Raw genomic sequence first — 72,089 nt, forward strand, 5'->3', positions numbered from 1 at the left:
TAGTAGCTAACTTCATCATTGATAACTTTAAACAAACACGTATTGTGTATAATAGCATTTGCATATTTAATACATGTTCATTCACTCAGAGCAGAATATAATAAATATGAATCTAATACTTTTGTCATTCTTGTTGAGTTAAGTAGCTTATTTACATCCGATTATACAAATATTTCAAAAATAAAATAAATTTCTGTTCATTTTTAAAGCTTGGAGTGTACATGCTTTTTAAAATCGTCAATAGCCATATCGTGTGTTTTATCTAACATTGTTCCCAAAGCAAGATATATCTTGACCCCATTGGAACGTAAGCTGAAAATTGAACCAAAAATAAACGGAGGAAACAAAACAGTAACGTTTTGTAATAGTACTGTTCCTATCATTCCTGCTATTGCCAAACCACTCATAGGACCTTCTAGATTAGTGTTTTCCATCGTATTCAAAAGGTTCAAAAGTGTCTTGTCATTAGATAGAAATTGTGGTCCTGTTCTTATGTTAAAAGCTTTTAAATATTCTGTGTACTCATCTTCTAACAAATCTTTCAAACTATATACTTTAGAGGTCACTTGGAAAGCTAGACGCAATGATTTCCAAAAAAGACTGCTTCTCAATAACTGGTACTTTTGTTCAATAACATCAGAACTGAACGATTCCAGTGACCGGATAATCGATTCATATTTTATGAAAGGCATGCGCCTTTTCATGTGATCTAATAACTCTGGCAATTCACCGATATTCGTATCTCTACCCGAAACAACAAACATTGAATCGGCTTTCAGACTGCCATATTTAGCAAGTGACTCCTTGGCACTCTTGCGGATGTTAAAAAGTATAGTACTTTTTTGGCGACCATCATATTTTGCATTCTCCAAATCGGCATCAATCTTCGATCGAACAAAACAAAATGGTTTGTCCATCTTCTTTAACTCCCGAACAACCGCAACATCGTTCTCGGATATAACTTTATCGAAAAAGATGAGGAAATAATCGTAATCGCGTATCTTCATTTTTTGTATGTATTTTGCCATTGGAAACTTTAATGTCCCAAAACCTGGCAGATCAATAAATTCTATCTTGTCGTTATAAGGGTGTTTGTACTTTTTTGGTTCTATTGTTGTGTCTCCAGAGCCGGGCTGAGCGAATCCCTTATCTCCCGGTCCTACCTTTCGAATTCCATTAATAAAAGTCGATTTTCCAGTAGCTGTTCCGCCTGTCACAGCAATAGATACTTTGGCATTCTTCCATTTATCTACATTTTCGTCAACATATTTTTTAACAGCCACTGCTCCTCCTTTTTTGTATATTTCTTCCACACGACGTTTTTCGTCCATCTGTTTTTCCATTTTGCGCCGTTTTGGTAAATAGCTATACTTTTATTTAGTCTATTCATATGACTGAAATATAAAGTTGTTACAAATGGTATATTCATACTGTGTAAACGAAGACAGATAATAAGGGTCACGGTGAATGCTATAATCATAAAATAGCATTTTATAGAAATGTACATATACAAAAAGACACCAATATGTTTATGGATAGACTAAGATTAAGTACATATATAAGGCACAATTATTTTATGTTTAAAAATCGTTTTTGGATATCCAATTTCAACTAAAAGACATTGGAATTCAGATATTAATTGTATTTAAATACGTCTAAACAAAATATCCTTATTTCTTTAGTAGATAGTAATATGTATATGACATTAGCTTACCCTTAATTTTCCCGTTTTTAGTTTGTAACGTCTTAAAAATGATAAAGATTATTTTTAAGTATAGCATGGTTTTTATACAAAACTTAACAATCGTTATCTTAGTTCTAACTTATGTGCGCAGAATTAAAAGGACAAAATCTATAAAATCATATAATAGAACATATAGGACAAAAGCCAAATTATCATAGGATTCATTTAGATATAATATGATATTATAATACGAGAAGTAGTATTCACAGGTAACACGAATGTATTATAATTGTACCTTTATTAACTACATTACAACACCATGTGACAACGTACCAGAAATTACATACATTTATAAGATGTATATTTACATTCAACAATAGCATTCTTATATAACATGTATAAAGCAAATTCTTAAGAAATAAATTTTAATTTGAATGTTAATGATAATTGTCATATTACTGCTGTTATGATATTTCTTTAGAAAGGTAGTCTTTTTCATTTTAAATTTTCAAATTTTAAGGACAATTAAAACCTTACATATAAAGTTGGTCGTTATGTTTTTGAGCTAACTGAACTCGGAGTTTCTTGGTGCGTGTGCTATTTATGACGTTAGGTTTCCAAATAATTCATTCAAACCCCAACATGCCTAATTAGCTTTTCATTCAGAAGCAATTGACTGATTATGAAAGAAGTGACCCGACTGGTAGTAATAGAAACGTTTTACCCAGAGCATCGATCGGTAACCGGTTTTAATTAAATTCTTTTTTAATGATATGTGTGTTTGCGTGTGCAACCGCGTATTTTGTTGTTTTTACTTTTGTCTAGTTCGTATACATATGATAATGTGTTTCGTCTACATATGTGTTATCTTATCTCCTTTGTACCTTACTACATTTTTCTGGCACAGTCGTTCTCCAGTCTGACTTCTTTTCGAGTCATACGAATCGATAACGATACTTATTTTTTCTTATATTATTTTATGTTAAAAAAACAAATCTCTTATGATTGTAACCTGTCATCTTTTTCTTGTGTTGAGAGAAAGATTGCGTATTACACTGCACATAGTGTGATACCAACGAGTGATATGAAAATAAACGTTAATTCGATTGGCCTATTCAGCATCATGAGACATTTCCATTGGCTATTCGTTAGGTAATTGATAATTTTCTAATGTTAAGATCATGCTTTTTTTAACCCTTAGATAAAGATGAATATTGCATGGACTGTCCCTGTTCATTTACTTAAAGGAAATAAATGTCAACATTGAAAGTGAAACAAAGGTAAAGCATTTGATTGACTGGTTTGATCGACCAAAACATCATTCTTATACAGGAAAAAGCGATGATTAACATATATTTTTAATCTAAATGATGAAATTAAACAGCCCTAGCAAAATCTCATTTTACGAGTTTTTATATCTATCTACATCTATATTCAATCAGATGTGCTCATAAAAAAAGTACACACACGAAACGAAGCAACATTTTATCGAGTCTGAGTCTAGTATATTATTTGTTTTAGCCTTTTTACATTTTAGATAAATATATGTTGTATTGTTATAAATCAAAAATGAGAATTTTGAGTCAAATCGGCGAAAATTAATTTGACAGCTAGTGCCCTTTAAGAAATTTTCAAAAGGAATTGAAGGATTATGGTAACGGTTTTTTTTTAACAAATAACTAAATTAAAGGAACAATTCAAAGAAAATAAAATGTCAGCTTGTGCAAACCTATTTTCGATATATGCATTGCATTTTCAATTAAAAAAAAACCAACATCATCACCCTTTAGGAAGTAAGTTCGTATGTATATTAACTTACGTTATGTGTCCTGTTTTTATTTCTTACACTGGCCAACAGAAAATTATCAATACGCTTTATACCAAACATTTACTAACAATAAATTTTATAAAAAATAGGTTATCAATCACGATAATAAAAGATTGAATCGATACAGAATACGGTAGTAATATTGGGCGTGTTTCTTGAACAAAACGTTGATTTTGTCACGTAGGCACGATAATGTACCTTACGAACTTGACAACTGCTATTCTAGCACACAAATGATAAGATTAGGACAATTAAATAAGAAACGATTATTTTATCCAGTTTATTTATATTATCCTTTGTTAAAACATATACGTTTGTCATTTAAGCTTAATATATGAATAATTACATAAGTTGTATGTTTCATTATAATACTTTTATCGGATTAACTAACTGTACATAACGTGTTCTTCCTTAAGCAATTGCATTACTCAATAAAATGTATCATATACGATAACACATGGTCCCACAATTAAGTGCACAAGTGAATGAAATAACAAAAATATTTTTGTACAATACATATATTAGATGTTACACATTTTTCATATTTATTGACAACGAGTAATGCTGACATCTATCAAAATTCTATAGCCGTTGAAAGTGACAAATCGGTAGCCAGAACTATTTAGCTTTTACAAAAAATAATTCTTTACTACAAAAATGCCATTCATTAATAATTAGTAGTTGGATAATTGTATAAGTTGGCCCGAGTTACTTCCTCGATCTAAGATATTGAAGTATATCAGATTTTACTTTTCACACGTTGTTTATCGCATTAAAAATGTTGGGTCCTCTAGAATTGGTTCTGTCGTTTATCGTGAAGACCAAATTACTATTCAATTTTAAAAATTCAGTACAAATATACAAATATTGTCTGGCTGTATTGTTAGAAAGTTATCAGAGTAAATATAAGGTTTATTGATTGGTTTAATTTATTTTAAACATAAAGTAGTTCAAATAAAGTCGGAAATCGACAAATTCCTGAGTAACATGATAGTAGGGCAGATACATGACATAATCTGTTCTGAGATAACAGTTTTTTTTACCTTTACGGTAAACACATGTCTTATGTGTTTCTATTAACAACTATATGTACCTGTAAACTATGTAATATGATGTCGCATATTGCTTGATAACCAAAATTTAATATTTAAATGATTTGAGAACACAAAAACGGAAACAAAATAGATAAAGTAAGTCAAACTCACTTGTCATTGACTTAAATTAGGTACAGGAAAAAAAAATCCTTCGTGGTTTGTCAACATTTGCTGTATACATACTAGCGAGCTGTTTCCATCAGAGTTTTATTGTATCTCTGATAAATACTTAAACATAAAATGGCAAATGTATGGGTCGACAATTTAAAGAATGAAACATATGTTTTCTAGCAGTTATATTAGAAATAATGTATGCAAGCTATACATTTATGGGAATGGTACTGATCTTAATCTAACATTTGATACAAAACACACACACATAAAGTCTTGCCAAATGTTTGTTTTCTTTTACAGGTCATGTGTAAATTTACAACAAATACATGACTTCGATGAACTATTTAAAAAATAACGAGATTGTTTGCAATTTCATATCCGTATAATTATTTTGATTTGTTTATGATTAATAGTTAATTCGCTTTACTATGACTGATTTGAAATGAATATTGCATTCAAATTTTAATAACCGGCAATCTATTACGTTTGACACTAAAATATGTTTTGATATAAAAAAAAAATGTTTCATTTAAGGATGAACTTAGGTGAGGTTTTGGAATATGAGTCAAATGTTCGGACTCCTTGGTGTTTTTCCATACAATACAATGTAAAATACTTTGCCCCATAACACCCATTTATTTTTTTCATATAAGACTTAATAGCTCATGAAAGGTCAATTACCAAAATTTTAGAAGATTCTTAATTTTCATTCTTTTGTTTTGAGACCTTATAATACCAATGCAAATACAAGGTAAAAGTCCGAGTCAGCCTTTTCCCGCCATATTTTAAATCTCAAATATCTCGAAAAGGAGGTCCATGACCTATCAATATTTTTAGCTTATCTTTATCCCTAATTGATGCTCTACCAGCTTATGTATCAATTTTAACTTCTTGATTTATTAATTTTCACCTAACCTCACCTAAGTACATCCTTAAGTTAGAAATAACACATATTATCGTATTTAAACATATGTTAAAGTCTATTACGGAATATTAATCGATTGATTGAGACTGGCTTAATTGATATACCTCCAGTGAACAATAATCCAGTGCGAGTTTATAAACATATGTGTCAGGCTCTTTGTGTTGTATTTGAAGCCTTTCTTTATTTCTACTATATTTTAATGTCTTTACTATTTCGTAATCATTAACAATATGTTTCTATGGATTTATCCTAATTACAAATATTTGCATTGTTTGGCTGCATTGGCGTTATCAAATGTTTCCTTTACTTAATTTTGAGCTTCGTTTAACGATGGTAGTGATATTTATATGTTTATTGTCGCCCTGTCTTTGTTGGCAACCGGTTAGGTAGAAGATGATGGATATATACTCATAACACCTTAATCTCATGTATTTGCACAGTTTAAGACAGGAGGTGGTTTTAGTCAATGGTTATCATTTTCATACAAAAGATTATCTAAACATCATTGCATTACTACCTACCTTTTTAATATATAGCCTTTGTTTGTTCTTTGTTAAGTTGTGTTGCAGACAAAACTTGATTTAGTTGTTAATGGTATTTACTGTAACATATATAAGGCTTTTCTACCTCAGCCGCAGATTACCTTAGCTGTATTTGGCAAAACTTTTAGGCATTGTGATCCTCTATGCTCTTCAATTTCGTACTTTATTTGGCCTTTTTAACTTTTTTTGATTCGAGTGTCACTGATGAATCTTTTGTAGACGAAACGCGCGTCTGGCGTATATACAAAATCCAGTCCTGGTATCTATGATGAGTGTATATAGTTGTTTTTATATATGTTGCACTTGTGATGTTTCGTAGGGGTGTGTATCCCATGTATATCTTCTATTTGATCATATTCCTTACACTTCTAATCTATACTATTTATTCAAAATTTTAATGTTGAGAAACAATTGTATACATATAATATATAAGGACAAATGGTACCTTACCTTGATACGCACTGGGCTATTGTGAAGTTAAAACTGATAATGTGCGTTTTATATCTATTGATTTCTTTACAAATCAACCAACTTATAAAAATGTTATCTTAAACTGACAAATAGTTTGCTATTTTCACAAGGTTAAAATTTGAATTTTATCGTAGTTATGGAACAAACTCAAATACAAACAAAATAAACTATTTTAATGTATTTTCACATCAGATAACTGTAAACATATAGCCTTTTTTATGCAAGCTTGAGTGTTATTTACTGTGTAAGATTGGATGCATTTCAATGTCTGAAAAGAAACGTTAGGTAATAGGGTTATGTGAAAGACTATCTCATACCTTTTGTCCAAAAAACAAATGCATCGGAAAATACCAAGTCCTTGTCGATTAATATTGCGTATCAAGTTTACAAATAGTACATCATGATCTTGAAGTATAGATTATATGTAATGATTATTATATCAATAACGCGTTAAAGTTGTCTTTAATTTTTCTTTGTTGATTATTTCCGTTGCTAGTCCTTTTTAACCGGATTTTTGTGACAAAAATGTCGGTTATTGATTTGGGGATGTACGGCAGGCGGGCGGCAATCAAATGTTGTCCGTGCTTTAACTCATGAACCGTTCAACCAAAGCTTTTAAAAAAATTTTAATATGTTGTTACTGACAACTAAATGAAGGTCAAGTTCAATAATGGCGATTTTGACTTTTACCGTTCAGGAGTTATGGTTCTTGAAAGATTGAAAAATGGAGTTTCAAGTCGTGTCTTAAAGAAAGGTGACTCAGAAGTTATATTTGAATCATGTCAAATCAAGTCATGTCGGAATAATAGGCAACGAAAGTGCAGATCTACAAGCCAAACCCACTCTAAATTAAGACAACTACATGGATTTTATACCTCTCTTTAAGAATAACATAAAAACTGTCTGTAAATATTTTGTGACAAATTCATGGCAAAAAAAAATTGGGAAACAAACAAAGATAGATCATTATTTAAAATCATTGATCAAGTTAATTTTCAAATTAATATTCCAAAATTAACAAGAGAGAAAGAACTATTTCTTTTCAAATTAAGAACAGACCAAAAGCTCTGCTGCAACATAGGCTGAGGTTATACCACCAACCACCAGGGTAAACTAGAAACAGCAAAAAAAAAAAAGATAAACATTGCTAGAGGGAAGAAGGGAGATAATACCCACAAAATACCAAGATGAACCTGAGGGGATCGTCATCAAAATGGACATCGTGTAATTCAGTGGTTGTCGTTTGTTTATGTGTTACATATTTGTTTTTCGTTCATTTTTTTACATAAATAAGGCCGTTAGTTTTCTCGTTTGAATTGTTTTACATTTTCTTATCGGGGCCTTTTAAAGCTGACTATGCGGTATGGGCTTTGCTCATTGTTGAAGGCCGTACGGTGACCTATAGTTGTTAATGTCTGTGTCATTTTGGTCTTTTGTGGATAGTTGTCTCATTGGCAATCATACCACATCTTCTTTTTTATATCGTGATCAGTCCATTCAACACAAACATGCCAAGGAAGGCATGTCATCGCCAATATTATCTTCAACCAACCAGCGGTATAGGCAAGTTGTGCCTGATTGACTACGACGAGGGATCTGACCTAGATAATCCCGAGGTACTCGGGACACCACACACATCGCCACTAATAATGCCATCTCCAGAGGCAGTAAAAACAGCACACTCGATCTTGGAATGGCCAGATATACCATACCACACTCCGTGATGTAAAGTAAAAGCAAAACGGTCATCAGAACTATAACCGTACAATATGTAGAAGTAAGTCCGCAATATCCAGACAGGATAGCCGGACGGTAAAACACAGACATCATCACAAAATGATATCAGTATCACAAGAAGTAATTCAAAGCTGAAGTCCCTGTGAGCCGATTTCTAGCAGGACGGACGTGTTTTCCAGTTCTCCTACATATTACTATAAGTAGGTCTTATATAAAACATTTTTTTTTTATTCTATGGAAATAAATGTGAATGTCTATTGGATTTAATACGAAATAGATAAGTTATAATGATATATCATAACAAATTTTGACTTTTATCATCGGTGAGGTTTAGTCACTGTATATCCCGGTTATTGCCATTTTAAGTCACAATAGTTGTGACAAGGGAAAAATTGGATATGGCTGTGAATGCTGAAGCTAACCAAGATCAAGAATGAGTTATTTCTGTAAACGATGTTTTATTTCGAAAATTTATGGAAAATGACAACACAATAACAAGAAATAACACTTAAATCGAATCTGTTGAGAATCTAATACTTTTTTCCAGAGGGAAACTGTAGAGTTGTTGAATACACGATATGTCTTGCTCAGACTTCGATCTTCTGTTAACATAACAAATCTCATTATTTGCTTTCAAAAGTCAGGAAAAAGTAGCTACCTCGCAACATGTCGGGATGAGCTTCGTTTAGAAACTCTCTTAAATGAATTTCAAACATTCGTAGTTAATGACAAAACATTTAGATCAAGGTGTGCTGAACCTCTTAACCGAGGTCAGAACGAATACATTAATGTGTTTGTTTTTGGTTCTCCTATTTGAAAGAAAAAAACAAATGACGGTTAGGAAATTTTTTAAAATTTATGGAGGAATTCAACAACTCATCTCGCCGACATTCAAAGAGTTCCATAACATAATCAGAATAAGGATTGTGTGAATGAACAAACTATAACGACAAGTCCCCAAAAAAACTGTATATTAAAGGCCAATCCTTCTCAATAAAATATGAAGAATATACCTGGTGAGCCTGTCGATAATCACCTGGATAAGAGTCCGATTTCTACCGATAAAACCAAGAGCCCGGACGTGATCCCGTTATAAACATGGATGTTACGTAAACCAGCCAAACGTGGTAATATTGTGCCAAAAATTAGTATTCAAAGACAAGGTGGTCAAACAAGAACGGGAAGACAAGTTAAGGTGCCAAGATTTTGTTACTCTAATTATGAAAGAAAACAAAAACAATGAGACAAGTGTAATGATTGTGGACAAGGATATTTGAATAAAAGAAATTTAAAACGACAAAGGAACCAGGTTCATGAAGAAGAGGTGAAATTTTACAGGTGTCCTATTAACACTATAACACAATAAACACTTTTATCGGCGTGAATATTTGAGCTTACATTTGAATTTTACTCACACATTCAGCAATGATGAAGCTAAAAGGCGAGCGAAAGAAGTTGCAACAGTTTTAAGAAGTGAGATGGAGGCCCCTAGACAGAAAAAGACAAGAATGGAGACAGAGAGTACGTCTACCGCAACCGTAAGTACATCTACCGCAAGCGCGTCTGGTTTTGGTATGACACAGTGTAAAACAGAAGGCTATGTATGTGGAGATGACGCATTTGTGGATGTTATTGAAGAGCACGAAGACAGTTCAGAGTTTTGTGTTGATGACCAGGAAGAAACCATGGATGAACTGTTGGAAAGTTTAAATCAAATTTCTGGAGAATATGGCAATAAAACTATGGTAAAAAAAGAGCCTGAAGAAGATGATAGACCAGATTTCAAGGTACCTGTATTTCCGTCAAATGTAAAACAGGAATTCGCACCAAGTCAAAGTCCATCAAGCATAAATTCTACGTGTACGGTTACAAAAGAGGTAGAGGATGTTAAAGAAACTGTGGAAACAGTCTCCATCACCTTGGTAACAACCAGGAGGTATATGGGAGAGGATCTATTTTCGGAAAGAAGGGAACAAATTTTCTCATCCTCTTTGCATCATGACCTGAGGAACGTAGAATGGGAAAGTTTTTGAAGGAGTCGAAGGTGAAACTGCAGCTCTAGCTCAAGACCAACAAAGGAGACAGACAGAGGTGGAAAATTCAGAATAAACATTTGAGTGACTTTAACAATATTTTTGTTTGTTTGTATGTTTGTAAATATATTTTTTAATCAATGAAAAAAAAACTTTCGTTTGGAGCTCGAAACTCTTAGTTTATGGTGTCTCGAAGCCATATTTTAATTTCAAGTTTATACATGCATTTTATTTGACTGTTACAATGTTCCATGATAATAAAATATGATATATATTTAACATGTTTAAGTTGTGTTAAGTTTTGTAATTACGAATTGCATAATACTCACAACAAGTCAGGGGTGCTATTTTTATATTTCAAAAAGTTATGATAAGATTTTTTCTAATTCTCATCTATCTCAGGGTACATGTATATTTTTGTTTACATGTTGTTTTTTTTTGTGTATATATACATGTACTTGTTGGCTACGTGTGTATTTGTTATAAAATATTCAGGAACAGTATCTAATTAGATTATTTTTTTATATAATGCTGTATACTGAACAGTGGAAGTTCATAGTTAAGAGGGGGCTGTGTAACATTTTTATTTGTTAAGCCAAGTGTGTTATCTGATTGTATAAGGTTTACATACAGCTGTATTTTCACACATAGCCATTTCATACAGATCAAAGATTATATTAATTATGATTGATATTTAGATTTCTTTGTTTGACTAGTGAGCCCTAATGATTTGCATATGGTGCCCTAGTAAATTTATGTCTGAGCATTTGGAGCCCGGATCACCGCAGCACCCGGATCACGGACTACACGGAGCCCGGTTGCCCTAGTAGTCTATATTTGTACACGGGCTTGAAGGGGTCATATAAGAGAGAGAAAGAGCGTGGGATAAAGGGGAGATAATTTATTGTGAGGAGAGGACAGTTACGTGTATGAGCAAATACATATTTAATATGAGATTGAATAATACGTTTTTAAAATATTTGTCTGGTATCTTTTGAACCCAATACTAAAATTAATATTCAAGATTTCAGCTTAACATATGAACTGATTATCTACCTATGATCTTTTTGATATAAAAGGTCTTGGACAATTGCACGTTGAACTGCGAATCAACATATGTCAATGTCAATAATAAGTATCTTCCGATGAGGGAAATTTGACAGTGCAAACTGTTATAAATATCGATTTGCGGTTGAAACTATTCACATTGCCGATTCATAATACATCTTAAAATGTCTGAAGAATTTAACATAATGTCGACTGAATAAGTAGAAAAAAAAACCCTCATTGCCTTGTATCTTTTGTGTCTACATTCAATCATTATTTTGAAGTTGATATTCAAGATTTTAGCTTAGAATTAGAGGTGATAATATACATATAGTCCCTTATCTATTTATATACATTGTAAACATCTATTTATTTTAGTATTGCGTACACAGTCAATTATAATTTAAAACTGCGGGACAACCGCCAATTACAAATAAAACTCGCACAATGAGGCTATGCACAATCAAAACTTTTTAGTTTAAAGTTTAAACTATTTCACTGTGCATCGATATTGTCAATTTGGAGTCCTTCTTTAAAAAAATGTTTTTTTTGGGGGAAAAGTTACGAACAAAAAACATAAACTATTTGCAAATTTCTTGTTGCCTCTGTCAGAAAATATTAATAAGATGATGTGAATATCAAGTGTAGAAACCGAGCCAAATTTTTAAAATATCTCTTTAAATAGCTAGGATAGAGATGTGGAAAAAAAACGTGTACAACAAATGAAAGTTTTTAACGACATTGACTGGCCATACAGCCCTCGCGCGTTCGGCTCGATGCCCGAAGGCTTTTGGTGAGCGTTTCAATTATTTTTGCCATCGGTCAGGAACGAGTGGTGGTCTCCATTTCGGAGGTCTCAATCTTTGTTTTGTGAGTTGTTTAGTTTTGGTATGTTGACCATTTTGATGTTATTTCCTCACAGAAATGCAAACGCGAAAATAATCACTGTAGTCATTGAAATTTTATAAATCTATCGAAAGGTTCTTGTCAATTGTATAAGTCTTTGATGGCAATGCTAAGGTGTATACAATAATTAGTCTTGCATTTTTTTCATCTGTAAAATTGTCCACATTAATTGCCGTATAATCAGTGGAAGTTTGTTTTCAGCTTTTAACTTAAATTGGGACTTTACCTGAATGTGTTAGTTCTTTGATGATAAATGTTATTTTAATTCGGAAACAAGAATCAAAAATGGTTTACGAAATCGGGAAAATGCTGACTGTCATCAAATACATATTTAGACAACTGAATAGTAAATTATAAATAGCCGGTACATGTCTAACATGCAGTCATTATGTTAATCCTTCGTAATACAAAAATATGATTTTCAAGATTTAAGCTTAAAACAAGAGGCGGGGTTACACCTGTGGTCTCTTACTTGTTTATGTTATCTTTCGTAATTAAAGATACGTGTTCCTAGTTAAGTGCACGTTGATACTCCTAGGGACAAATCTCGTCCCCTCAGGCTTTAAATTATGCAGATGTAAAATCAAACGAATTGCAACTAAATATATTTCATTGTGAATTTATCTTGCCGATTCGTGATTTTGGGGGAAAATCACGGTTCAACTAATTTATAAACTACTTGCAAAGTAATTGTCACCACCATCAATAGGTATAATTAACTAATGATGTTGGAATACTCAAGTGTAGATAATAAGGAAACGTTAGAAAGTATCTTATCAAATGACAAGGATATAGAAGATCAAAATATACATTCACCCCACTTCATACCGCAAAGTGTTCAACATTTTAAAGATCAAATGTAGAAATAAGCTTTATTAAAATAAACAACTTTAGGCATTGAATATTTACACCTCTACCTGTGTCTTCTTTTCTTCGTATGAGCTTCCTCTTTTAGGAACATCTCTCTGTTGAGGGTAATATGGATAAAAAGGCTTTAACTATGTACACACTCCATGAATATATATATACACTTGCTAAAATCAAAAATAGACTTAAGTTTCTAAGTTGAGTGATAATTGTCAACAGCCATTACACACTTATCAGTTATAGTCTCGAGTTATGCATCTTGTAGCACATATCTCTTGTGGGCATTTCTAGTTCTTTTGAGCTTGCGTTCACTAAATATATATGTCTGTTGGATTTTATTTTTTGATTCAGATTTAATTTAATTGTTGTAAAAAATCTTCAATTTCTTCAACTGTAACATTTTTTGTTTTGCCATTAAAACCAGATTTATTTTTTATTTCTTGACAAGCAGTCCTTGTCAGAATAGGTGTAAACGGTGACAATACATGGTCATAATATTTGTTCGAGATTTGTGCTACACTTAGGTTTGGAATTGACTTGCACATGTTGCAAAAAGCCGTTCTATGTTAAAGAAAATATATATTTTAATGAAAAAGAACAGAAAAGTTAATGCAGAAACAAGAAGGCTATTATTGAGTAAATACATATTTAAAACGTGAATACATAATGTTTTAAAATATTTGTCCGGTATCTTGTGGAACCCAATACAAAAATATGATTTTCAAGATTTCAGCTTACCAGAAGTGATAATCTACCTGTGGTCTCCTGACTGTTTATTTAATATTTTGTTATAAAAGAGTTGTGTTCCTGGTAAAGTTCACGTTGGTACTCTGAGGGACAACACATGGAAAACAAATGTCGCCTTATGATACTTTAAACTATTCAAATGTAAAATCAATCGAATTGCAGCTAAATGTATTCCATTGTGTATTTATCTTTTCGATTCGTGAAGATAATATTGCGCAAAAAACTTTGGTTTGGAATCTTTATGAACAAAGCCATTCTTTGTTAAAAAAAATTACATAATATTGAGAACAAAGGAACAGAAATGTGATTTGAGAAACAAGAAGGCTACTTGATATCATTAACAAATACATATTTGATACGTGAATAAATAATAAGTAGAAAAAAAAACAGATGGGTTAATCACGAAACAAAAAATCTACCTGATATAAGCAAATACAATTTTTATTTTCAGTATATGTCTTACCCCTCAATTGTGCTGTAAGGCAATTCTATTTAAAAAGTATTTAACATACAAAAATATCAACACAATATAATGGAGAGGACCCAATAAATAGCATGTTTTCAACAAGGACGTCCACAAAAGGAAAAACACAACTAAACTATCAAAAACTTGATTTTATTGTCAGGATCAAGAGGAAACCGTCATCTTCAATTGCAATCAAAATAAAAAGATTTTCACTACAAAAATAGCGACGATACCACCTTACCATTTGTAGAACGGCCACCAAAATACAATTCATCGCTAGTTTCGCCAGTGTTTAACCATTCTTACATTCCAGCCTTGGAGAAATCCACCCTTCCGTCTCCAATCAAACCGATTCGGTCATCTAATATTGAAAGACCAAATTTCCAGCTTCTTTGTTAAATAGAGCGCCGAAGCCAACATTGAAGACACCAGCTCATTTTTCAGTTTTAAACCCATCATTGCCACCAACGACATTCCCACAAGCAACTTTACAACGAGCGGTACAGTACCAGCAACACATTTAATTCACGCCGAAACAACTGCTAATCTCATTTCAACATCTGCCCCAGTTTCGTCATCTAGTTTATTGTCGTTGATACCTGCCTTGACAGTGTCAATTGCCACGACTTCAACGTCTACAAAAACGACCACATCTACTACATCAGGTACAGTGCAACCATCTACGAATATGTTTAATATGTCAGCTATTTTAAAAATGAATGCCTCGTGTAAAGAGAGTGCCACGCTCTTTGCACGTTAAGAACCCTTGCAAAAACTCTTTTGAGGGGTCCGTAGGTGGCCTGTTGCAAGGCAAAATTTCTGTCCCTATCCAATATACCCTCCTTTTCCGGTGGCAGTCCAAATTTCTCCGACCATCATCCCAGATGGCCTCTATTGTATCAACCTACCTATTGTATTTATTGTGAACTTGTTCTCGTCCTGAATATGCATGAAATATTTGCCACTGGACGTTAAGCAACCAACAATCAATCAATCAATTAAAAATAGAAAAATTTAAGGGTGATAATTCATAAAATCCAGAGACATGGTTAACAAATTTTGTTCAGTATTGTTCTTTGTATGATTTGTCTAAGACAAAAAGTTCAGAATCATTTTCATTTCATTTGGATGGCCATGCCAAAATTTGGTATGATACCATACCTGATGCAAAGAAACAAAATTTTGATCAACTCATCCTTGCTTTTAAGGACATATTAAAAAATAAGCAACATCTTTTAGATATAACTATCTTACAAACGCATCAGGGCAGAAATGAGTCTGTGCTTGATCTTTTGTCCAGATTATTGAAATTATCTACATACAGGAATATATCTGATATATTGCTAGCCGTAGCAATGAATGGTTTAAAGGCCTATTTGAAAACAATTGTTATGACGTCCAGTCAGATTGGGGACGTTAAATCCGATGCCTCGTGTAAGGAGAGTGCCACGCTGCTTGCACGTTAAAAACCCTAGCAACAACTCTTTGAGGGGTCCGTAGGTGTCCTGTTGCTAGGCAAAATTTATGTCCCTATCCAATATACCCTCATTTTCCAGTGGCAGTCCAAATTTCCCAGACCATCATCACAGATGGCCTTTTTTTATTTCAAGACCTACCTATATTATTTATTGTTAACTTGTTCTCGTCCTGAATATGCATGAAATATTTGCCACTGGACGTTAAGAAACCAACAATCAATCAATGTTATGCCTAAGGAACCTAAAAACTTTGAGGAATTTAGGCATGCCGCTAATTTAGCAGAAAAATCAATTGATTCTAATGTATTTCTTTAAATTCAATGAATCAAACTGTTTTAAGTGAGATACACTCCTTAAGAGAACATATTCAAATATGAATGTAAACAGTCTGAGTCAAACAACTACTCCAAATCAATCTCCTCAACCTTCCCCAACTCTTCCACATACTGCTTATGTAAGTCCAAGAGGACCAAATCAGCCAATGCACCAATCAAATAGGCATAGGTCACCACCAAATCAATATCCTCGACCAAGATTTAATAGGATTTCATGTTTTTTTTTTAAACAAAGTTGTTGGTCTTTGACGGTGACCCCATACTAACAGAAAAACACCTTCAAAGGGTCATTCCTTATTTCCTATTTGTTTTTAAAATCCAACATTAAGAAAAAAAAAAAAAGAAAACAGTCTTACCTGCTTAAAGAATGCTACCGGGGACTCTAGGGGGCTTTGTAAAACTTAAAACTTTCTCCCTTCCAAATTGTAATCTGTATTCAGATAAAATAGATTTCTGAAAAAAAAATTACAAGCACTTGAATCCAAAGTACGCTTAAATATTTAAATGTTTTACCAACTAACCGTGCCTGTTTAACATATATACTAGGATATAAATCCATAATTAGATTTACATATATTACAGTTCGTTAAACAGTTCATTGTGTATATTCCTAAATAAAGGCAACAGTAGTATCATCAGTATACTGCTGTTCGAAATTCATAAATCGATAGAGAAAAAAACAAGTTGAAGAGCACTAAGTTTGGAATACACATGTACGAAGCCGATTTATGCCAAAGAGAATTTGAGGAATAAGAACAAAATCATTAATGAAGAAACAAGAAGGCTACTTGATATCATAAGCAAATACACATTTTCTACGTGAATAAATAATGAATTAAAATATTTGTCTGGTATCTTTTGACTTTTTAACTTTGATCTTATACCTTTTTTGGATTCGAACGTCACTGATGAGTCTTTTGTACACGAATCGCGCGTCTGGCGTATATACTAAATTTAGTCCTGGTATCTATGACGAGGTTATAAAACCCAATACAAACATATGATTTTCAAGATTTCAGCTTACCAGAAGTGATACCTACCTGTGATTTCGTATCCGTGTAAAGTGCACGTTGGTACTCTCGAGGGACAACCCTTGAAAACCAAATCTCGTCCTATGAGGCTTTTTAATTAAACAAATGTAAAATCAATCGATATATATATATTTCATTGAGTATTTCTCTTACCGATTCGTGAAGCTTTATATTAATGGAAAAGTCGTGGTCAAAATAATTTATAAACTTCTAGCACAGTCGTTGTCGCCACCGTCACAAAGTAATAAACAACAGATGATATTGGAATACCCAAGGATAGGCAAGGAGGAAAGATTAGAAAATATGGTATAAAATGGCGAGATATATAAATTAACATATACATGCATCCCACTTCATACAGCATAGTGTTCAATATTTGAAAGATTAAATGTAGAAATAACTTGAACGAAACCAACAACTTAAGGCATTGAAAATTTACACATGTACCGCTGTACTAATTCCTTGATTCAGGTTTTATTCAATTGTTGTAAAAAGTCTTGAATTTCGTTGTCATGCCATTAAAACCAGATCTTGTTCTAGAAGAGGAGTCTTGTCAGGATAGGTGTTAACAGTGACAATACCTGACCATATTATTGACTCAAGATTTGTGCTGGACACTTTTGTTTGAAATTGGCATGAACGAAGCCGTTCTTTGTTAAAAAATATATAATATGGTGGGCAAAACAGAAAGGTTAACGAAGAAACAAGAAGGCTACTTGATATAAGTAAAAACATAATAAATATCAGAATGAATAATAAGTTTTTAAAATATTTGTCTGGTATCTTTTGAACTGATACTAAAATATGAAATTCAAGATTTCAGCTTAACTCAATAAGTGTTAATCTACCTGTGATCTTATCTTGTTTTAAAAAATCCTTTTTGATATAAGTGATCCTTGTCAATTGCATGTTGAACCTCTGCGAATCAACAGAAGACGCCAATAATAAAAGCTCTTCCCATGAGGAAACTTTAAAGTACAAACTGTTATAATTATCGCAGTTGAAACTATGTACATTGCCGGATCATAATACATCTTAAAATGTCTGCAGAAAATAACATCAATATCGACAGAAACTTAAATATCTTGATTTAGCCTTCGTGTGATAATGTGTCACACAGAAGTCACTAATCAACCAACTAATTATTTTTCTTCACTTGAAATTTCCGTTGTAACTATACATTTAAAATCATCAGACAACCTTTCTGCTACCAAAACAAAATATGATATTCAAGAATTCAGCTTAACACATTTAACTGATTATCTACCTGTGATCCTATGATCTTATCTTGTTTTGTATAACTCCTTTTAATATAAATGTTCCTGGACAATTAAATTATTGTGAAAAGTCAGAGTCATAGTATAAACAAAATGTGTTTTTTTTCAATTGGAAGATTGTTAGTTTGGTGTTTTTTTTCTCTAATATCCAAGCTCATTCTCAAATAATGTTATATATAATATTTAAAACAACTTACTGTGTCAGTCTGTTGAACATATATACCGGAATGATATTTACAAATGTTGTTCCTATAAAAGTTTAATAAATATAATCCTACACTACATTGAGTGAAAAGTCAAACCACATTGAGCGAAATCACATCGATTGGAAAAAGGCTCCCATTTCCTCCTCAGAGAGATCATACAGTTCGCTTTTTTACCGGGGAAATCTGTTCATATTTCACATTCTTCCCAGACTACTGCGAACAAAAGGCTGTTTGCAATATACTAATTAGGTTCAATTATATACTTGAAAAACAAGTATTGCTTTGTTCGCATTTAAGTGTATCAAGTTAAGAATACATGGTGATTCTTGAAAAAAACACCCTCTATTACAAGACTTACCTATTATATGTATTTTTAACTTGTTCTCGTCCTGAACATGTATCAAATATTTGCCACTAGACGTTAAGCAACCAACAATCAATCATGATTCTTGAACATATTTAAACACTACATTAATAAATGTATACTTAAGGAAGGTGTTATATATATGATATTTAAAACAACTAACCATGTCAGTCTGTTTGACATATACTCCGTAATGATATTTACAATTCTTATTCCTATAAAAGTTCAATGAATATAATCCTACACCACATTGAGCGAAATCACATCGATTGGAAAAAGGATCCCGTTTCCTCCTCAGAGAGATCTTACAGTTCGTTTTTCAAAGGTAAAAAAATTGGTCCCTCCATTTCGAATGTTTTCGAATTACAAATAAATTTTCTAGAAACTTAGAAATTAGAAACTACGACCACCAATTGCATGAATTGAATGACGTGCATTATAAGTAAAAATCATGAATTTTTCATGGATACCGTTGTGAAAAAAGGACTGTGTAGTTTTGATGATAAACGTTACTGGAAAAACCCAATTGAAAGCTATGCCTATGGACATTATAAGATAGACACATATTAGTGATAGTATTTATTAAATATTTAAAAAAAACTAACCGTGTCAGTCTGTTTGCATATATGTCCGTAATGAAATTTATAAATGTTATTCCTATACACACCACTTTGAATGAAAGTCACACCACATTTAGCATCATCACATCGATTGGAAAAAGGCTCCCATTTCATCCTCAGAGAGATCATATGAATTGTTTTTCACAAGGGAAATCTGTTCATATTTTGTATTCTTCCCAGACCACTGTGGGTGTAATTCTTCACGTACCGGTCTCTTTGCGGCCACCCACACCGGAATCATATTTCCTTTGTTCCCCATCGGGTCTGTTGTAGTTTGAAGTGGTGTGGTAGTTGACGTCTCGTTTTCATATATTATTGTTAGAGGTGCCTGCAATAATAAAAATGAAATATTTAAATAAATAAACCAGAGAGAAATGAAATACTTTTAGTGTTCCTTATTTTTTTTTTAAGAACAAACGTTTGTTTGCAAGTTCAATTCTATACTTAAAAAACAAGTATTGCTTTGTTCGCATTTAAGTGTATCAAGTTAGGAATAAATACATGGTGATTCTTGAGAAGAAAAAAACCCACCCTCTATTTCAAGACTTACCTATTGTATGTATTGTTAATTAGAAAATGCCTGTACCAAGTCAGGAATATGACAGTTGTTATCCATTCGTTTGATGTGTTTGGACTTTTGATTTTGCCTTTTGATTTTTGATTTTCCTTTTTGAATTTTCCTCGGAGTTCAGTATTTTTGTGTTTTTACTTTTTGTTAACTTGTTCTCACCCTGAACATGTATGAAATATTTGCCACTGGACGTTAAGCAACCAACAATCAATCATGATTCTTGAACATATTTAAACTACATTAATAAATGTAAACTTAAGGAAGGTGATTTATATATGATATTTAAAACAACTATCCATGTCAGTCTGTTTGACATATACTCCGTAATGATATTTACAATTCTTATTCCTATAAAAGTTCAATGAATATAATCCTACACCACATTGAGCGAAATCACATTGATTGGAAAAAGGATCCCGTTTCCTCCTCAGAGAGATCATACAGTTCGTTTTTCAAAGGTAAAAAACTTGGTCCCTCCATTTCTAATAATTTCGAATTACAAATAAATTTTCTAGAAACTTAGAAATTAGAAACTACGACCACCAATTGAATGACGTGCATTATAAGTAAAAATCATGAATTTTTCATGGATACCGTTGTGAAAAAAGGACTGTGTAGTTTTGATGATAAACGTTACTGGAAAAACCCAATTGAAAGCTATGCCTATGGACATTATAAGATAGACACATATTAGTGATAGTATTTATTAAATATTTAAAAAAAACTAACCGTGTCAGTCTGTTTGCATATATGTCCGTAATGAAATTTATAAATGTTATTCCTATACACACCACATTGAATGAAAGTCACACCACATTTAGCATCATCATATCGATTGGAAAAAGGCTCCCATTTCATCCTCAGAGAGATCATATGAATTGTTTTTCACAAGGGAAATCTGTTCATATTTTGTATTCTTCCCAGACCACTGTGGGTGTAATTCTTCACGTACCGGTCTCTTTGCGGCCACCCACACCGGAATCATATTTCCTTTGTTCCCCATCGGGTCTGTTGTAGTTTGAAGTGGTGTGGTAGTTGACGTCTCGTTTTCATATATTATTGTTAGAGGTGCCTGCAATAATAAAAATGAAATATTTAAATAAATAAACCAGAGAGAAATGAAATACTTTCAGTGTTGCTTATTTTTTTTTTAAGAACAAACGTGTGTTTGCAAGTTCAATTCTATACTTAAAAAACAAGTATTGCTTTGTTCGCATTTAAGTGTGTCAAGTTAGGAATAAATACATGGTGATTTTTGAGAAGAAAAAAACCACCCTCTATTTCAAGACTTACCTATTGTATGTATTGTTAACTTGTTCTCACCCTGAACATGTATGAAATATTTGCCACTGGACGTTAAGCAACCAACAATCAATCATGATTCTTGAACATATTTAAACTACATTAATAAATGTAAACTTAAGGAAGGTGATTTATATATGATATTTAAAACAACTATCCATGTCAGTCTGTTTGACATATACTCCGTAATGATATTTACAATTCTTATTCCTATAAAAGTTCAATGAATATAATCCTACACCACATTGAGCGAAATCACATCGATTGGAAAAAGGATCCCGTTTCCTCCTCAGAGAGATCATACAGTTCGTTTTTCAAAGGTAAAAAACTTGGTCCCTCCATTTCTAATAATTTCGAATTACAAATAAATTTTCTAGAAACTTAGAAATTAGAAACTACGACCACCAATTGAATGACGTGCATTATAAGTAAAAATCATGAATTTTTCATGGATACCGTTGTGAAAAAAGGACTGTGTAGTTTTGATGATAAACGTTACTGGAAAAACCCAATTGAAAGCTATGCCTATGGACATTATAAGATAGACACATATTAGTGATAGTATTTATTAAATATTTAAAAAAAACTAACCGTGTCAGTCTGTTTGCATATATGTCCGTAATGAAATTTATAAATGTTATTCCTATACACACCACATTTAGCATCATCATATCGATTGGAAAAAGGCTCCCATTTCATCCTCAGATAGATCATATGAATTGTTTTTCACAAGGGAAATCTGTTCATATTTTGTATTCTTCCCAGACCACTGTGGGTGTAATTCTTCACGTACCGGTCTCTGTGCGGCCACCCACACCGGAATCATATTTCCTTTGTTCCCCATCGGGTCTGTTGTAGTTTGAAGTGGTGTGGTAGTTGACGTCTCGTTTTCATATATTATTGTTAGAGGTGCCTGCAATAATAAAAATGAAATATTTAAATAAATAAACCAGAGAGAAATGAAATACTTTCAGTGTTGCTTATTTTTTTTTTAAGAACAAACGTGTGTTTGCAAGTTCAATTCTATACTTAAAAAACAAGTATTGCTTTGTTCGCATTTAAGTGTGTCAAGTTAGGAATAAATACATGGTGATTTTTGAGAAGAAAAAAACCACCCTCTATTTCAAGACTTACCTATTGTATGTATTGTTAACTTGTTCTCACCCTGAACATGTATGAAATATTTGCCACTGGACGTTAAGCAACCAACAATCAATCATGATTCTTGAACATATTTAAACTACATTAATAAATGTAAACTTAAGGAAGGTGATTTATATATGATATTTAAAACAACTATCCATGTCAGTCTGTTTGACATATACTCCGTAATGATATTTACAATTCTTATTCCTATAAAAGTTCAATGAATATAATCCTACACCACATTGAGCGAAATCACATCGATTGGAAAAAGGATCCCGTTTCCTCCTCAGAGAGATCATACAGTTCGTTTTTCAAAGGTAAAAAACTTGGTCCCTCCATTTCTAATGTTTTCGAATTACAAATAAATTTTCTAGAAACTTAGAAATTAGAAACTACGACCACCAATTGAATGACGTGCATTATAAGTAAAAATCATGAATTTTTCATGGATACCGTTGTGAAAAAATGACTGTGTAGTTTTGATGATAAACGTTACTGGAAAAACCCAATTGAAAGCTATGCCTATGGACATTATAAGATAGACACATATTAGTGATAGTATTTATTAAATATTTAAAAAAAACTAACCGTGTCAGTCTGTTTGCATATATGTCCGTAATGAAATTTATAAATGTTATTCCTATACACACCACATTGAATGAAAGTCACACCACATTTAGCATCATCATATCGATTGGAAAAAGGCTCCCATTTCATCCTCAGAGAGATCATATGAATTGTTTTTCACAAGGGAAATCTGTTCATATTTTGTATTCTTCCCAGACCACTGTGGGTGTAATTCTTCACGTACCGGTCTCTTTGCGGCCACCCACACCGGAATCATATTTCCTTTGTTCCCCATCGGGTCTGTTGTAGTTTGAAGTGGTGTGGTAGTTGACGTCTCGTTTTCATATATTATTGTTAGAGGTGCCTGCAATAATAAAAATGAAATATTTAAATAAATAAACCAGAGAGAAATGAAATACTTTCAGTGTTGCTTATTTTTTTTTTTAAGAACAAACGTGTGTTTGCAAGTTCAATTCTATACTTAAAAAACAAGTATTGCTTTGTTCGCATTTAAGTCTATCAAGTTAGGAATAAATACATGGTGATTTTTGAGAAGAAAAAAACCACCCTCTATTTCAAGACTTACCTATTGTATGTATTGTTAACTTGTTCTCACCCTGAACATGTATGAAATATTTGCCACTGGACGTTAAGCAACCAACAATCAATCATGATTCTTGAACATATTTAAACAACATTAATAAATGTAAACTTAAGGAAGGTGATTTATATATGATATTTAAAACAACTATCCATGTCAGTCTGTTTGACATATACTCCGTAATGATATTTACAATTCTTATTCCTATAAAAGTTCAATGAATATAATCCTACACCACATTGAGCGAAATCACATCGATTGGAAAAAGGATCCCGTTTCCTCCTCAGAGAGATCATACAGTTCGTTTTTCAAAGGTAAAAAACTTGGTCCCTCCATTTCTAATGTTTTCGAATAACAAATAAATTTTCTAGAAACTTAGAAATTAGAAACTACGACCACCAATTGAATGACGTGCATTATAAGTAAAAATCATGAATTTTTCATGGATACCGTTGTGAAAAAAGGACTGTGTAGTTTTGATGATAAACGTTACTGGAAGAACCCAATTGAAAGCTATGCCTATGGACATTATAAGATAGACACATATTAGTGATAGTATTTATTAAATATTTAAAAAAAAAACTAACCGTGTCAGTCTGTTTGCATATATGTCCGTAATGAAATTTATAAATGTTATTCCTATAAACACCACACTGAATGAAAGTCACACCACATTAAGCATCATTACATTGCTTGAAAAAATGCTCTTATCTCCTCCTCAGAGAGATCATATAAGTTGTTTTTAACGGGAGAAATTCGTTCATATTTTGTGGTCTTGCTAACCTACTGTGGATGTAATTCTTCCCGTCTCTTTGTTGCCACCCTCACCGGAATCACATTTCCTTTACTCCATATCGGGTCTGTTATAGTTAGAAGTGGAGTGGTAGTTGGCGTCTCGTTTTCATAAATTATCGTCAAAGGTGTCTGCAATAATGAAAATGAAATATTTGAATAAATAAACCAGAGAGAAATGAAATATTTTCAGTGTTGCTAATCTTTTTTTTTAAAGAACAAAAGGTTGTTTGCAAGTTCAATTCTAAAATCAAGTATTGCTTTGTTTGCATTTAAGTGTATCAAGTTAACAATACATGGTATTCTTGAGAAGACAAAAAAATACCCTCTATTGCAAGACTTACCTATTGCATGTATTGTTAACTTGTTCTCACCCTGAACATGTATGAAGTATTTGCCACTGGACGTTAAGCAACCAGCAATCAATCATGATTCTTGAACATATTTAAACTCTACATTAATAAATGTATACTTTCGGAAGGTGTATGTGGTGGTGGCGGTGCATAAACCGGCGCTACGTTTTCTTTAGGCACAACCTGCTCCTGTGGCTGGGAGAGCGGCTAAAACATGAAAAATAAAATAAAACTCAAATGTTATGAAGAAAGTTTTATACTTGCGAGAGGTGTTGGTGGTGTGCATATTGTTTTTGGTTCATTATTTTGTACATAAATTCGGTTGTTATTTTTTTTCTCCCCGTGGATGTTTGTTTTACATTCATCATTTTGAAGCTATTTATAGCTGACTATGAGGTATGGGTTTTTCTTATTGTTGATGGTCGCAAGGTGACAAAAAGTTGACAATTTCTGTATCATTTGGTCTCTTGTGAAGAGTTATCTTATTAACAATCATACCACATCTTCGTTTTATAATATTCAATTGTTGCATTAAATTAGTTAAAAAAAAAAAAGGCAAATGTGAACACCGATATCTCCCCTAACAAAAGCGAGGTAGATAGATAAACAGAAAGATAAACGGTAATAGATAATACTTAAAACCTTCCTGTAGGTGCCCCTCGGAATAAACAGATCATCCAGCTCGTCCAGCCCTTAATTGAGCTTCATAGATCCATTTGACGCAGCTTAGTCTAAATAAAAGAGTCCTAGCGGAAGACTAGAATTTTTATAGGTAAACACTTTCCCTCTCCCGAATTGAGTTTTGTATTCTGTTCTACCAGTGGAAGTAACGATTTGACTAAATTGAACATTTTCGGCTGCCATTATAACACTTAATCGTAAATAGATTTCTAGACAAAGGTTAGAAGTACTGACTTAAAAAAGAAAAGTACGCACTATTATACTTACTTCATTTTTCTAGCTAATATTATCTAAACCAATAATATTACACTTTGAAGTATCGGGTGGGACTAATGGAGGGATAACCACCCCGTTCTTAGGTTTCGCATAACAACTCTATACCAAATTTATGTGGTGTGCAAACAAAAATGAAACTTTACAAAACAACGTGTTGATGAATCTCTAGAAACAATACTGTGATAATATGCCATCTGCTTTATTTTTGGGTTTCTTAACTTAAAATCTTTATTTAAAGCAGCTACATTGTAAACAAAACAAAACAAAACTTTCGATTTTTTTTCTGAATTTTTTTTTTTTTGGAGTGCCATTGTCTCGTACATAATATTTTCTTATTATATGTGTTTCCATTCCCCATTTGTCGAGTTATACTATTGTTGAAGAGTATATAGCAACATCTCAATTCTTTCATATTTATTCTTTTTCGTATTGTTCCTTTCTTTTCGACACAATCATAATCTCCCGCCTTTTTATTTTTAATTAAACTGTTGTTTATGTGCACATGCGCAGACGATTCACAGAGAAAAACTGAAAATCAAAAATGATGCCCGCGAAGTGCTTGTTGTTGTTGAGTATAGTTGTATGTAATGACCAAGTGCATGACCTTAATATAAGGAAATGCAGAAGTGTGGTTGATGAAAGCTATGAGGTAGTGGAGCTGCAGTGCCTGTATGAGGGGGAAGGCAGCGTTATTTTTCACGGGCAGACTTCAGTGAAGAAGATCACCCTGGACAGACTGGCGGATTCCAGTACGTTAATGTCTTTTGGCCAGCAGTTAGAAAAAGTAGCCATCAAAACATGTACCATCGACAATTATTGCCAGGCCATTTCAGCAACCCCTAGCACGGAAGTGCAGATGGCGGATAAAGTTTGTGTAAGATGCTATTACGCGTAACTTGTTTTCAACATCCGCCGTTTTTATTGTTTACCAAAAAATTGACACCTACTTTATGAAAGACCAATTCCATTTATTATTGTTTTTGTTTACAGTCACTGGAAGACCTTGTTTCCACTTTCTCTTAAAAGATTGAACATGCAAGGATTATTTCTAACACTTACATCATCTTTTTTATTCTCTTCATCTGAGCTGATTTCTATCAGCTTTCTTTTTTTACACTGTAGAATAAAAAGTAAAACTATTACCTTTATTATATTAAACATTTATATTGTAAAGAAAATGTAAAAAAGAAAACTACACTTAGAACTAAGATACTTTTAAAAATATGTTTAACTCTTTCTTAGTAATATTGTTAACACTATATAACTTAAAGTAAGTTTAATGTTTACTTACATTTCTCTCTTGGTTTCCCCCATCATGCTCATATTGTTAAGTGAGGTCTATAATCTAAAAATAAACATGTACATGTATAGGTTTAGAATAAAAATATAACAATTATAAGAAGAAAATTAACTTTACTTGTATACTATTAACATATTTAATTTGTTAAAGTTGATATATACAACCAAAAGTAAATATATAGATTAATCATATAGATTTGGAAAAAGATTTGCTTATCTATATATAGTTTTCAATAAAAATGAAAGAATATGCAAATACTTACCACTACATCTTTATTTTATTTGTTTAATTCCTCCATCTGTAAAATTTAGGAATATATAAAATCATATTTCTTTATTATTATTTTTTTTTTTTTCACAGATTACTACACCAAGTTCGAAGTCTTTATCTGAGACAAGTGGGAGTACTACTGACAATGAACAAATGGTGTCTTTATAACTACTTCACCTACTTGATTATATGAATGGGAGGGGTATAAGGAATTATCTATACACGGAGGGGGGATGATCGAGATGGTTTTTTTTTGTATTCTTATTCCTCTGTCCTACATCAATATTTTCATTTAAAACTGCGAAAAAATCTAATCTTGGCATCCTCAACCATAGAACTCATTTGTAATAAACAATACTCAATTTGATTATTTTTGCCATTGTTTTATCTGAATTCATTTTGAAAGTTTTAAAACAGTTAGTTATCATATGATAATAAAACACTTGTTCAAGGTGTCTTCATAACTACTTTACCTCCTTGATTAGGTGAATGGGAGGGGTAAAAGAAATTATCTATACAAAGGAGGGGGGATAATCGAGATGTTTATTTTTGTTATTACAAAATTATAATTATCGCAGTTGCCGATTCATAATACATCTCAAAATGTCTGAAGAAAATAACATCAGTATCGACTGAAACTAAAATATCTCGAGTTAGCCGATTCCGACAGGGCCGCAGTACTCTTGATCATCTTGTTCGATTCGAATCATTTGTCCGTAATGGTTTTGCGAAAAATGAACATGTGGTGTCGGTCTTTTTCGACCTTGAGAAGGCCTATGATACTGCATGGAAATATGGTATTTTAAAAGATTTATTTGATATAGGGTTGAAAGGCAATATGCCTAATTTTATTTCTAATTTTCTCTCTAACAGACAATTTAATGTTAGAGTTAATTCGACCATGTCTGATCTGTATGATCAAGAGATGGGTGTCCCTCAGGGCAGTATTTTATCTGTTACATTATTTAGTCTTAAAATCAACAGCCTTGTTGAAGTTTTAAAAAGTAATATTGAAGGTTCATTGTACGTTGATGATTTTTTAATTTGTTACAGAGGCAAAAATATGAATAACATAGAAAGACAATTACAACTATGTCTTGGAAGAATTGAAAAATGGGCCTCGGAAAATGGTTTTAAATTTTCCACGTCTAAAACGGTCGGGATTCATGTTTGTAACAAAAGGAAATTGCATCTTGATCCAGAACTAACTTTGTACGGCAACCCAATTAAAATGGTTGATGAAACCAAATTTCTTGGTTTAATTTTCGATAAAAAGTTAACCTTTCTACCCCATATCAAAATGTTAAAATCGAGATGTTTAAAAGCTTTAGATATTTTAAAAGTTACAAAATTAAGATCAGATAATACATTTGCATGTCTATAAAAATATGGAGATAAATAAGTCCAAGTTAAAATGAATTCGAAGTTAAAGCATGTATAAGTAACTGTATGTAGTCAACATCAATAAGAAAACTTTATAGCTTCATTAATAAAAACCTTGAGAGTCTTTGAGTTATAGCTTAAGTGATTAGCACTTAGTTAAAAAAGGGGTAGAAGAAAGAAAACAAGTGAATATGATTTACTCTTATTTAATTGCATACTTGTAACATTTACAGAAACCATCAGCAGAATCAACATCAGAATATGAGAACACTTCACTTGCAAATACGGTATGTTAAATAATTTCAATGAAAATAATAAATTATAACCAAATCATTTATATTATATCAAGATTTATTTAAGAAAAAAAATCTGTAATCTTTCGTCTGGTCTGGTCTTCATTAAATTGTCCACAATCATTCCTACAAAATAGAAATAATGAAAATTATTCAACAATTATAGAATCTAATACGTTACACCTTTAAAAAGATGGATAAATTACTATTTGTGTCAGGGGTATAGTAGATTTTTTATTTTACATGTATTATGATATTATATTCAAATTGAATTAAAAGTATTTGTGTGAAATTGATAATTTAAAGAAAATATATATTTTCATATACTTAAGCATGATTATAATTACATGTTACTACAATTATTTATATACAAATAAACTGATACTTCTTCTTCTTCTTCTTCTTTTTTTATTTTAGACATCTAGCACAGAAGGATTACCTGCATGGGTTTCAAGTGTGATAAGTTCTACAATACGTGAGACTTTATATTTATATTCACATTTATTTTCATATTTTTTTTCTCTAATTTATTATTTTTTCTTAATTGTTTTTCTTAATTTTTATTTTTCACTCAATTTTATATTCACATTAAAAAAAAATTATCACACAGTTTAAAATGCAAATTTGTATAACCCTAATAAAAAATTATTCTAATATAAAATTAAAAGAGTGATATAATTTGTTTGATTTCAGTGTCCTTAGTATGCTCTGTTATTGGTTTTGGTGTATAAGAATATTAAAAAAAAAACAAAAAAAAAAACAACAACCTACAAATAGTCCAGATTTTGAATTGAGATGTAAATTACATGTCCACACACAAGAATCTTATGAACTGTATCTTGAAAGACTTGAAAATCCACCGAAAGACATTCAACAACAATTTATATTTAATGCATCTCATACATGTAGTTCTGAAAGTGTTAGTTCAGATGACTTGTTTTCTTCTTCATTGTTCTTTGTAGATTGGTTTATGTATATAATTGTCACAATTATAGCTGTTTCGGAAGTGTTTTTAACAGGAAATCAAAATTTAAGAAGAAGATTGGAAACTATTCTACAAGTTATTAATTATCTGAAATTTTTTTTACAAAACAACAATTTACCTCAACGACATCTGGAAATTCGTCAATTACCCAACAACAAATTAAACCTGTACAACAACCCAACTTAAGAAAATCACAACGTCGACGTTTTCATGTTGCAGGACTTAATTTGTAAAAACTTACCTTTCAAATAATAGATCTGAAATAGTATCATGCATTTTTTCTCCAATTCCAAAATGGAACTAATCTTTTTCCATAATCCTTTTGGCTAAATATTGAATACTGCACAGTATGCCAGTTTCAACATGGTAAAACATTTGTTTTTTAATTCACTAATTGTTAAATGTAGCATCTGATGGTACATTTCTTTCAGACTGCCATTAAACGAATTATCCTCCATTGGCAGTTTGATTAAATTTTCTCTTTCGCACCTCATTTCATGAGATGCATTGCAAATGCTACAAGGAAAAGTTTCCTGGTTAGTTATTAACGAGTAAGGATAATAATCCAATTCTTCAAAAACAAATTCTCTCATTGCCTCTGTAAGTTCAATATTAATTATTGTTTTGAAGTGAATGAGGATTGTACTTGAAAGTTAAAAAAAAACCAGCCTCTATTGCAATTAGTTATCAAAAGTACCAGGATTATAATTTTATACGCCAGACGCGCGTTTCGTCTACATAAGACTCATCAGTGACGCTCAGATCAAAATAGTTAAAAAGCCAAACAAATACAAAGTTGAAGAGCATTGAGGACCCAAAATTCCTAAAAGTTGTGACAAATACGGCTAAGGTAATCTACTCCTGGGGTAAGAAAGTCCTTAGTTTTTCGAAAAATTCAAAGTTTTGTAAACAGCAAATTTATAAAAATGACAATGTAATTGATATTCATGTCAACACCGAAGTGCTGACTACTGGGCTGGTGATACCCTCGGGGACGAAACGTCCACCAGCAGTGGCATCGACCCAGTGGTGTAAATAGTTATCAAAAGTACCAGGATTATAATTTTATACGCCAGACGCGCGTTTCGTCTACATAAGACTCATCAGTGACGCTCAGATCAAAATAGTTAAAAAGCCAAACAAATACAAAGTTGAAGAGCATTGAGGACCCAAAATTCCTAAAAGTTGTGACAAATACGGCTAAGGTAATCTACTCCTGGGGTAAGAAAATCCTTAGTTTTTCGAAAAATTCAAAGTTTTGTAAACAGCAAATTTATAAAAATGACAATGTAATTGATATTCATGTCAACACCGAAGTGCTGACTACTGGGCTGGTGATACCCTCGGGGACGAAACGTCCACCAGCAGTGGCATCGACCCAGTGGTGTAAATAGTTATCAAAAGTACCAGGATTATAATTTTATACGCCAGACGCGCGTTTCGTCTACATAAGACTCATCAGTGACGCTCAGATCAAAATAGTTAAAAAGCCAAACAAATACAAAGTTGAAGAGCATTGAGGACCCAAAATTCCTAAAAGTTGTGACAAATACGGCTAAGGTAATCTACTCCTGGGGTAAGAAAATCCTTAGTTTTTCGAAAAATTCAAAGTTTTGTAAACAGCAAATTTATAAAAATGACAATGTAATTGATATTCATGTCAACACCGAAGTGCTGACTACTGGGCTGGTGATACCATCGGGGACGAAACGTCCACCAGCAGTGGCATCGACCCAGTGGTGTAAATAGTTATCAAAAGTACCAGGATTATAATTTTATACGCCAGACGCGCGTTTCGTCTACATAAGACTCATCAGTGACGCTCAGATCAAAATAGTTAAAAAGCCAAACAAATACAAAGTTGAAGAGCATTGAGGACCCAAAATTCCTTACCTATTGCATGTATTATTAACTTGTTCTCATCCGGAACATGTATGAAATATTTGCCACTGGACATTAAGCAACCAGCAATCAATCTTGATTCTTGAACATATTTAAACTCTACATTAATAAATGTATACTTACGAAAGGTGTTGGTGGTGGTGGCAGTGCATAAACCGGCGCTACGTTTTCTTTAGGCACAACCTGCTCCTGTGGCTGGGAGAGCGGCTTAAACATGAAAAATAAAATAAAACTCAAATGTAATGAAGAAAATTTTATACTCGCGAAAGGTGTTGGTGGTGTGCATATTGTTTTTCGTTCATTATTTTGTACATAAATTAGGTCGTTATCTTTTTTCTCCCCTCGGATGTTTCTTTTACATTCATCATTTTAAAGCTATTTGGTGTTGCTTATTGTTGATTGTCGCAAGGTGATCAAAAGTTGACAATTTCTGTATCATTTGGTCTCTTGTGAAGAGTCGTCTTATTAACAATCATACCACATCTTCGTTTTATGTTATTCAATTGTTGCATTAAATTAGTTAAAATAAAAGGCAAATGTGAACACAGATATCTCCCCTAACAAAAGCGAGGTAGATAGATAAACAGAAAGATAAACGATAATAGACAATACTTAAAACCTTCCTGTTGTTTACGATAAGCACATACAAACAGAGAGAACACACCTCAAAGGGTATAATCTTTAATTTCCTCGGTTTTTAAAGAAAACTCTTACATGCGAACCTCGTAAAAACAAAAAGAAAGAAAATAGTCTTACCTGTGGAAAGTATGTCGTTAGGGACTCTAGGTGCCCCCTCAGTGTAAACAGATCATCCAGCTCATCTAGTCCTAAATTCAGCTTCATAGATCCATTTAACGTCGTCAAGTCTAAATACAAGAGTCCTCTAGGGGACTTTTTAAAAGGAAAGCACTTTCCCTTTCCCGAATTGAGTTTTGTTTTCCGTCCTACCAGTGGAAGTAAGAATTGACTAAATTGTACATTTTCGGTTGCCATTATAACACTTGATCGTAAATAGATTTCTAGACAAAGGTTAGAAGTACGCCTTGAAAACGAAAAATACGCACTTTTATACTTTCTAGCTAATATTACACTTTGAAGTATGGGGTGGAACTAATGGAGGGATAACCACCCCATTCTTAGGTTCCGCATAACAACTCTATACCAAATTGTTTATGTGGTGCCCAAACTAAAATGCGCTTAACAACAAAACAACGTGTTGATGAATCTCTAGAAACTATACTGTGATAATATGTCATCTGCTTTATTTTTGGGTTTCTTAACTTAAAATCTTTATCTAAAGCAGTTACATTGTAAAAAAAAAACAAAAAAACGTTCGATTTTTTTTAGTGTCATTGTCTCGTACCTAATATTGTCTTATTATATGTGTTTCCGTTCCCCCCTTTTTCGAGTTATACTATTGTTGAAGAGCATATAGCAACATCTCAATTCTTTCACATTTATTTTTTTTCGTATTGTTCTTTTTTTTGACACAATCATAATCTCCCGCCTTTTTATAATTAATTAACTGTTGATTATGTGCACATGCGCAGACGATTCACAGAGAAAAAACTAAAAAAATCAAAAAAGGTGTCCGCTAAGTGTTTGTTGCTGTTAACTATAGTTGTGTGTTATGGCCAAGTGTATGATCTAAATATTAGAAAATGCAGAAGTGTTGTTGGTGAAAACTACGAGGTAGTTGAAGATAACATCGGTTTTAAGCACCGCAAAATAACTCCGTTATGGCCTCGCGCTAACGCGGAAAGTGAAAGATTCATGAGAGCTATAGGAAAAGCAATCCGTGCAGCTCAAACGGAACATCGTAGTTGGAGACAAGAAATACACACATTTCTTTGCAATTATAGAGCAACACCACACTCAACAACTAACATGTCCCCGGCAGAACTTTTATTTGGAAGGAAAATCAATACAAAAATATCGAACATTTCAATAAATGACCAAGCCAACAGTGAAGTTCGAGAAGAAAACCACAATAACAAAAGTAAAATGAAGTTATACTTCGAGAAAAAAACATTCAGTAAAAGTACCTGATTTTATAGTAGGATATACCGTACTAACTAAACAGGAAAGGAAAGATAAACTATCTACCCCGTACAATCCTCAACCATTAACAATTAAATCTACCCCGTACAATCCTCAACCATTAACAATTAAGAATAACAAGGGTAGTATGATTACGGCAACGAACGAACATAATAAAGATATAACTCGAAATTCGTCACACTTAAAAAGGTTGGGAAATCTAAAATTATGACCGATGAGGAAATAGAAGAAATCATTGATGATGACAGTATACCTTACACACCATTGAGAAGATCAGCACGAGAAAAACAAACACCGAAACATCTAGAAGATTATGTACGTTAAAGAGCTGTGTTACAGGCATAGTAATCCTGTGCTGTTTATGATATATCAGTTAGGTTTGATGTTGATTTATATGTTTGTGAATTTATGATACAAATCAATTTTGTGAAATGTACTATTCACACTCGTAATGATAGCCTTATCAGATTGATCAGACGATCCACTAATTATATTGACATTACAGTACGCGTACCGAATAATTTACATTTATCACAGACTATAAAGTTCTAATTTTCTATTGATACAATTTTACGCATCTTATCACTTAATTTGTTTACACAGACAGTTAAAGATTTTATGACTACACAGGCAGTAATATAATTAATTAAAGTAGAACTTTAAACTGAGAAAAGAAGAGATGTAATATTGTAACTTTCATTCATTCATAAATATCTATACAGTTCAGAGTTCACGCACGTGTTGTGTTGATGGACATAGCAGATAAGGTCGCGTCGTATTGCTTTGTGTATTTGTGTTGATTACTTAGCTCTAGCATTATATTAAAGTATGTTAATCAGTACACATGGCTTGTCTCTTAGTTAATATATATAGGCTACAAACGTTACACATTTGTTCGTGAATATAAACATCTAATTGCGACTGTAAAAATAAGTTCACTGGTCCTACAGTATCGCCATCTTGTAAATCCTCACCATTTGTTTTTTTAACTTTTAATTTCACGTATAATTTTGACCTTTTAAGATCAATATAGTCTAAACCATTGTTTGCACATAGATCGAATTCTATGGGATTGTGAGCGGTTATTTGACTAACAGGTCTGCATTCCTCGTATGTTATACTTTCAACACCTACTTGATATGGAGGTATCTCAAAAATCTGTAACTCTGACGGTTGTGATTCAAGAAAATTATCTTTTGTTAACAAGGACACAACGTTAAAAAATATCCCTTTTACGTTTATTAACAGTTTTATCTTTTCTTGATTTTTTGGTCTTTTCACCTCCTCTGCTTTGTGGTGAGTGAAGATAAAAAAACATTTCTGTCCGTTTTATTTACACTCTCACCGTAAGTTTTTATCTCTTCTTTGTCTTGATCTACAATTTGTTCACTAGGTGATACTAAACGCACCTTAAAGTTTTTTTTTCTTTTTCTGTACGAATAGGATGAGATTTATTCGAAATTGGAATCATAAGTGATCCTGATTGCGATCCTTTGTTATATCCAGATTTCATATGACCTACGTAAGCATTTGAAGCATTTGATTGTCCATTAATTACATTCTGATAATATCGAGACCATAGACCAACATTGGGAATGTACATTTTGTAAATGTTCGACATATCTGCGTTAAAATAAGATTGGTATAAATTGTAGTGTAAACGATAAATTATTCTTCAAAAATGAAGCGTTTTCCCCGTAGTCGTCTTTTTTAAGAAATTCTACGACTTGAATTTCGTTTTTCTTTACTGGAAAATAAATTGGAAAAGAAAAAAAATATAATTCCATGTACTCATATGATGTCCGTGGGAAATATTCTTCTCAAAAGTGAATACTGTATATTAAGGAAAACATTTACTCCACTACATACATCACAAAACAAGTATAATTGATGGTTGTTCATTTTTGTAACTTTTTGATCAATGTAAAAATCTAATATCCCCAGTTTCCATTCATCTTGTAATTGTAACTTTGAACTTGAATGGTGAATTATTAGGGTAATATGCATCTGATTGATCACTTCAAATGAAAATTGTATGTTCCATTATGATAAAGATTGAATTTGTTCTTCTGGTATGTATTCGTTGTACGAAGGAGGCCACCCTTGAAAACGAACCAAGTACTCAGTTTTTCCTTGTCTTTTTCTCTTCTTTATTATTTTTTCAATTATCGACTATTTTCATCTTCTCTACTCTTTGGAGCTCACTAACATAAAAGGTCCCCCTTATAAATTCATCTCCTTTTATATTTGAAACCCTGTAAAGATCGATATTTTGTTGTCTAAATCTTTGCACCTCTTTGAATATCTCTTCAGTCCATCTTTGGCTATAGGATCGATCAAAAATATGAGCTACATTTGATAGTCGAACTAAAGAACCTATGTTATACTTGTATTGTTTTTTCCTCTTTTTCTTTTTGTTTGTTTGTACTTTTATTTCTTTTGTTGTTTTCTGTTTTACTTAAATACATTTTCCCCCAGATATCACTTGGTTTCTCTCATCTTGTTAAGTGAGGTATATCATCTAAAAATAAACATGTATATTTATAATTAATTTAAGTTTTTATTAGAATTACATCAACATCAATATTTTCATTTCAAAACTGTGAAAAAAACTTACCTTGACATCCTGAACCATTGAACTCATTTCTAACAAACAGTTCTCAATTTGGATTATTTTAGCAATTCTGTTGTCTAAAATCATTTTGGAAGTATAAATACAAAATAGTTAGTAATCAAATGATAATAAAACACTTGTTCAAGGTGTCTTTATAACTACTTCACATCCTTGATAAGATGAATGGGAGGGGTTTAAGGAATTATCTGTACAAGGAGGGGGGATAATCCAGATGTTTTGTTTTTTTGTATTCTTAATCCTCTTTTTTTCACATCACAATTATTTAATATGATTATATTTGAAAGAAGCAATACAAACTGTAGAGTGAAATTTTATTTACTTAATCTGTCATTTCATTTGCTGATGGAAAAAAACAAAAACTTGTGTTAATTATAACAAAGATAAAATTATTATGTCAAAGAAAGGTGATTGATTGATTAAAAAATACTAACCCTCTCTCATGTTTTCACATTTTTAGTCACTTGACTTTTAAGAAATAAAATTGTAAGAAGACTATTTATTTAGAAAGTTTTTCATACATCTATATATTTTTAAAGGTTTTGTTATACTGTTTAAAAAAAAATATAATGAACTTAATAATAATAAACTTCTCACCTCTATGTTAAAACTTAAAGTTGTCTGTCTTCCAGCTTGCAATTTGTTATGGAAATGTAATGGGATACTCAGGGAAAACAACTTTTTTTGTATTTAGTTTACTTATGTAATTATTATGATGTTATTTTTTTTATATATAGTGCTATTTGTCAAAAACAAGATACATAATGTATATATTGTAATGATCATTAACTAGTTATATCTTTTATTAAAACATACAATTTTTCTCCTTCAGGTTGTGTTTTTCTTTACTTTTATTTACACACTGTTGGAAAGATATATCTAGTTTGTATATGTAAAGTTATGTTAATACGTCAGACGTATTGTTTATTGATAGTGGTGCATACTTTTTATTTATTTGTTATTTTTTTTTTAAATGTTTCATATGTGATACAAGTATATGTTATTACAATCATGGTGCACTATAAAACATATTTGTTTTGTTTTTTGTAAATATGTTAGTTTTGACATGATGCTTTTTTTGTAAAATGTTACTTTTGATATACTTTTTTGCATATGTTACCTCTAATAGAGAAAAACACAAAACATTATTATATGATATGAAAAGCCTCTGAAATAACAGTATTATGGTATTTCTTTAAAGAAAAAAATAATAAATATATTTATATTTATATTTAGCTTAAGCTTAAATCATTTTAGCATAGGCTAAATTCATTTTATCATACGCTGAATTGTTGAGCTTATACATAAATGTTGGAGATGAATCAAGGTCATAAATATTAAATTAAAGTTGATTTTAGCTTACGCTAAAATGAATTAAGCTTAATTATTATGCGGTCCTTTTTTATGCTTACTTATGTTGGCTAACAGAGGACGTCGGACAGACAATAATTCTTATATTCATTTTTAGACTACGTGTAATGGAATTTTGCAGGATTCAATCCGTTTACTGAACACTGATGTTAGAAACTCAGAATATGTCGATGGTGTGTCAGTTCGATTCGAATGCGTTGTACGAGAATCCCAAGTTGTTATGAGCTTTTGCAGTTGGTTCAATCGTTACTGGCAAATATTCAAGATTTGAAATCGCAAGTATTGTGTTAAATATATCTTCAAATTTTTTTAACCTTTTTTGAATCGTGTATATAAACGTAAATGAAATCGATTTAACGTGGAAACAAAATTTGAATTGAGATTACCTCCCCTGTAAATGTATCCTATAACAAATTATTTGAAATACTTCTTTTTAAATAACATAAAGGATTAAAAAACTGAACTTTCTAAATAAACTGATGAAAGTTCCAAAATTTTTACATGTAAGTAGTAGGGATTGAGCGTTTTTAGGATACCGTAAAAACGTAAGGTTCTAAGGTTCCAAGATGGCGGCCAAAAGGGAATTCCCCGAACTTTAAAATAGACCCAAACTCCAACAATAGACGTATATGTACTCCTATATAAGGTCATGATACCGTAAATTACTTTTAAGGACATGTTAATTACTTAATCGGCTTATGAGGCAAACGTTTGCAGTTGATTGCGTCATATTTCAACCAATGAAAGACCAGAACTATATATCCTAATAAGATGGTTAATTCCTTGCATTAAAAGTCCTTTTAAGGACATGTAGATTACTTCATCGGATTATGATGCAAACGTTTGCAGTTCATAGCGTTTAATTTTGACCAATGAAAAACCCATCGTTCTGCATAAATAAAGAGCTAGGCACACCCTGAAACTTTTCATTTACAACGAAATACGTCGACATGGCAGTACGTTGCAATATCGAATAGGGAAATAACAGATTCGTCCAAGCCAAAGAGTGAAAAGATGAAATACGAATCGACATCAGAGAGTGGGATTCCCAGAAAGAAATGATTCCCACGAAAAAAGGAATTAGTCTTCCCTTAACTCGATGGAAAATGTTGGTCGACAGTCTCGACTTTATTGACCAGGCCTTAACGGAAAAGAGGGAATATAAATCTCACCTAGGGGGAAACGTCTACGCCACTGTTTAAGACAACTCAATCTGTGTAGACATTAGACAATATTGGTTACCCCCAAATCAAACCGATGTCATACCGACCAAAAAAGGAATTTGTTTGAGACCTTCCGAATATAACAAATTGAAGGACACTGCCAGTGTGATGGGTGACTTTGTACCCGAACTGTCTTCTGTCGTACCGTGTCCTTATAGATCAGACCACATGAATCAGTTGGGATTTCTAACATGTCCAGAGTGTAATCCAAACAATTTTACAGTGTGGTGAATGAAACAAACGAAGGACAGATAATTGTAACTTTTTGTTTAACTGTGGTCATTATATTCACTTGAAATATAACAATATACATGTATTGTGTATTAATTACGGTAAATTAAAAAAGAGTGTAACCCATTGGAATTGTCTTAAGTTGTCATTTTAAACCGTAATCTGTTGAAACAAGTTCAATCAACTCATATCGATCACTGAAGTAACTTGCATAATCTTTTAACAATATATCATGACAACACTTTTCTGATAATCCCTGTTGTATAAGAACGGTTCAGTGAGATTATTTTGTTTAGTTACACTTACCATGGTTCAATAATGAAAAAATAATTACACTCCAATCGATCAATAATAAAAACAACATCACTAGAATCACATGTTTAATATATATTCGAAAAACTATATAACCAATGTCCCGCGTTGTGTTTACACACAAATGCAATTAACACTTCCATTCGCATACATGTGCTATCAGCATAGCCTCCAGATGGTATAGTTTGGCTCTGAGCTTGTTCACTTCCTCACACAAGCTTATTAGACTATCGTCAATTGTATCCTCCTTGGTATCTTCTGTTTCCCATTCAATGCTCTACAGAAAGAAAAAAAAGTTAAACAAATACTCTAATAACAAAACAAAAAAAAAATCAAAAAAATTGAGAAATAAATAAAAAATATATTACAGCTTTTTTGTCAAAACAATAATCAAACTTTTAGTATAAAAATTCATTCAAAATGCATAATGAAGGGGAACCTTAGAGGATCGTCATCAAAACGGACATCGTCATCAGTCCATTCAATCCAAGCTTGCAATCGCTAATATTATCTTGAACCAACCATCGATATAGACAAGTGATGCTGAATTGACTACGACGAGGGATTTAACCTAGATGATCCCGAGTTACTATGGACACCACCACACACATCGCCACTAATAATGCTATCTCCAGAGGCAGTTCCAACAGCACAATCGATCTTGGAAAGGCCAGATAAACAATACCACACTCATTGATGTAAAGTAAAAGCCAAACGGTCATCAGAACTATAACCGCACAATATGTAGAAGTAGGTCCGCAATATCCAGACAGGTTAACTGGACGGCAAAACTCAAACAGCATCACACAATGATATCAGTATCACAAGGAGTCATTCAAATGTCAAGTCTTTGTGAGCCGATTTCAAGCAGGGCAGACGTGTTTTCCTGTCCTTTTTCATATTACATAGTTGTGACAAGGGCATAATTTGGATATGGCTGTTGATGCTGAAGCTAACCAAGATCAAAAATGAGTTATTACTGTAAACGATGTTTTATTTCGAAAAATATATGGAAAATGACAACACAATAACGAAAAATAACAATTTAGTCATATCTGTTGATGAATCGAATTCTTTTTCCATAGGGAACAGTTGTTGAATACACGATATGTCTTGTTCACACATCAATCTTCTGTTTACATAACAAATCTCATTATTTGCTTTCAAAAGTCAGGAAAAGGTAGCTACCTGGCAACATGTCGGCACGAGCTATGTTTAGAAACTTTCTAAAATGAATTTCAAACATTCGTAGTTAATGACACAACATTTAAATCAAGGTGTGTTGAACATACTAACCGAGGTCAGAACGAATACATTGATGTAATTTTTTTTTCGGTCTCCTATTTGAAAAAAAGAAAGCAAATAGCGGTTAGGAAAACATTTAAATATATGGAGAAATTCAAAAACTCATCTCGCCGACATTCAAAGAGTTCCCAATCCCCAAGGGTGACTGGGGTATAGAAATATGGTCACTTGGTCTTCTCCCGACCGGCAGTAAAACGCTTGCCGAAGTGGGGCGTCCGTTTGGCTGTGCGGGATGTATCAAGTTCGCAGTCACGTCCGTCAGAAGGGGACGTTAAATCCGATGCCTCGTGTAAAGAGAGTGCCACGCTCTTTGCACGTTAAGAACCCTTGCAACAACTCTTTGAGGGGTCCGTAGGTGGCCTGTTGCAAGGCAAAATTTCTGTCCCTATCCAATATACCCTCATTTTCCAGTGGCAGTCCAAATTTCCCCGACCATCATCCTAGATGGCCTCTATTACAACAACCTACCTATTGTATTTATTGTGAACTTGTTCTCGTCCTGAATATGCATGAAATATTTGCCACTGGACGTTAAGCAACCAACAATCAATCAATCAATCAAAGAGTTCCCTTAAGCCTCGGTCACACCTTACCGGATAGCTCGAACGGACGCCTAACGGATAACTTTTTTTCAATCCGTTCATGTCCGTTAGACGTCCGTTCATATCCGTTGCATGTCCGTTAAGCGTCCGTTTTATCCGTTGACGTCCGTTCTGTCCGGTGGAAAATTTTGAGCATGTTCAAAACTTTGAACGGACGTCCAACGGATAAAATGTCCGTTGAACGTCCGTTAGGCGTCCGTTAGTCGTCCGTTTTGTACGGTACTCGTCCGTTTTGTATCCGTTACGTGTCCGTTATGCATCCGTTGGAGATCCGGTAGACCAATTCACAAACGGACGTCTACCGGACGCTTAACGGACGCCAAACGGATAAAACGGGTGTCTACCGGATGTAACACGAACAAATGCCAATTGAAGTTTCGCGTCAGAAATGCCAATAATTGGTATGTTAGACTTTCTAGAGTGTCATGAATATTTATTAATCGTGATGGATCTTGGAGTAAGAGCACGTCTTCGCTTCCAAGCAGCTCTTATTCAGGCAAGACTCAACTTAAATGTAGCAAATATATACCTTATAGCTGTCGAAAGGAGAAGACAGAGGAGATGGTGGATACGACCATGGCTTAGTCCTGAAAGACGACGCAGTTTTGGTCTATATGACCAACTCATGACCGAACTTTGGCGGGAGGATAGGCAGTCCTTTGTACACTTCCTTCGAATGCCCACAGAGATGTTCGACGAGATATTGCAGCGGAACCAGGACTCAAGTTAGCAATTACACTTAGACACCTTGCTTCTGGAGCAAAATATCGTAGCATGCAGTACGGATGGAGAGTTCCGCATAACACCATATCCGTTTTCATACCAGAGGTACATAATATAAACAAATTCAGAAAATCAACTTAAACTCTATAAGACTGAATAACTACACTGCTTCTACCTTGATTTTTTTTTAATCAGAGGAGCTCTATATTTTCACACATATCATAAAAACAAGACGCAATACACATTAAAATTAACTAAACCAGTTAACTAAAGTGACCCTCGTGTGTAAAAACGTAAAAAAAAATTCGGATAAATTGTTCAATTTGTTTGGTACGTGTGACCTTGATACCTGTCCTTCTGACCACACTTTTCCAGAAGCAAATATTATAACATATATACTAGATACCATGTCCATCTGACTTGTCTTTAATTTTCAGATGGTTTATTGCTTTTAATTTTCAGATGGTTTATTGCCTTTAATTTTTAGATGGTTCATTTACTTTAATTTTCAGATTATTTTGTTCATCCTTTTAATCCGTTACGCTTCCGTTAGGTGTCCGTTTTATCCGGTACTCGTCCGTTGGATGTACGTTCGACGTCCGTTCTGTCCGGTACGTATCCGTTTCACGTACGTTCGATGTCCGTTGTGTGTCCGTTAGGCATTCGTTACATGTCCGTTAGTACACCAACGGACTCCCAACGGATAATTTTTTTTTATCCGTTAGGCGTCCGTTCGAGCTATCCGGTAAGGTGTGACCGAGGCTTTACATATAATCGGAATTAAGATTGTGTGAATGAACAAACTATACCGACAAGTCCCCCAAAAAACTGTTTATTATAGGTCAATCCGTCTCAATAAAATATGGAGATTATACCTGATTACTAACGATAACACCGGGAGCCCGGACGTGATACCGTTACAAACCTGGACGTTACGTAAACCAGCCAAGCGTGGAAATATTGTCCAAACAAATAGTACTCAAAGACAAGGTGGTCGAACAAGAACGGTAAGACAAGTTAAGGTGCCATCAGAATATCAAGATTGTGTTATTCTAATTATGGAAGAAAACAAAAACAACGAAAAACACAAGTGTAATGATTGTGGACAAGGATATTCGAATAAAAGAAATTTTAAACGACATAATAAGCAGGTTAACGCAGAAGAGGTGAAATTTTACAGGTGCTCTATCAACCTTTGTCCTTCGTGATAAACATTTTTATCGGCGTGAATATTTGAGCTTAATGTAATGGCAGTGCACGAAGACATTTCAGAAGTTGGTGTTGATGACCAGGAAGAACCGGGGATATACTGTTAGAAAGTTTAAATATTTTTTTTGGAGAATATGACAATCAAACTATGATATTTACAAATGTTATTCCTATAAAAGTTCAATAAATATAATCCTTCACTACATTGAGTGAAAAGTCAAACCACATTGAGCGAAATCACATCGATTGGAAAAAGGCTCCCATTTCCTCCTCAGAGATATCATACAGTTCGTTTTTTACCGGGGAAATCTGTTCATATTTCACATTCTTCCCAGACTACTGCGAACAAAAGGCTGTTTGCAATATACTAATTAAGTTCAATTCTATACTTGAAAAACATGTATTGCTTTGTTCGCATTTAAGTGTATCAAGTTTAGAATACATGGTGATTCTTGAAAAAAAAAACACCCTCTATTACAAGACTTACCTATTGTATGTATTTTTAACTTGTTCTCGTCCTGAACATGTATCAAATATTTGCCACTGGACGTTAAGCAACCAACAATCAATCATGATTCTTGAACATATTTAAACACTACATTAATAAATGTATACTTTAGGAAGGTGTTTTATATATGATATTTAAAACAACTAACCATGTCAGTCTGTTTGACATATACTCCGTAATGATATTGACAATTCTTATTCCTATAAAAGTTCAATGAATATAATCCTACACCACATTGAGCGAAATCACATCGATTGGAAAAAGGATCCCGCTTCCTACTCAGAGAGATCATACAGTTTGTTTTTCAACGGGGAAAAAAATGGTCCCTCCATTTCTAATGTTTTCGAATTAGAAATAAAATTTCTAGAAACTTAGAAATTAGAAACTACGACCACCAATTCAATGACGTGCATTAGAAGTAAAAGTCATGAACTTTTCATGGATACCGTTGTGAAAAAAAGGACTGTGTAGTTTTGATGATAAACGTTACTGGAAGAACCCAATTGAAAGCTACGCCTATGGACATTATAAGATAGACACATATTAGTGATAGTATTTATTAAATATTTAAAAAAAAAAACTAACCGTGTCAGTCTGTTTGCATATATGTCCGTAATGAAATTTATAAATGTTATTCCTATACACACCACATTGAATGAAAGTCACACCACATTTAGCATCATCACATCGATTGGAAAAATGCTCCCATTTCATCCTCAGAGAGATCATATAAATTGTTTTTCACAAGGGAAATCTGTTCATATTTTGTATTCTTCCCAGACCACTGTGGGTGTAATTATTCACGTACCGGTCTCTTTGCGGCCACCCTCACCGGAATCATATTTCTTTTGCTCCACATCGGGTCTGTTGTAGTTTGAATTGGTGTGGTAGTTGACGTCTCGTTTTCATATATTATTGTTAGAGGTGCCTGCAATAATAAAAATGAAATATTTAAATAAATAAACCAGAGAGAAATGAAATACTTTTAGTGTTGCTTATGTTTTTTTTTAAGAACAAAAGGTTGTTTGCAAGTTCAATTCTATACTTAAAAAAACAAGTATTGCTTTGTTCGCATTTAAGTGTATGGTGATTCTTCAGAAGAAAAAAACACCCTCTATTGCAAGACTTACCTATTGTATGTATTGTTAAATTGTTCTCACCCTGAACATGTATGAAATATTTGCCACTGGACGTTAAGCAACTAACAATCAATCATGATTCTTGAACATATTTAAACTCTACATTAATAAATGTATACTTGCGGAAGGTGGTGGTGGTGGCGGTGCATAAACCGACGCTACATTTTCTTTAGGCACAACCTGCTCCTGTGGCTGGGAGAGCGGCTAAAACATGAAAAATAAAATAAAACTCAATTGTTATGAAGAAAGTTTTATACTTGCGAGAGGTGTTGGTGGTGTGCATATTGTTTTTCGTTCATTATTTTGTACATAAATTAGGTTGTTATCTTTTTTCTCCCCTCGGACGTTTGTTTTACATTCATCATTTTGAAGCTATTTATAGCTGACTATGAGGTATGGGTTTTGCTAATTGTTGATGGTCGCAAGGTGACCAAAAGTTGACAATTTCTGTATCATTTGGTCTCTTCTGAAGAGTTATCTTATTAACAATCATACCACATCTTCGTTTTATGTTATTCAATTGTTGCATTAAATTAGTTAAAATAAAAGGCAAATATGAACACCGATATCTCCCCTAACAAAAGCGAGGTAGATAGATAAACAGAAAGATAAACGGTAATAGACAATACTTAAAACCTTCCTGTTGTTTACGGTAAGCGCATACAAAAAGAGAAAAAAAAAAAACACCTCAAAGGGTATAATCTTTAATTTCCTCGGTTTTTAAAGAAAACTCCTACATGTGAACCTCGTTTAAAAACAGAAAGAAAGAAAATAGTCTTACCTGTGGAAAGTATGCCGTTAGGGACTCTAGGTGCCCCTCCGGGTAAACAGATCATCCAGGTCGTCCAGCCCTAAATTCAGCTTCATAGATCCATTTGACGCAGCTTGGTCTAATTAAAAGAGTCCTCTAGCGGACTTTTTATAGGTAAGCACTTTCCCTCTCCCGAATTGAGTTTTGTATTCCGTTTTACCAGTGGAAGTAACAATTTGACTAAATTGAACATTTTCGGCTGCCATTATATAACACTTAATCGTAAATAGATTTCTAGACAAAGGTTAGAAGTACTGACTTGAAAACGAAAAATACGCACTATTATACTTACTTCATTTTTCTAGCTAATATTATCTAAACCAATAATATTACACTTTGAAGTATTGGGTGGGACTAATGGAGGGATAACCACCCCATTCTTAGGTTTCGCATAACAACTCTATACCAAATTGTGTATGTGGTGCGCAAACAAAAATGCGCTTAACAAAACAACGTGTTGATGAATCTCTAGAAACAATACTGTGATAATATGGCATCTGCTTTATTTTTGGGTTTCTGAACTTAAAATCTTTATCTAAAGCAGCTACATTGTAAAAAAAAACCAAAACGTTCGATTTTTTTTCTGAAATTTTTTTTTTAGTGCCATTGTCTCGTACCTAATATTTTCTTATTATATGTGTTTCCGTTCCCCCTTTTTGCGAGTTATACTATTGTTGAAGATCATATAGCAATATCTCAATTCTTTCATATTTATTCTTTTTCGTATTGTTCTTTTTTTCACTTTACCAAAATCAACACTATACTAAAATATTTAATCACGTGATATTATACGTAATCGAGAAAGAAAGAAGAAAAAATGGCTGCTAGGTTGATTTTGTGTTTGTTGTTTTGCGTTGGGAGTGTAGTAAATGTAGAAGGGTTGTCTTGTTATAGAGTAGAAGATTTGCTAAATTGTTTGAGGGAAACGGAAGAGAGATTTTAGGGAGAGGTGACAGAAGTAGTTATAAAGTACCTGTTCCAGAACAAAAGATACTTTTCCAGAACAAAAGAATCCACCCTTAATTTTCCAGAACAAAAGAATCCACCCTATTTTCCAGAACAAAAGAATCCAGCCTATTTTTTTCTAGAACAAAAGAATCCACCCTATTTTTTCCAGAACAAAAGAATCCACCCTAAATTTTCCAAAACAAAAGAATCCACCCTATTTTTTTTTCCAGAACAAAATATCCACCCTATGTTTAAAATATATATACAGTTCACCCTACGTTTAAAATATATATACAGTTCACTCTCATTTAAAACATACACGAAATCCATACTTCTTTAATAAACTCTTACAACTTAATACGTTGAAGTTATTATTATGCATATTTAAATTGATAAAGTAGTTCAGGAGAGATACATGATATTCTCATAGACACAATACCGAAAGGAAAAAAGGACGGATTTAAAAAAAAAACATCAATCATTCGAATCAAACAGCTAAACATGCAACTCAATTCTAGTGACGACTTATTCACATTTACTCCTATGCATCCTACTAAAGTGTACTACATTTCACGGGAACAATCTTTTCAACATTGGCGTCATCAAATGGAACAGAAAGCCGAAGCATAAATACAAAATGTTTTTTTCTATACAGGAGTTGGTGATCGCGTTACATGTTTTTACTGTGATCTAACACTAAAACAATGGAGAAAGAATGACTGCATAGAGACCGAACATTTGAATTGGGAACCCTATTGTTTATTTGCTAAAATTGTTTCTAAACTGTCGCTCAGTTCAACAACTTCCAATGTTGTTAACAAATCATTTCGTTGATTCCCTAAATCACGTGATAACAAGTCTATAAAAATTATTCTCGAGTATTAACTTGATAATTAGTACTAGGAACAATCACGATGGAAGAAGTACAATCTGTAACACAGGATAAGACTACTCGAATGATGATCAACATATATATGTTCAATTATATTAAAAAAGTGGAAGAGGAAATTTATTTCTTAACGTTACAACACTGTTTCGGTTGTAGAGAATGTGATGCTAGTCAAAGAAAGCACAGCTGTCTTATGATGGATGACAGCGAACATTAAAACATACATTTTGACGATGCCATGTGAAATGTGAAGAAGTTTTAGATTTATGGAAAATTGATACACATCTTACGGATATTCCAGAAGATCTACAGAATGCATTTGTTAAACTATTACAAAATCAGAAATGGCAGAATGAACATTTACCTAACAAGGACAAATTGTATGAAATGGTGAAGAACGTGATTGTTCTTAATCATCGTTTTACCAGTTAAATAGTAATAAGTTGGACATTATTAATATAAACCTTTATAATTTTACATATGCATATTAATTGTAAGTTTCAATTTCGAAAAACCCCAAGGGTGACTGGGGTAAAGAAATATGGTCACTTGGTCTTCTCCCGACCGGCAGTAAAACGCTTGCTGAAGTGGGGCGTCCGTTTGGCTGTGCGGGATGTATCAAGTTCGCAGTCACGTCCGTCAGAAGGGGACGTTAAATCCGATGCCTCGTGTGAAGAGAGTGTCACGCTCTTTGCACGTTAAGAACCCTTGCAACAACTCTTTGAGGGGTCCGTAGGTGGCCTGTTGCAAGGCAAAATTTCTGTCCCTATCCAATATATCCTCATTTTCCAGTGGCAGTCCAAATTTCCCCGACCATCATCCTAGATGGCCTCTATTACAACAACCTACCTATTGTATTTATTGTGAACTTGTTCTCGTCCTGAATATGCATGAAATTTTTGCCACTGGACGTTAAGCAACCAACAATCAATCAATCAATCTTACGGTTACTGACATTAACAAGGTTTTCAGAATTTCGCTGACTGATGTTTGCCTTTAACGCGTTTTTTTCTGTTTGAAGGCGACCTAATTCAGCATACAATTTTCCATTTTCAATTCTCAATGTGGCAATCTTGTTGATGCAAGCATCATGTTGGTTGTTATTAACTAGCTGCATTGAAAATGAAAAGAAAATTCATTAATGTGAACAATACTGTTTACATATTATACAATAGCTGTTAAACAGCCTTCGTTAAATAAAACTTGTTTTCTATATAGACGAAACATGCTTATGCATTTAAGTAATGCATGATATCATTCAAACAAATCTTATTTCAGTCTAAAACCTCCAAACAACATTTATTCATTGAAAAATAATTTAAAAGATTTTCCAGTGAATCTTTTTGAATTTCGGCAAGGGTCCTGCCACTATCCCTACCGAAATTAAACAGATCTTTCTCTGGTGTTAAAAACTCTACTTTTTCATCCTTTTCTATTTCCGGCATTATTTTCTGTTTCCTGTTGATGTAAGGTGGATAGTCCGTGAGAGATTCACCTTTCATGAACCTCTCACGGAGTTCCCCATAACTAAAGCATCTGTACAGCAGGCTGTCCATTTTGTTCCTACACCTGTTCTTGTTCTAATGTCATGGCCATTTTCTTTATCTGTGTCATAATCCTGTATTTTGATGCAGTTACGGCACTTATTTTACAATTCAGTTTTTCTAAAGTATTTGTATAATATTTTATTACTCCTGGTTTCTTACGACTGTACATTTTTTCAACAGACAGAGACTCCTCAATCTGTTTCACTGATTCGGAAACTGAAATGTAAAAGATAAAGTAAAATAATTATGACATTAAGAGCCAATCTGCCAGAAAACCATGCAAAATAATTATTGTTATAATAAAACTGGGACTTTTCAGTAAAATTTCGTAAAATATCTTGATCATGTTGGTGCAGTAAAAGTCGAAAAATGTCTCGATTATGTTGATGAAGTTATATTTGTATAATGTCTGTTGCAACACCGGAAACTTCTGTTTTTTTTAACTGTTACTGGCATCGTTCTGCCAAAAAAAGCCTCAGGCGTATCTTCCTAAAAACAAATCCTCAGCATTGCCCTTGCCCTTTTTGTCTATCACATTTTCCCTCCTAAGCAATTCAGAATAAAACATTCTTTTTCTGATTCGTACCCTATCACCTCACTTTTTTTTTCTGGTGGAGATATGTCTATCTGTAAATTGAATGTAAATTTATATTGCAGTAATCCTTGTTGGTAACGTCGTGTGATAACATTGAAATTAAAAGTAAAATTTAAATTCATAATTATCTTTACAATATAAAAATACGAAAATGAAATACTTATGTAAAATATAAATAGAAAATACATACCTTCAACATCATTATTAGTCCTGATGCTGGTCGGAAAGATGTGCCAGTTGCGTTGATGCCAAACGGTGTTGCATAGCCATGTGTTGTCCACATATCTGACGAGTTGCTCCAGCTCCGGAGATGTAGCCCTTCGTGACAGTTTATCGAAAGCTGGCTGGCTGTCTGCAGATGGTTAAAACGGTAGTGCCATCAGCGAACGGATGTAACGATATTCTGCACCCCCTGCTGGTGTACGTGGTCTTGAGGCCCAACTCTTACACCAAACTGCTTGGCCAAAGTGGAAGGCACAACCTTTGATTGTAGAAGTAGGGAATTCTTTGCGTATGGCTTTCCATGCACCTACAAAAAGTAATTATGAATATAACTAGTATCTCAATTGTTACAAGATGATAAGGCTTTTATGGTGATAAAAAAGAATGCTTCGCCAAGGCTTCATGTTAATATAGAGGACGGGTTTTCTTCCACGATGAGCAATAAGAAAAAAATGGTTTGTAGACCGTAAAAAAAATTTCACACTCTTAATCTTCCTTCCATCAGGAAAAGGGTGCTGAATGTATACGAAACGCGCGTCTGGGGTACTTAATTATAATCCTAGTACCTTTGATAACTATTTGAATTTTTAGCCTTTGGGTTTATTTTTTTGTCTGTTCTTTTGGTTTGGCTTTCCTTCACTTAGGTCTTGCTGTTACTCTTCTACCCGTTGATAATTATGTTATTTTGCAATGTAAGCATATCCAGCCGTTTAGACATTGCATAATCTCATGTCCTGTCTGTGACCACTTTCTTAAGTTAAATTTAACTTACACTTAAATTAAATGTGCCATTGTCTGCCTTGACAAAAGTTTTATTTCTTGTTTTAATTTCTTTCAAAGTTTGTTTGGGTATTGTTTGTTCATGTAAGTCAACATCTATGTTATCAAAAATACTTTCAACTTTCAAAGGTTTCAAACCCTTGCCTTGTACTAGTATTTTATCCGTTGTTAGATATACTACAACTTTCCGGAGCACCTGAAATTTCTAAAAGTTGGGCCAAATACAGCTACGGAAATCTTTTCCTGAGGTAGGAGAGACTCAGTATTTCAACAATTCTATTATAAAATTAATTTACAGTTTATTTAAATTATGAACATATCAATGATAACTCAAGTCAACACATAGATTTACATATCGACTTTTTACTGTGCATTCTAAATAATTTTACTCGAACATATTATTTGACTAATCTACCCGTGATCTTTTTTCCGTTTACATTTATTAGATACTAACAGCAACAAAATCATTTGTATTTACCTGTAATTTACAACACTGGAGAGACATTTAATTTTATAAAGGAAAACGGCTTAACAATTACTAAAGCGATTGTGACTATTAGATTTTCCAAACCTTTAAGAGATAATAAGCTAAATGCAGAGTCTACAATTGTTAGTTTAAAATGCTAAACATAGTTTAAACTCTAAGTACTTACAATGACAATATTCGGACTATTTGATTTTGATGCAGTTAAGGCACTTACTTTACAATTCAGTTTTTCTAAAGTATTTGTATAAGATTTTAGAACTCCTGGTTTCTTACGACTATGTACATTTTTTCAACAGACAGAGACTCCTCAATCTGTTTCACTGTTTCGGAAACTGAAATGTAAAAGACAAAGTAATATAATATGACATTAAGAGCCAATCTGCCAGAAAACCATGCAAAATAATTATTGTTATAATAAAACTGGGACTTTTCAGTAAAATTTCGTAAAATATCTTGATCATGTTGATGCAGTATAAGTCGAAAAATGTCTCGATTATGTTGATGAAGTTATATTTATATAATGTTTGTTGCAACACCGGAAACTTCTGTTAGTTTAACTGTTACAAGCATCGTTATGCCAAAAACAGCATCAGGCGTATCTTCCTCAAAACAAATCATCAGAATTGCCCTTGCCCTTTATGTCTATCACATTTTCTCCTAAGCAATTCAAAATTAAACATTCTTTTTCTTATTCTTACCCTATCACCTCACTTTTTTTTCTGGTGGAGATATGTCTATCTGTAAATTGAATGTAAATTTATATTACAGTTATCCTTGTTGGTAACGTCGTGTGATTGCATTGAAATTAAATAAAAATTAAATTCATCATTTTCTTAACAATATAGAAATACGAAAATGAAATTCTTATGTAAAATATTAATAGAAAATACATACCTTCAACATCATAATTGGTCCTGATGCTGGTCGGAAAGATGTTCCAGTTGCGTTGATGCCAAACGGTGTTGCATAGCCATGTGTTGTCCACATATCTGACGAGTTGCTCCAGGTCCGGAGATGTAGCCCAGTGACAGTTTATCGAAAGCTGGCTGAATGTCTGCAGATGGTTAAAACGGTAGTGCCATCAGCTTACGGATGTAACGATATTCTGCACCCCTGCTGGTGTACGTGGTCTTGAGGCACAACTTCTGTGTCTTACACCAAACTGCTTGGCCAAAGTGGAAGGCACAACCTTTGATTGTAGAAGTAGATAATTCTTTGCGTATGGCTTTCCATGCACCTACAAAAAGTAATTATGAATATAAATATGCATGACAAAGCTTTAACATTATAAATATAATCATGTCATATAAAAAGAAATGAGTGATACATAAAATAGCTTGTTTGTACTACACATGTGAAATGAAAATAATAATATGCATTAACAAAGTTTATGTAACATACATTTAATTCTATAATCAACGTGTATTTTCTCAATTTATAGTGAAAGGATTACTCTAAAAATCAAGCAGTCAATTTTAGGCAGTTAAGTTGCCTTATGCGAGCACCCTGGATTTGTGTGCTACCCAATAAATGCTGAAATACGTGCCATTGTTGTTATCTAGCTGGCTACTATATTATTTGTAACTTATTGGACAGTTTTTTTTATACTTTTCATCTGGATTACAAAAAATATGACCAGAAAAACCTTAAATGATCGTCGATTTTCCCAAAAGTTTCGAAGTTGCACATAGGAAGTAGAGCACATTAGGAATCCTTATGTAGTTTATTATCCCCTTGGCTAAGATGTCAAAGAACAAATGTATGAGATATCTAATCGCCGAAAATTTCTAAAGACAAGTAGTTAAGATTTCTCCAATTGCAAAAGTCGTAGGAATATTGTTTGTCGTCAATACGTAGTCAACTACGTATATAAGTTCAACTGATCACGCTGTTGGCGGCAATTTTGAATTTAAAGGAAGACGAAATTTTCGTATCTTTTCAATTTGGACGCAGGGGTTCAAATTATAGGTGGTCCGAGGTCTGCGACCTTCCACTTTTGCAGTCGGACTTTCTACTTGGTTACTAGCTACGCACGTTATGCCCGACAGACCTTGAAAGAATATAAAAAAAATAACTTTGCAACATCTTTACCAAAGTTTCCTAATAAACGATCTCAAACTTATTTTCATCATTACTATTCATGACAGCGATGTTCAATTTGTTCAACCGCTAGCTTTATACATAAAATCGCCGATAAATAATGTGTAATTCCGAGTAAAATCGTATCTCACTATCTGTCAAAAACAACATTGAAACCAAAATGGCTGCCGCGAGATTACATATCGGATCCGATTCCGGAAGCGGAGAAGGGTATTCCCGGATTTGGCTTCTAAAACAATCCAGACAGGTGACAAAATACATCTATGCATGGTAAATAAATATAAACACTAGAATTGAAAACCGAAAGACATATGTAAAAGAAAGAAAAAGCAGAAAATTATTTGTACACCAATTTCAATGTGAAAATCCAATACATTGTGACAGCTGGGAACAGTTTATCTAACAATATATATATTTTCCTGGTAACAGTATAATTTTTTTATTATCAGTGATCATATTACTGCAATTTCAAGGGGTATTTTTTCTTCTCAATTTTGATAGGTCAGTTAAAACAGCTGGAAGTTTCTTATATAAAAAAAAAGATGTGGTATGATTGCCAATGAGAACTATCCACAAGAGTAAAAAATGACCAAAACTTGGTTACGGTCAAGATCCCCACCCCTAAACAATATATATTCATGTACGGGACAATATAACAAATCATGAAATATAGGTGGAGTTCATGGGGCCACTCTACGCCTATCTGTTTGAGAATTTATAATGGTCAAGATCCACAATTTTAAACAAAAAAAATATATTGATGTATGGGACAATATTACAAATCAAATGAATTATAAGGGGGTCCCTATGGTCATTGTACACCCTCCTGTTTGAGAACTTGGAAACATTCGAGATCATCACCCCGTAACCATATATACTCATGTATAAGACTTTATAACTTTATCAGTAGGTCCGAGAACACAATTAATTCGTAGTGCATGCCTTTTAGAACATAAATGGAAATAAAAAAATCCCACCTGCGCTTTCTCAATGAAATTTTCACAGTGTGTTGTACTACTTTTGGGACAAATTATATCACAATTATAGAAAACTTCATTGTCTCTAACTCAAAATATGGACAATTTTATCTTTAGGGTGTCTTGAAATCTTTTGACAGCTTCCGAAGTGCTATTTTTCAACCTTTTTCACCTGGACTAAAATCACTACTTTCCTTTAAAATTCTGGACCCAAATTTTTTTACAGTGCAATTTCACCCCCTACTTACAATTGGAGGCATTAAACATGGAGAAATAAATTTGGAAGGGGTATAATAATTAATGGCAAGTAACCCACTGTTAACAATAGGGACTATATTCGTGAAGAACGAAAATCAAGGGACGACAATTGTGGTCTCGGACCAGTACGTCCATTGTTCAGGGAACCAGTACGCTCTTATATGTCATTAAAGGTAAACTTTATTACCCCAAAAACAAAGTTTTGGGGGGTATATAGGAATCACCCTGTCTGTCCGTCCGTCTGTCTGTCCATCTTATGTTTCGTAAGCGCTACTCCTCCCTAATGGATGGACCAATATTGATGAAACGTTTCACAGTTGTAGTACACATGTGCATGAAGGAAAATATTTCTGGTCAGAATTATTTCAAGGGAGATAATTGAATTGACTTAGTTAAATATAGCAATAAATGGCTACAAGTCCTGCAAGCCCAACTACTCCTAAACAGATTAATTAATATTGATGGAACTTTACGTAATTGTTGTACACAACCTGTAGATGTGCATGAAGGAGGATATTTCTGGTCTGATTTTTTCAAAGGTAATAATTGAAATTACTTAGTTTAAATTCCACAATATGTAGCATTAGGTCTTGTAAGCACAACTCCTCCTAAATGACCGTAGCAATAATAATGAAACTTTACAGAATTCCAGTACATGACCCGAGAATGTGCATTAAGGAAGATATTCTTTATCAGAAATATTTAAAGGACGATAATTAACTTACTTTATATAGATGAAGTTACTTTTTTTTGTTTCCACACACACTTACCTAAAATATGCAAAGGAAGATAACTCTAATCTTTATTCATTTTAACTGTTCTATAAGTTTAATATAACAATATGTAAATGTTTGTGTATTCTTTTTATTAAAAGTCATTAGTAGTAGTAGTTACACATGCATGCTGTGTCAGAAACCTATTCTGTGTTAAATATTTAGTCACAATCCAAATTTAGAGCTGTATCAAGCTTGAATGTATAGTAGTAAATGTGCCATAATGGGGATATCCTTAGTGAGTTGACTCACAGTTTTATGCAATTCTATCATAATGCCTAATACTATCCACAGTCATCTGTGTCCACTCTTGTTTTAGCACCAGTCACACACAGATATTGCTTTGAACTTAAAATGAAAGGGCCACAAAGTCCTAAAGTTAACTCTAATTTAACATAGAGAGAAAAAAAGGGGGGTGGGGGGTTTGATTATTGGTTTGACACCTATAACCAAAGAAACATGAAAAAATAAAATGAAAATTGGTCTTATTATATGTACATAATCATGTTAAGGTTCATCATAACTTTTTTATACAACAATCTGTCGTCAGCAACAGGCAGATTGAAATATATTTAAGAAAACTTAGAAGTTTGAAATAGTGTGAAATAATGGCAAAATACCACACAGATGACTAGATCAATTATTTGAAGAAATTAAGAAAGTTTCAAATAGCCAAACATGAAATTTTGAGTTTTATATTGAAATATGATAAATTCTTACATGAACAAGCACACCATAACTGTAATATATTTTTTTTCAAGTTCTCCAAAGCATGAACTTCCAGGGTTATTGGAAACTCACAAAAAAGACCAGTATTGACTTGTCCAAAACAATCGCAAATTTAGAGGACATCATCATTTCGTGTTACCAGAGTAAGTAGGTCAGAAAGGCATCTTTTTATGATGATGTTTGTTTCTGAGATACTTTTAGCAATAGGTTTATGTATTTCTTGTACAGCCTATATATCATCATTTTGACCTCATGTGCATTGATCATTATAAAGTGTGCATTTAAGTCAATGCTTGTGGTATAATAATTTTTCTTTTAATTTCAACATGAATTCAATTATGCTCTCTATAACAGTCATTGTGCCCTCTCTTGTGAAATATAACAAGATTCTGCTGATGGGAAGGGTTTCATACTGTACCTCAATGACATGTGTTTCAGAGATTTGCTTGCAATATTAGTTTTATGAATATTATAAAACTTTTACACAATGCTTATTATCCAAAAGAACAGGTCATGATAGAAATTGGGCAGCATCATTCTTACTTTTCATGAGTTATGCCCTTTATTATAACATTTACAAGTGGGGACATCTCTGGTGCATGGACACATTCTTCCATTTTTTTTCAGATGTTCCCTTGGGGCAGATTGGTTTTCTGTTAGGAAGAGTTAATGAAGGGAAACGACTGGAGGAGATCAAGCCAGCATCATTAACTAACTTAAAGGACATTTTGAAGAAAGGAAAGCTTTGGGTGATTCCTAAAAGGGAAATCATCTTACCACTTGTAAGTTCTTAGTTTAACACATTTATAGTATTTTTAGGTCAATTTTGTTAAGTTAATTTAAAGCATATGGCATAGAATTTAAATACTATAAATTTTAAAGTATGGTTCTTGGAGAACATTCATTTATTTATCAATAACTTTCAATATTAAATTGTGTATAAATTTAATCTGGTTCATCAGTTTAAAATATTTTCTATGTTTTAACTTTTTATTTAATAGATGGTACTATGTATAGATAGTTTTGTCTGATCTAACACTCAAACCCAAGAAGAAAGTCAGCTGGCTCACTAAAGTATCACATTGATAAACATGGTATGCCTTTTTAACACATACGTCTATCTTATCGCGTTTTGATTTGAAATTGTTTAAAATGTTTTTTGCTGTAAATATATACCAGAAACTAGTATATTATGTTTTAAATCAGCAGCTGCATTTGTAATCTAGGAAGTTTATATATGTTTATATATGAATGCCTGGTTATCATGTCGTTGCACGTCACTAACATTAAAAATAAAAAAATAAAAACATCAAGCAAGATCATGAAATTTTAAACAAACACATTAAAAGTTACGTTGTAGATGAATCAGGGGAATTCTACTGCAATGACAATGTGTTTCCCCTTCAAATCATGGATTTAATTAACATAACAGAACAGAAAAGAAATATTGAATTACGAAATCAACAGACAACTATATGTGGTAAACATTAATCGACCTTATGAGCTTGACTAAATTAGCACTTAAAGAAATATGGATGTATTATGAAACAATCACGAGCATGGCTTATAGTTTTTTTTAACGGCACAAAACATTATAACAAAATATTTTCTGTTCAACATTTAGATTGCATTTTCATTTAGGGACGAATTGGAAAGTCAGCAAAAAAAGTAATGAATATGGCGAATTTGTTTGTAGTTGAATCTGAGTATGTTGGTATCATTTTACTAGAATATCGGTCATGGATGGATCTTGGAAAGAAGCTTTCTTTTTAAAAAAATCATACTAATCAAATGAACAAGGCTTAAACTTTTTGCAACGCCAGATTCACATTTCGTCTATTAAAAGTTAGGTTCAATTCAAATTAGTTATCAGGTCCATTTAAGGTAGAATGTTGTATAGCATTAAGGGTCACATTTCAAATAAAGTAATTAAAAACGTGCAAGGTAATCAAAGACATAAATATAGCTTAGATATAAAAACAAATCATTTAATTGCCAGATTTTAACTTTAAATGGACATTTCATTTGCATATATTTTTGGCTTTATAAATATTTTGATATTAGCGTTTCTGATGAGTCTTATGCAGACGGAACTAAAATATAATCCTGGTACCACCTGATATCTAATAAGGTACATATACATATATATGCATGTAATTTGTTAGTATTTTTCACTATATATTATCAGCATAAAATATGTTTAACATATATAACATTCTTTGTATGAATATTCAGATCTTTGATATCAGAAGTAAAATCATAGTCATCATGGATCCCCTGGAAGAATGAATGACGCTGCCAAGAAAACAAATGCTCTTCAACTTCGTACTTTATTTGGCCTTTATAACTTTTTGGTGTTTGAGCGTCACTGATGAGTCTTTTTGTAAACGAAACGCGCATCTGGCTTATAGCTATGACGAGTTTATTTAAGAGAGCAAAGATAAGACCTGCTTGAGAAAATAAATATATGTCATCAGATGAGGAATGTGCAGATAGATTTATTACACACAAACCATCCTGGCAGTCTGAGAAATTTGCAGAATACAAAAGAAAATTAGATAGTAAATTTCTAGACATTTGCTCCACAAAGAGCAGAAGACTTTTAACAAAAAGTTGGTTCAGCATCTGAAAAAGGGAACCCAGACATTAAAGATGAAACTATTTGCTCACTGTGGAAGAGCATTTCAGATGTTTCCGAAATAAAATACTTATACAATACAAGAGATTGGCTGCATCCGGTGCTTTGTAGTTTTAAGCAACACAGAGATCCATTACATTGTCGCTACTCAAGAGGCACACAAACATATTTAGTTTACATTTACCAGAAGAAAACGCAGGATAAACCACGAGTACATTTGAATTTGCTGTTCTTTCTTTAAAATTATATTACCTACAGGTGAACCTAAACTTTTCCAGCCATCATTCGAATTTTTTTTTTAAAGAGAGTAAACAGCTGTATCTCAAGTTGGAATTGTCGGTTAAGGGATTAGCTCCAGCAAACGTTAACATATTATGACAATAGTACCAGGATTATAATTTTAAACGCCAGACGCGCGTTTTGTCTACACAAGACTCATCAGTGACGCTCAGATCAAAATAGTTAAAAAGCCAAACAAATACAAAGTTAAAGAGCATTGAGGACCCAAAATTCCAAAAAGTTGTGCCAAATACGGCTAAGGTAATCTACTACTGCGGTAGGAAAATCCTTAGATTCCCAAATTTTGTAAAAGAGGGACGAAAGATACCAGAGGGAGAGTCAAAAGCTAGAAGATAGAAAATAAACTGCTAATATGATAATTTTTGATATCTTCCCTTGTTAAAATGAGCATAAAGCATGGCATGAAAGAATTATTTCTTAAATAGTACATACATGATTTGAACATACAAATTCTATGTAGCCTTTTTAATATTTTTATTTTCAAAGATCAGCTGTTATAGCATGTAAGTCTATGGAGCAGTCAATTACAAGACTGCAACTTTTAAATCAGTGTTAAGAACATTTCTTCATCTTCATATATATATTTTTTTCATTTCAGGAATATTTAGATTTGGACCAGACTGGGTATTCCTCTAAGTTTTGTAGCTCATGTAGTGACGATGTCAGAGCAACAACACATACTCCATATTTAGATGAATGTAACAGTACAAATCCCATCATATAACATATGTAGCAATTTAAGTGGTTACAAGGGATGCATACGGTCACGTTGTACGAATGCTCATGTGTGTTTGACTTGTAAATCAACTGTCATCAGACAATCAACGAGTTCCAGGGCGCTCAAAAGAATGGGTACTCACAGTCAGAGGAGTTTAGATACATATCTAAATAAAAATGTCTGGCTCTACACTTAAAGTTATACTGTTAATCTTGGTGATAGATAATGATGATTTTTAAAAGTCATTAGTTCCAAAAAATGTGCCTTTAAACATGGCTATTCTGTCGTCCCTTTCATAATTAAATATAGAGTGTGACCTTGAAAAAAAGTATGGTCATCCTTGGCACTAGCTTCCTCCGACCGACCCTAACATGTCACGCAGGTTAATTTTTTTGTCGTTATCAGTCCCAAAATTTTATTATTTTGACGTTGCTAGTTCTCAAGTTCAAGTTAACATTTTTGTCGTCAGTTCCCAAGTAAATAATACTTCAATGATTCCCCTTAGCTCTTCATTCAAACTTGCAACAGGACCTGTCCACTCACTCATTGTTTATAAGAATACATTGATTGTTCCTCCATTTATGCTATACAGCTTTAAAATTGCAATACTTTTAACACTTTGTCATAGAGAAGACATATTTTGTAGATATGCACTATTAAAATATCACGACTCTAAATGTTATCCAGTATCCTCAGTAAATTACAAATGCAATCAGCTTTATAATATTTACATATTTATTAGATAGGAATTAACCAAGTATACAATGTCACACCCCCTATCAAAAGATACATGCAAGACCATTAATAACTGCTGCGTTTACATAAGTGTATTTCAGATGATCCGGGACATTTACAATACAAGAAGTCTGTATATATTACGAGGAACCATTCATTGAACCTTTTCCATGTATATTTAGGAATAGTTTAGCCTATAATCTTGAATGCACAATGACATAATTGGTGGACCTTAAATCCTATCCGGGAAAATTCCCACCGAAGTATTGGAAGGAGAATAAACTATCACTGTGTTCCTGATTAGAAGTTGGGTGACGTTAAGCGATACGCGAGGAGTGGTGTTTCTGAGTTTCTGAATAAACAACATCCCTGAGGTATTAATATGGTAGAGTTTGAAAGGATTTAAATATTTCATACAAAAGAATCGTCAAGAAGTTTAACCAAGTTTAAAAAGCAGTGAAAACAATGGCTTATAACGCCAAAGTGGTAATTGCAACAATACCCCAAAAGAACTGGAACGAGTCATAAGAAAATATTCTCATGAGAGTGAAAAATAAGGGAAAATAACTCATAACCATCAGCAGTCTTATGAGAACTTTGTATCTAGTATAGATGCGGATTTTATAAATGACTTTAACAAGAAAGAAACTCAAGTCCACATACCCTTGCACAGGGCCCCAGGACAGTACAGAGGAAGGAAAGGAAGTGTTTATTCATATAATAAACTTTGTGGTGGTTTACATCCAGATCATGATTTGAAAAAAAATATTGGATGGAAATGATAGTCTCAAGACTGGAGCAGTGTATTAAACTGTAACAAAACTGTTGTTAGTTTAAATTAAAAAAAAAATATATATTTGTGCTCTTCGTCCTTACCATTATGTCAGCATTTATGTTAATCATTTGTTGGCATTGGCCTATATCTGGGAAGCTTGATTATGATTCATATAATCAATGTTAGCATTGACCCATATCCGGGTAGCTGGATTATGATTAATTCGATAATTTGTTTGCATCGACTTTTATTTGGGTAGCTTGATTATGATTCATATAATCATATGTTAGCATTGACCCATATCCGGGTAGCTAGATTATGATTAATTCGATCTATATCTGGAAGGTTTGATTATGAATTTATTACAGAGTAGTTTAGTTGATAGTTTCTTCCCATTTTTCTGTAACCAGCATGTAATAAACATGGTGTTAAGTTATACTTGACCGTTAGTCCACATGTAACAGGAACGGACGGATAGGTTTAATGCTTTTTGTTATCTATTAATCATGTTTTTCTTTGTCTAATATGTTCTCCTATTTATTGTATTGTAGTCCTGTAATATTATGTTGTCATCTCAATGTTATATTTAACTTTGCCATTAAAGTGCGAGGTTTGGCATGCCACAAAACCAGGTTCAACCCACCACTTTTATTCCCCTTTAAAAGTGTCCTGTACCAAGTCAGGAAGATGGCCATTGTTATATTATTGTTCGTTTATGTGTGTGTTGCATTTTAACGTTGAGTCGTTTGTGTTTTCTCTTATTTTTGAGATATTGAGATAAGACGTGGCACGGTACTTGTCTATCCTAAATTCATGTATTTGGTTTTCATGTTATATTTGTTATTCTCGTGGTGTTTTGTCTGATGCTTGGTCCGTTTCTGTGTGTGTTACGTTTCGGTGTTATGTCGTTGTTCTCTTATATTTAATGCGTTTCCCTCGGTTTTAGTTTGATACCCCGATTTTGTTTTTTGTTTATGGATTTATGAGTTTTGAACAGCGGTATACTACTGTTGCCTTTATTAAACAATATAATCTCAGACTCTAAGTTGCGGGGGTTCACAAAGAATGGTTGAAAGGTCAACGAAATCAAAGTCACAGGACATAAAGTCACAAATTTGAAAGGACAAAAAGTCACAAACAATTTGTATACAATTGTTTAAATATATTTTGATTTATTTCTTTGTATTACATATATTCATTTTAAAGTTGGGGAAATTGCTCATAAACCTTGATAATTAAAATCTATTAAATTTTAATCATGCAAAGGGTGTATATTTATTGGCAAAATCAAGAACGTTTACTAGCGTCAGATCTAGGAGACGAGGCATTGAAAAAGACAGTTTGTACTAGACCAAGTCTAACTTTTCCATAAGTACACAATTCTGCTTCCAGTGACTAGTTGCAAATTATAGAACATTATTTCTCGTCTAAAAGTGTGTATGTTAAATTAACTATCATAGTCAACACATATGGTTGAGCTAGTTATATGTTCAAGGCATCGAACTAACTAGAGAACAGGATATCTGGTTAGGATTGCCAAGAGTGTATGACATTTAAAGAGTAACACTTATTATCTAAATAAAAGATTTACACTGTTTGTCTATACATGTACATATGTAATATATGTAGCGTGTTTGAGATAAATAGATTTGAATCTAAATTGCTATAGGTTGAGTTTCAACTTCTGCCTTTTATGTGACAATAGTGATGACAAGTGTCTAGTGCACATGTACATGCAATACTCTGGATGCTGAATATGAACTGAAATGTTATGATTGATTGTTGGTTGCTTAACGTCCAGTGACAAATATTTCATGCATATTCAGGACAAGAACAAGTTCACAATAAATACAATAGGTAGGTTGATACAATAGAGGCCATCTGGGATGATGGTCGGAGAAATTTGAACTGCCACCGGAAAAGGAGGGTATATTGGATAGGGACAGATATTTTGCCTTGCAACAGGCCACCTACGGGCCCCTCAAAGAGTTGTCGCAAGGGTTCTTAACGTGCAAAGAGCGTGGCACTCTCTTTACAAAAGACATCGGATTTAACGTCTCCCTTCTGACCGGACGTGACTGCGAACTTGATACATCCCGCACAGCCAAACGGACACCCCACTTCGGCAAGCGTTTTACTGCCGGTCGGGAGAAGACCAAGTGACCATATTTCTCTTCCCCAGTCACCCTTGGGGGAGAATGTTATGTAAAAGATTCTTAAAATTACATGAACATCAACACTAAAATATGACCAGGGAAGACACATTTATTACAAAAAAAAAAACAACATAAATCCACGAAAAAGCACTACAATCTACAGTTTATTGTTAACCACTTATTAGTTTTTGGTTGTGTCTTTTAATGCGTCTCAAACTTACGGATGACCTTTAGGTAGATTTGCTTGTCTTATTACGCTCAGTTCGGGTAACAGCAAAACCATATTTTTCACTGGACATTTGACAAACAATAACCAAGCGTTTCTATATCTTTCCAATTCATGAAATAATTGCCACTAAACGTTTACAGAATAAAGGTTTTATGCAGAGGAGTAATATTTATTATGCTTTATAAATGTATTGCCATCTCCAATGTATTATACAACATTTATCTCTCTTAATTTCAGCAAAAAAGAAGGTAGTAACAGCTAGCTACCGAGAAGAAAAGCATCTGCGTACCAACACCAAGAATCGCCGCAAGCAGACCTTGTTTATGAAGGCTCAAGAATCCAGCATTCTAACAAGCTGCTCTGTATTAATGAAGATTGTAGATAACGATCTACAGGAGTCTTTCGTTTTCAGCACATATGACTTGTACTCTGCTTATCAGCTTGGTGGTGTCAAACCAAACAGTATTGAAGAGAGACTCACCTATACAGATGACAACCAACACAAGTTTGGACTAAACCCAGTGATGTCATCACCCATAAAGAATACCAAAGACAGCCAGCAAAACTGCATTTTACCTGGGGGACTCGAACAACTTCCGGTGTTGTAGACAATACCATAGTGACGGACCAAGAAGAGGAAACACCAATGCAATGAGAACCACCACCTGTCCCCGTTAATGCAACAGCAATGGTTTATGTTATACTTTTTTATTTTAGGTTAAATTAATGTATATGGTAAACGGAAAAAAAGTCACAGGATAAAAAGTCACAGAAAAAGAGTCACAGGAAAAAAAATGTCACAATTTGTTTAAGTTAACTTATTTTTCAGAAATTTGTTGGAATGCATGTGAAAAAGTCACTATGCACATGTATGCAATAAATGATTAAACTGGAGTTTTTGAATGCACTGAAAAAAAGTCATAATATATTTGTATCGGATGACTTATTTAAGTTATGTTAGTGGTTAATTTTTAAAAACTATAAAGGAATTATATATGTACTAATAAAAGTGTATTGGAATAAATAATGTTCTTTTTTTTCAAAATTGACTTTTTAACATACAGGGAAAACTGATTGTGTCCTTTTATTTAATATTGAGCATAAATTGTATTTCATTGTTATGGCGTCCTACGAAGACAGGAAATGAAAGGTCTACAAAGGGGGAGATGCCACAAGAAGCCACACATCAATATCAACAATAGATATATATGTATAAAAATACTAAGCTATTATTAATGGAAATGAGTTGTTTGTTTAACCCTTAATTACAGAATACTTATCTTTATAAAAATTTTAAAAAACATGTGGTCAAGTTATATACTGAACTTCTAACTTGTATTCAAATTGAAGAAAATTGATGCTGTTACACTCACATCGAGATATAAACAAAAATAATTACAACAAATCCTTGAAAACATATATCAATCTAGTACACCAGCATGTACATGTTCCATTTAAAAGTTTTTGCGATTTATATCTAAATTTTCAAAACTATATATATATATATACGTATAAAATGAATTAAAAAATGTCTATTTCCAAACAAATATCTGTTGGGAATGTTTCCCAATATATTCATATATATGTGCGGCCTTATGACCATTTCCATAAAAAAAAATACAAATTGGGAATGTTTCTCCTGTTAATACATGTGCAGACCCTATGACTATTTCATGCAACAAATATATATTGTGACTTTTTTCCTGTGACTTTTTTTCCTGTGACTTTTTTTCCGTGACTTTTTTTCCTACATTCATGTATATATCCCGATCTTTGATAAATTGACCAAGGCATCAGTTGCTGAGGAAGGTTTGTCATTTTTGTGTGTTGCAGAGGAAAAATGAAGAAAATCATATATGCAGTGATTCGAGCTCTGTAGCGATTATCATTTTCTCTTTTCCTTCTTTTTTTCTGAGCTGAATGGTTAGCACGACATAATCTCTGCCTTTCTCTCCAGTATTTTCTTTTTTTGTCTCCTTCTTTTCGAGTTAACATTTTTGTTACAGTTTTACATGACTTTGGTTTGGAACTGTCATCTTTCTGTTTTATTTTGAATCTATAACGCGCTTGACGTACACGGTTTTCTAAATGCTCTTTATTCAAATCTGTATCGTACTGGATGACCTTGGTGCTTATTTGACCATCCCATCATGGGCTTAGTGCACTTCCTGGTGCTTAGTACACCAAGGCGGCATAGGTGGTGTTTAGACGTACCGGAAGCCATTGGCATTTTGTAGTTTTAAAAAACAATTCGGTTCCTAAGTCAAATTGAAGCAACCGGTTATGTAGCAACACTTCTTAAGAACAATGAATTTATGTTGAGTTGCACCTTATCGCTATCTAAAAATCTGTCCTAATGGACCTGAGAAATTGCATTGCTTGAACTTTTGACGCCTTACATCAATCAGTTTTTCATTGTGGCCTCAGATATTTCCTATCACGACGTTCATTTTGTGTGTACCTCAAAAGCACTTGTGAAATTTGTAATTTATTGGTTGAAATTGACCTACTAAAAAATGCAATGCAATTCGTCTGAAATACATACCTTGATACATGTGTATTTCAAATTACGTTTTGAAAATTGAAGTGTTGCACGTGTTGGTACTCGGAAATTTATAGTGGTGGTACTCAGAAATTATGCCGAGCAACCTCGCACGGAAAACAATTTTGTTGTGTACATTAAACAGGGGTACTATAAAAGGTAAACGGACATTAAGTCCCAAATTTGATAATGACAATTATTTGAATATATATCAGCGAACAATCTTGAAATATTTTCTTTTTATTACATATGGTCCGAGACCACAACTGTCTTCCCTTGATTTTACGAATATAGTCCCTAGTGTTAATAGTGGGTTACTTGCCATTAATTCTTATACCCCTTCCAAATTTATTTCTCCATGTTTAATGCCTCAAATTGTAAGTTTAGGGGGGGGGGGTGAAATTACACTGTTCAGTTAGAGCTGATGAAGTTTTCTATAATTTTGATATAATTTGTCCCAAAAGTAGTACAGCACACTGTCAAAATTTCATTGAGAAAGCACAGGTGGGTTTTTTTTGAATTTTCATTTATGTTCTAAAAGAAATGCACTACGAATTAATTGTGGTCTCGGACCATATGTTCATTTATAAGTGAAGGATATTGATCATCAGCCTTAATAAATGAACGTTTATTAAATACTGTTCATTCAAAGGCTTTATTTCTAGCCATTTAATTAAGTACCAAGCCACTTTGGAATTTTGTTTTTATAACAATTATATGATCCTTTTTGATAGCTATTGAAACTATTTATTGATGACAATGCTGCTCAATATATAAAATATAAAATTGATTTTATCAACAACAAAAAATTAAGACGAAGAATTAAATCATCTATCGAATGCATACCTTCACCAATCACCAAAACATATTGCATGTCATGAGTGCACTCAGGAGTACCGACGTACCACCAAATAACCTTCTGTTAAATCTCACAAGAAAACTTCAAAGAAATCATTATCCAAAGCTTCTCTTAGATCAAGTAACAGTTCAGTACTGCGACAAAAGGCAAAGATTTCTACAGAAACTGCACGTAAGAAACTAGAATTTGCACAAGAAGAATCAGACTTGCTGACGCAAAAGGCAAAAATGAAGCTACATGCATTATCGAAAAGGCCAAAGAAAAAGGTTTATCAGCTTGAAAAGAGGCACCTAAAGTAGATGGACCAACTGATCTTTGGGCACTGAGAGGAATATTTAACGATTACATACATATAAATAACATTGTGTTCATATTCCTTGTAGCATCTACGTAAGGATAGTTAGTCAGGAGAAAATCGTCTAACAATGTAACACGTTTTTCCTGATGCCTTTGGGCTACTGGCAGCCTTTTGACCACTTAAGTTTGTTCCGCTTGACACTTCTTAACCATATATCGGGTCAATCACTTTCTTTGCTTCCTTCTTGACGAAATTAACTAGTTGCTGACATTTAACTGTTTCCTATCTTTCCTTTGTATCATAGACAATGTTTCTCCATTTTTCATGTAAGTAGTATGGTAACTTTTTTACTGTTATTTATAAGAGAACATTTCAAATGGGTTCTGTATTCATGCATTGGTCCATTAAATTTGGTTTCATTAAAGCCAAAGTATTGTAGCAGCTGAAGTCTGAGACATTTATCTTTTGTCTTGCAGTACTGCACCATAGCGTCAGATAAACCCTTACGATTTTTCGCTAGATCGTTGTTATTGAAGTACATAACGCCTGAGCTTTCTGACCCTTTCTTCCTGCTCTGCCAACCTCCTGGAAATATTTCTCCAATGTAGTTGGGGGCCTACAATGTATTATTCTTGTAAATCTGGGTGCATCTAGACCCATCCCCAATGCCACAGTTGCCAAAACCAACCTTAGTTTTGGTTCCTCTCTCCGTAGTTCAAACAGAATGTGTTGTTTCATTTGAGATGTATAATCCTTGTGAAATTGGCCAAAAATTCTATTTTCAGGAATTGCCTCACCTATATACTGCTCCTCTTTTAACTCATAGTTTATAAATTGGTAGAAATACCCCAATGCTTCTAAACTTTCTACGTACACTATTGTTAATGGGAACTTGTCCCGCTTAGTTTTAAGCTCTTGTGCTAGAGGAACAACAATATCATCATATTTGCTAAACTTCTGAAGGTTTGACAATCTTGTTTTTATTTCAAGGGTTCACTTTATTAATAGTTGGGTTAATATACTGAAGTATTTTGGAGAGAGATTGTATACAACTTGGTGTGGCAGTTGCTGTTACAGCTAGGTGAGCAGCATTTGGAAAAAGAGCTGTTAATTCTCCAATCTGCTTAAACTTTGGTCTGAAATCTTCTCCCCTGCAATTTTAATAATATGAAATTTGACAGCAGAAAAGAAATCAGTAAAGGGTATGACTTTTTTCTTCAGAAAATAACATAACAAAGCCTCCAAATACATGAAATAACATCACCTAAATATTAAATTTAAGTTTAAAATCATAATTTCAGACTCATTAACAAGAGCAAGTCACTGCATGATTGTCACGAGGTGTTATGATTTTGTAGATATGAAAATTAGTCTGATTGGAAAAAAGACATGTCTTATATTTGTAAATTATTTGTATGCCAATGTTTGAAGTATTTGCATTGTTGATTAGCACTGTCATTGACTGTACATATCATCAAGCAGTTCAAATAACATATACACGTATGTATCATTTCCTTTGAGGTACCCGGATCCTTTAAATGGAACTTATTTGATAACACTCTAGTGTTTCCTGCAGCTTTTATTAACGCAAACAATTTTCCGCGTTTGTTCACCCTCAACACGGCGTAAGGGAGCAACCATTTATTTTCAAAACCCGCTGAGAATAAGATCTCAGATAGTTGGCGTGTCACGGAATAGAAGTTCCTTCATAATACAAGTTCCAAAAGGAAACATTATTCTGGAATTATATTTCCACAGGAAGAAATATTACAGTATATGTTCCTAACGGAATAAATGGTATAGAATATTTGTTCCAACAGGAATAGATATTATTACAATGTTTATAACAAAGTTTCCATTGGAACTTCGGATAGGTGGAACAAATATACGTTGACAGGCGATTTGTCTATGTTAAGTACCGATTTGTCTAAGTGCCAATACTCACAGCGACAAAATCATTTTTATTATCCTGTAATTTACAATCCACTTTCTCATTTTGTAAAGGGTAATTAAATTAAATGCGGAGTTTACAATTGTAAGTAATGACACTAAAAATAGTTTAAAACTAAGTACTTGCAATGACAAATTAATTTTCTGTCACCTGTGTGACGTATTCCAGTATAAGAAAAAATATTCACACTCTGTGTACATAGAAATGTGCATATGCGTTACGGATGTTTTGCATACCTTAAACGAACACAGTTATCCAAAGATAAGCTTCATTAAAAGACTAACATTAATAGTATACTGATGGAAATAAAGACGGTTAGGGAAAAACAGCTTTTATCTGCGAAATACTGTTTATTGTTGCTGAAATATAAGAAGAAATGGTGGAACAATTATCAAAAAAGTTCTGTTTGTAAAACCTACACGTGACCTGGTTTCATAGTAGCCTTTCAATAAACTAATCACTTAAATTGTGTCCGTCTGGTATCTTTCGCTTCTGATTTACAAACAACGACAAAATAATTTTCAATTTGTTATATACTCGAAGTTAAAGAATCTAACTAGACATGTGATATTGTTAAACGAGTAAAGCGAGTGTCTCACTAATTGATTTTTCAACATTTAATGTACAAGTGACATACTAACTATCATACTAACTATAATTAGAAACTAAGTATCTGTATGAGAAACCGCCTTCAAAAGAGCACTTCGTTATGAATAAGCTGAAGAAGCCGATATACACTTGGTTTTAGAAATATAAAGAAATGAATACATATACGCCCCCTGGGTTGTACATTGGCTGCAGGCGCTGACCTTTACGCTTGCTGGACGGAAAGGTCTTTCAGGGTTCATTTCTGTGAGCATGCTAGGCACATCAGAGTTTTCTGGTGATTGATTCTACTTTAGTGCATTGGTATCTACATCCACAAGTTGAAAGTTTAAACACCACCTAGGCCGCCTTCGTGCACTAAGCTGAAGAAACTGCATCTTTAATGTTATCAAGATTATTTCATTCTCATACATGTATCGCTAATACATCAGATATACTATTAAAATTTACTCTTTAAAATAAGGAAAAGATCGGACCAAAAGGTAAAAGTGAATTTCTTAACCTTTGTCACATAAAACTGATATAATAATATAATTAATACTGACATGATTACACATTTCTGACACAGAGGCAGGGAAAATAACATCGAAGTGAGGCTTCAACGTGTTTCCTGAAAGAACAGCGTTTGTTTTGTATCAGAAATCCGTATCCGCATGATACAACTGAACATAAAAACATTCAGAGACGAGGCAATGGTTTTTAGCGCACCTGGCCCAAAGGGCCAAGTGAGCTTTTCCCATCACTTTTCGTCCGTCGTCGTTAACTGTTACAAAAATCTTCTCCTGAAATCGGAATCGGACAACCGGTTGTTGGGTTGGTACCCCTGAATTGGATCTTTTATAAAAATCTTCTGAACTATTGGGTCAAATTTAACAAAACTTAGCCATAATCATTATTAAGTAAATCCTCCAGAGTGATGTATTAATTTGACAAGATATCAGCTTTGAGTTCACACCCAAAGACAGTGGACAAGATCCATCTTGGCTTCCTTAATCGATTGAAAATGTACCCGTGTTTGAATTATTCTGTAGGAGACAGTTAACCACATGTTGATTCGAAGTTCCTTAAAATGGCACCGAACTCTATTGGAAGGCCGACACTACTGTTAATAAAATGTGAGTATGACCGATTGCTGCTCTCAGATAATTAGTTAACATCATACTTGAGACGTGTGATTGTGATGTCTCTCTCAGTTTTAGTTTGTAACCCTAATTTGTTTTTAATATACCGATTTATGAATTTCGAACAGCGGTATACTACTGTTGCCTTTATTTATATTTAAACAAGTGACAGTACACGTCTAAACATGCAAGAAAACACTGAGTTAATAAATATACATTATATGCCTTCTTAATACAATATTTGCATTCTGCAAGGGATTCCACCTAACAAAGAATCTGGTCTACCTGAAAAAAAATATAACCCTCAAGTTTAATAATATAACCAGGCTTGGTTTGTAACATCTAAATGTCATTGGTTAGTAACATCTAAATGTCATTGGTTAGTAACATCTAAATTTCAAATAGATCTGAGGTTATTTTAATAACAGCCATCTTACAACGCTTAGCAATTTCTATGAAACTAAGCAAATACTTAAATAATAATATGTATCATTGCGATAGGCAAGTTGATATAGTAATAAAGCATGTGATATTT

The 72,089-nt window shown here is 33.1% G+C and overlaps 1 long non-coding RNA gene and 1 pseudogene across 1 annotated transcript; one reads left to right on the plus strand and one right to left on the minus strand.

The window, feature by feature from the left end:
- The first annotated feature begins 29,263 nt into the window (after positions 1 to 29,263).
- Positions 29,264 to 30,037, plus strand: LOC143051246 (uncharacterized). The gene is made up of 3 exons (XR_012970670.1): positions 29,264 to 29,301; positions 29,725 to 29,782; positions 30,001 to 30,037. It is a non-coding gene; the product is annotated as an uncharacterized LOC143051246 (long non-coding RNA).
- A 38,355-nt stretch (positions 30,038 to 68,392) lies between these two features.
- LOC143050824 (uncharacterized) overlaps positions 68,393 to 72,089 on the minus strand; it is a 4,892-nt pseudogene continuing 1,195 nt past the window's right edge.

This window comes from Mytilus galloprovincialis, chromosome 11 (assembly GCF_965363235.1).
Source record: "Mytilus galloprovincialis chromosome 11, xbMytGall1.hap1.1, whole genome shotgun sequence".
Classification (NCBI taxonomy): Eukaryota; Metazoa; Mollusca; class Bivalvia; order Mytilida; family Mytilidae; genus Mytilus; species Mytilus galloprovincialis.